Here is a 72,089-nt window from a genome sequence, read left to right on the forward strand (position 1 = left end):
AAGTGGCTTTTGGGTTTCCCCAGGGTGACGAAGGGGCTGGGGCTGCCGGGGACAGGGCATTGCCGGCGCCTGGCAGCTCTCTGCTGACGACCTGCTCCCCTGGCCCAGGAGAGAGACGGCAGCCACGATTCTGTTCGTACTCGGATCCTAACTCCAAAGGAGTTAGGGAGGAAAATGGTTAAATGTACCTTATTCAAAACTCAGAGCTGCTTGGAAGATAGGTTTGTGGCCAGCATGTGCTGAAGGAACTAAAACACTGAGCAGCAGGGGTTGGTTGTGGACTATAGGCCAGAACTGTGTTTATATCTGTATACATTTACTTGTAATATGTAATATGTATTTACTTGTAGTTTTGTTGGTTTTTTCTTTCCCCCATTCTAGCACCTAGAAGGCTGATCTTAGATCTCATTGAATACTCTCCTTGTTTTCCTTTTTATTGGTCAGGCCATTTCAGTGCTGGAGGGAACATTATGAAGCACAATGAAAAAACAGCCCTAGGGTTGCTGTTCCCATAGAGGTTGGATCAAGGTGATGCTCTGCCTGGTTTGACTTATGGGAGCTGCACGTCCAGAGCGTGTTTTGTTAACTCCCCAGGGAGTGTTTGCAAAGGGCTAGGTTGGCTTTTGGGCAATAGTAGGTTGGCTTTTGGGCAAGAGCTCCTCTTTTGAGTCCAGAGCTGGCACCTTTCAGAAGGGTGGAGGGATGGCAGAGGGAAACCCTCCACTTACACCTCTAGGCAGGCCCTGAGGTATCCTTATGGGTATCCTGATCTCATTCCCCATTGCTGCAAGTTTTATAATGACTTTCTTTCCACTCCCTTTGTGAACATATCTAGGGTCATCATCCTGCACGTAGGACATATCTTTTGTGATGAAGGCACAGTGAAAATAAGGAATTCAGCATTTTCCAAGTGCCAAGCAGTCTTGTGCTTTTGCTTTTGTGATTCTCCCAAGCCACAATATTAGGAACGCGGTTGTGACCAGAAGGTAATAGCCCTGATGTTTCTGCCCCGTGGCTCTTGTTTGTGCATGTTCATTTTCCCTGGCCACCTGAAGGGAGGGGGTGACCCACTGGGCGTGTGAACTACCGACAGTCTTCAGCTGCTGAAATGTCTTTGCCCTCCCAAGTTCTCCCATCAATGCTAACGCAGTCGGCAGATGTTCGGATAATTAGCACTCATGTGTCCCGTCATCACTGCATCTCTGAAGGGATTCAGTTGTCCCGGGCAAAGTGGAGAAGCTTGTCCTGAGGGATGCTTTTGTTCTGGGAGCCAGAAGCACCCACACTACTGGCTTCAGCCATTGTAGGTTTGTAATCTTAACAGAAGGAGGGGGGATCTACACCCACAACTTTCACAAAAATTAGGCGTATTTAAAATGCAGCTTTTTCTTCCTGGTTTTGTAGCTGTGCTAGAAAGTCATTACACATGGATTTATTTTTCCTTATCTCTTGGATTATCATCGGCTTCCTTCCTTCCTGCATGAATTTATCCAGTGTTCTGACTGCAGCTCCATTTTTTTATCATCTCTTGTCTAGGGAGCTTAAGATTTTGTATGTTTAACATAATTGAGCTGAGTATTTTGCAGCAATTGGCAGTGAAGATAATTTTCCACTGATTGATGGGTTGGTTATGGTGAATCTTTTTGCAGTTTACTCACTGGCTGTTTGCTGTTTTGGTCACAGACCTGCTTTATTTTATTTGTCCTTGTATTTTATTCCATTTTTGCAACTGAGCCACATATTAATCTGACTTTAGAGAGGGGAAATGGACACAACATTTTAGGTTTTAAGAAACTTCCTACCGAGATTCAGACAGCTGGTCAAAGATAAATCCAGTATGCAAACAGGGTCATGTCTATCTTAGAAAACAGCCGTTTAAAATACCAGAGCATCAAATGTATCTTTAGTATCTTTGGACTGGGCTTGGAGTTTGATTGTAGGGTATTGGTTATTTCTGGGCTTATGCAACAATTGCACAGGGAACAGGGAGGAAACAGGAAAAAATATTTTAGATAGGTGTTTAAGGGAAAGTGGTATTACATGATTTTAAAACAAAAAACCCTGTAAGTTGCATGAATCTGTGACTGACAATGTCCTACAGGGGCTGATGGTTAGAACTAGGAGGTTGTCATCTTTCCAGAGCTAAACTGCTTTCTTCTGTGTGCATGAGGGTGCGGAGAGAGAGGGGTGAGTTTGGTATAGCTAGGATGTGGTAGTTAAACTAGGAGGAATTTTTTTAAGGCTTTCCGTGAACTAGGAGAAATTAACGTTTTTACTGAAACATCTTTAATTTTGTTATTAAGGGCAATTGTATTGTAGTGTGTGTTAGCTGTCTGACATTTACTTTGTGCAAGTTTTGAAGCATTTTATATCAAAAATGCATCTGCCTGAAGACTTATCCCAAAGCCTGAATCCTGTATGACTCACATAGTGCTATTTTGTTTTGGTCTGCGTATAGATACCCTTCCTTAACAATAGAAGGCTTTTCCCCTAATTATTATTGAAATAGGACTTTTTTTGTTATAAAATAGGTATCAACACTGCTGTATATCAGAATGATGGTGATGTGTGATATAAAACAGTTTGGGTTATTTCAGTGCAAGTGTCTACATATACCAGCTGCTATAGCATGTTAATCAATTTTTGAGAAATAACCCTTTTAGAAGTTGTATAGACAAGCCCTGACTGCTTGCCTGAAGAAAGAAAGATTATAAATTAATTTAAATATTAAACACCAGTTGAGGCAATTAATTTTTAATGAAGACAATGAAAAACTGGGTTTGCTTGTATTCCCTGGAACACCCTTTCAAAAGCTTTGCTTTTCTGAAATTGTTTTTTTTCCTATGTGTGTGGCACAGGATGTGACTTGATTCACAGCAGGTAGGTTCATTAACTGGCATTTCTGGTATAATATCCAGCTGTGGAAAGCTTATAAAATATTGGTATTTAGGTCATCTTAATTAGGCCTCGAAATAAAGATTTAAGATAAAGTGGAATAATTGCACATACTTCATTGCAGCTGAGCTTCTTCAGTGAAAAGAGGGTGCAATTCCTGGGCAGTATGAACGGATTTCAGCACAGTTGCTGCAAATCTGCCTCACTGGTGCTCCTGTGATTGTGCAGGGAGGGAACTGAACCAATTAAAACTAATGATTTTGGGGAGAGGTGAAAGATGTGGTAGTTTTCAGCTGGGTTGGGTGCTGGACTGGATAGCCTCGCTCTCACTGCTACCGATGCCAGTATAGGGAGTGGATTAGGCTGCGGCAGCCCCCTTTTATATCACTGCAGGCTTCTGTGTGACTCATGCTTCTTCATTGCTGGTTATTTTGGGGGGCGTTTATCTGCTTGCTTCCTTCCTTCCTTCCTGGATGAATTTATCCAGAGTGGTGCTTATGTTCACACTAGTTGAGAGGGAGCTCAGGTATCAGTGCTCCTCTCCCAAGCTTGGGTGAGCAGAGAGCTTCCCCCCCTTCTTTGTACAGACTCACTTACCATGTTAGGTCCCCAAAATACTGCAAAACCACTATCGGTGAAAATCAGTGCGAGCTCTTTTGTGCCAAGAGGGGTAGCAGCAATTCTCATCCTACCTGTGTAGCACTCAAGGTTAGCAAGCAAAAACCAGAAGGCAGCATCCCTGGTGCTGGGTTTACAAAGTTGTGACCAGCAAGGGAAGCCAGAGGAATCTGAACAGTCAGCAGACAACTGGATGACCAGCGTTTAAAGCTGCCCTGGAGCTGATGAAATGCAGTCGCCTGTATTTCTGCCAACCAATGCATTTGCCTTAATAACAGATGCAAATGTAGAATCTTCAAACCCATCTCTGCCAAGCCGTTGGCAGTGAAGTTGAGGATGGTGCGTAACTTTGGGCGAGGAGAGACTTGGAGGAGGGTTGCAGTGGTGGCTGGAATATGCATCTGGTGTTGTACAAGCACCTTAAGGCATCTAACAGGCATCTAGGGGAAACACTGTGTGACTAGTTTGACAAATTTAATACGCAGAAGCTGGCAAGGTTGTACTCTTGTTTATCTCTCCTTGGCTAACAATACGCAAACTATGCTTTTGGTGTTGTAACACCACAAGATGGGAGGGTACCATCATTTAAGTGTGTTGGTAAGCTAATGATGTATAAAGAGGTATTAAAAAGCAGGAGCTATCATCTGCCACATCAGTGGTCCTGGTAGTTGAAACTTCCAACTTTTGTTTATGGACCAATGTAACTGAAAATGGAGGCAGAGCTCCTCCTGATCTGATTTTCTCCCTATAAGAGCATCTCTGTGTCCTCTGACTGGATGGAGCTGAGGGAGCACCTGTGGGCACAGGAGACAGATGTTTGATCTCTTCTTCCTTGAGTGTAGCAGCAAGTTCAGCACACCCTGAAATGCAGACTTTGTTTTTTCTTAGCATTTTGAAGGTGTATTCTGTCTTGCACCAGATCTTCTAAATTTATAGTTTAGACAAAGCCTGAGGGGATTTAGGTTTGCATATTTTCCTAAGAGGATTACACCTCACACTTAGTTGCTCTATAAATTGTTTGAGGTTTTTTTTTATGATTTTCTAAGTACACAGAAAGTCACATACATATTCAAACTGTCCTGAAATGTGTTGTTTGGGTGTTAGTGATAGAAATCTGGTGTTTGAACTAGTAGTAAACTGAATCACTGAACCTCAGGGTTATTTTGAACTGAAAAACATTTCGGTAATCAGATTTGCAGCACGGCTGCAGGAACAGTTGTAGCAGCACAACTGGAGGGGCTAGCAAATTGCAAGAAGGATTAGAAACTGCTTACACTGGCATCAGAGAAAACAATTTATTGTGAACATACAGCCCAGGAATAAATTAATGAGCACCCTTCCAAGCACGGTGATGCTCATAAGACATTGAGATTCTGGAAACTCTTTACTTGCGGAGTAAGGAAGTAAGACAGCTCGGTGGGAAGGGTATTAAGGTAACTGGGGAAAAAATAGTGGTAGTCTATGAGGACTTTTGTCATTTAAGTTCATTCTCATAAAATCACTGGCAAGGTACTGTACACCTCAGCAATGGCCCCTAGGAGCAATGGGTGCTGACATTCCTTGTGCTAGCTAGGTGCTATGGCACGACATGGCACCTTCGCTTCGCTGGCTGTTGCTGCAACAGGGTCGTTTTGATGATTACTAGCTTAATTTTTCATTATGTGCCTGTGGGTGGGCTGTATCTTATGCATTTATTTTTTGTATTTACGGTGGGTTTTGGAGGCCTGGATGCAGCTCCTCATTTTGGGCTGCCGTCAGGGTGTTTGGAGGCTGTGCAGCAGCAATTGCTGCTAAAACCAAGCCTGTACTGGGGCATCTTCCCTGCCCACTAGAACAGTCAGAAAACTGGAAATGCTAAGATTTCCTTACTTCATTTCACTGAAGGTGAATGAGGGATATGACTCAGCTGTAGAAAACTGGTTTAAAACAGGACTAAACTCATCTGTGCTGCTCACAGGGATGGTCAGAGCTCCCTTTTAAACTGCAGTTTTGTGCCCAGTGCTGCCAGCTCCATCATCTTTCATCTCTCTTCAGTCAGTCCTCTCAGGAGTGATGAGATGGACATCACTGAGAAACAAGTGGCATTTATTTGGTAGAAAGGGCAAGGAGCAAAGAGAAGTGTCCCTGGTGGCAGTGTGAATGACAGGCAGTCTCTTGTGGATCTATGCCTGCATTATTTTATCAAAAAGCAGTACTTGTAGCATTGCAAGCTATAACACAGCAAATGTGGGACTGGTGTTAGGTGGGTGTTAAACCCTTGAAGGAAGGAAAACCTGAAAGCACAAACTGAGGAGGAGCTGTTGGGAAGTTTCAGCTTCTGTTTTGCTATAGAAGCTTGTATGGAGTAAGTTTGCTTCTGGTTGGGATCAAATTGATTTAGCAAGGTAAGCAGAAGAGAACAAAATTTATTAAAATCCAAAGGTACAGTTCAGCTAGTGAACTGTAGTTTGTGAGCTTTACGAAATAACAGCTCTGAGGACTTTCTCATGCCCTCTAACCCACGGTGATCTTTTGTGTTCTGTTTTCTCTGCAGACGTCGGCTGATATCCCAGCGATCTTCTCTGGAGACTCTGGAGGACATCGAGGAAAATGCCCCACTGCGGAGGTCATTTTATTTACTCTCTCTCTCTGGTTACTTGTCTGTAAGGCACATGCATGGACAGACTTGCTGTCCCTGCATGTGTTGAAAAGTAACTGGGTGTTCACGTTAAGATGTTCTTCACGGTGGGTAAAGTGAAACCTCACACACCCTGCAAGGTGGTAGGTGACATGAATTACATGTTCCCTGGCTTTAGGTTATTAAATAAAAAGTCAGTATTTAAATAAAATGTCAGGAAATAAAAAGCCAGATTTGATTAATAGAGAGGTTTAGTTGTCACTAACAGGAATGACTAGCCTCTAACATAGTACCTTTAAAAAGTAAATACAGCTGGTTTAATAAAGTAAGCTTTTGAAGGCTAGTATTTTTAGTATTCTTATTTTTTATGGATTTCTATCATTTGTTCTCTGAGCACACGCAATCTTATTTCGGTAACCAGTGTTACTGTCTTTCTGTGTTGGCTGGTAGGTTTGTGACTGCTACCTCACTAATAAATATGTCCCCATCCTTGTTATATCAACAGCTTCAGTGTGGTTTTATTTCTGCATCCAAGAGGCCACAGCTTCTCTGGGGACCGCAGTAATTAGTCACTGGTCAGTCCTCTGGGGTGATGGAAAATGGAGCAACTGCTTAACAGTTCAGAAACAGGCTGATCAGTAATCTGACCAGAGTGTGGTATGCTTCCAGGTCAGCTGTTTGGCAAGGCAGGAGCTTAATTTTGAATGTCTCTTTACCTTGGCACCTGTAATTCATCTGGTTTATATTGATGTTTAGCCTATAGCATTGTTTATCCACATGCAGATGGGCTGTCTCTCCCCACCTCGAAGCAAAGACTTAATAGCAGAGGCTGTACCAACTGGCCTATTACCAAGGCTTGATTATTTTTACCAAGCTTACTGTTGAACACTTACCAACATTTTATGAAGCGTTCTCATAAATAATTCAAACACATATAATTGGCAAAAGATATAAACAGAGTATGGTTTGTGAGGCTGTATTTTTACTTGCTAATTTGCAGAATTAGTGGTAGAACCTCTCTCTTGGTGGTATTTTCCCATGAAGACGCTAACAAGGCTAATTGCAACCAGAGGGTGAGGGAATCTCAGCGATTTTAGTAACAGGAGGAAGGCAGAAATGGCAAAGTGATGAGGTCCCCCTCTTGGGGTCTACCCATGCAGTGTGATGGTGTTTGGGTACAGCAATGGGGACTGGCAGTCCCTGGTGTCTTGGGACCGGTGGTCTGTGGTTTCAGTCCAACAAAAGGACCTCTTGGGGTTGGGAAGCTGCTGAACTCTGCCTATGCATAGGAGACGATGGGAAAAATAGGTTAGGGAGCCTCAGCACAGAGGGACTGTGCTGGTTCCGTGTGCCGGCAGAGGATGCTTGTCCCTTAGCTCCCACGGAGGATGCAGTGGCTGCGGTCTGGCAGCCCTGGCCATGCAGTGAGCGCAGGAGTTATCTCCAGTGCCTGCGCGTCGTGCCATGCCTTGCAACAAAACAGCGCTGAGATGAAACAGAGAAAGCTTTCACACGCGTTGTGGTTTCAGCTGATTAAAAAGAACAAGGCTGGAGGGGGGCGGATATTGCTGTTTGTCTCATCTCTCCTCCCTCTGGCAATTTCTTTCTCTAACCACAATTTTAAAAGTGTGTTCAGATGTAAAATAGATTTAAGGATTAATGTATTGAAGAAAGATTTTTTTTTTTCCTGAGGTAATTTATTTTATTTTCAGTTGTTTTGTATGCTGTCAGGAATGTGAAAAGTGATATGTAGAGTTAAAAGCAAATAGGAATTATCCTTGCAAATGAGAGATTTTAAATCTTTCTAAAATTAAAACAAGAAAGAACTTTCCTCAATAGCTCTTTTATCAATAGCTAAGGAGGATACAGAAGTGTGGGTGTTGGTGTGAGGGGGAAAATTGCATATTTACCAGGTTTTGTTTTAGTTTAATTTTCTTTTTTCTTCTGAAAGCTTGGGCTAAGCTGTCACAGCAGATTACAGGAAGTTTTATTTTGCTCAGGTTTTTTTTATGATCTGGGTTTTTTTGCATGAAGGGAGGCGTGGTGGTGCCTTTTCTTATTACTTTAAATAATTTTTTTTATTTGAGCTGTCACATTTCCAGACTTATTGTCTTTATTGTTCTTGCTGATTCCTAACACAGGGTGACTTGAATCATTTGTCTCGTCTTTCCTTCCTGCCTTTGTGTAGATTTCTTGGCTGTACAGCTGGGAACTGAGTACTTTTATTTTTTTTCTCCCACCCCTCACCCGCAACTGATTTATTTTTCAGATGTCGGACACTCTCAGGATCACCCAGACCAAAGAACTTTAAGAAGGTTCATTTTATCAAGAACATGCGGCAACACGATACCAGAAACGGCAGGTACTGTGTTTTCAAATGCTGCTTCTGCAAAGGCAGTCCATGGGGCGCAGGGGAAAGGGCAGGGTCAGCATCCTCGTGCAAGAGCGCAGCATGCCGTTGCCACTTACTACAAACATAGTAATGGCCTTTAAAGTAGTCTGTGAAGGTGCAAGCTGCAACGTACACTCCTTCCTCGGGTGAAGTATGAGTTAATGGAAGTGCTAGCCCATGGATTTTTAAGACCTGTGTCTCCATAATACAAATAACTTGCGTAAAGTGAAAATCAGTTGGAGTAAACTAGGCATAATCTGGTTGCATTTCTTCAACAGTAGTGCGGGGTGCTAAGTGTGAGAGGGGCGCATGGCTGAACCTGCCTGGAGCAAGTTTAGCAATGGCTGAATGACATCCTAAGATCTATTAGTGGGTGTAAGGGTAGGCATCAAGCTAGCTGGGTTGTCAGGGCTGCCTGTGGCAGGAGGCTTACCGGACAAGTGACTCAAGAAAACAGCTTCAGGGAAAGGTATTAAGATTATCCTGAGTCTTACAAGATAAATTATAAACATGACAGATCCCAGTCACACCATTGTGTTCTTCTGGTTGGTAAATGCACAGCAGGGGGTGTTTGTGGCAAGGTGAGGAGTGGGATCCCTGTTTTCAGGGCAGATGCAGGCAGAGGGGCTCCTGGTGGGTGTGTGAGGGGTGCAGCTGCAGCCCGGATTGCAGCCATAGGCACTGGTGGGACCTATACGGCAGCAGTTGGCAGGGACTTCCCTTACTGCAAAGGCACAGTGCCTGTTGTTGTGTTCCCACCAGCAAAATAGGTTCTTTATTGCAGTATCACCCAGCTCAGAAGTGAAACTAGCTCCTACCTGCTTATAAAGAAGACACCTGCCCTCTCCATGTTTTTTTTCCCGAGACAATTTCCTCATGTGCCTCATGACTTTATTCTTGAGTTTTCAGGTTTTAAATAGACTACCTGAACAGGTTGCATATAGACTAAACCATCCCACTGAGAGCTGACCTTTGAACATACCTGTTCTCATACAACTGCCGTGGGCGAGAACCACATATGTTCCTGTGGACCAATTTGTGCACGTAGCCTGTGGTTTCCATCAGACATGGAACCACGTCAACAGAAATTCTGACATTACATTGAACCGCAGGTTTTATGAATTGAATTCTAGTGGGTGTTACTTGGCTCGAGCAAAATTTTCCTCGCATTTATTCTCACATGTACAATTAAATGAAGTGAAGGGTAGTAATCAACATAAATATTGCAGAAGCTGGCTCTGAGAGACGACAGCTTTTTAGAAACAGCTTTTGTAGCAAACAGATGCATGCAGAACTGTTGACTTAACTATTGTCTGACTAGCAGCTGATTATTGTCTTTACAACAAATACATGTGGAATCAAATGCTGAAAAGCAGCCCTCTAATTTTAGTCTGTTTTGTGCAGAAATAGATGTATGCTCTGGGAATTTCTTACAGCAAAAAATACTTATTCATAAGGTATTATGCAAATTCCACAGAGAATGAGTAATTTCTGAGATGTGTATAAAATACCTGCATAAACTTGATAGAAATATTACCTGCGAAAAAAAGAATAAATATTTGATTTGTAAACTCTTTTCTCCATCTTTTGCAAAAAAGTATTTGTAGGGTATGTGCAGCATTTTATCTTAATTCATAGATCAGTCATTATGTCTGATAATATAACTGAGTATTTTTCTTGCTAAGAAAACAGTGAGTAAGCTTCTGCTATTCAACTGGCTTCTTATCTTTGTCAGCAGACACAGTTTTCCAGAACATTTCCATAATCATAATAAAAAATCTCTTTATCTAGAATACAGGTACAATAAGAATAAGACACACAGTTTTGGAAATGTTTTTCGTCCTATGGATAAAGAGCCACAGCGATAGATAAAATAAAATGCAAAGTCAACACTTTGTGTCGCCCCTAAGGCCAGCTAAATCTAGCCGTAAGTAATCTGAGCACATACCCTGGTTTTCTGAGGGTACTAGATGCTGTTGCAGTCACTGAAGTTAATAGGCATTCTGGATGAAAAGGACCTCAGGAAAGTCAGGTGGATCTGCTTTATGAGTTCATCCTAAAATAACAGAGTTTCTGAGTACCTTAAGACCTCTAAAGCAGGTGTCCTCTCTGGTTCCCTGTGACATGGAGGAGCACAGATATTGCAATGGATAGAAAACCCTCCTGGGGCTCCTTCCCACGCTCCGGACCTCATCCCCAGCAGCTCGTGCATGGTTGTGCAGGACACAGGTGCTGAGCCGAGCTGGAGTCAGGCTCTCTGAGCTGTCTCCGAAACCCCTGACCTTTCTGTCGCAGCATGACAGCCTTTCACTTAGCTTGAGGAACCCAACTTTGAAAACATCTATACAGAATATATTTTTGAGTGGTGAATTCGATAGCTGGGCTTTAGAATAGCTAGCACTTTCAGTAATTGTTTCACTGGCTTTTGACTGTGAGTGTCAGAGCAAAGAAAGCTGCAGTGTGGGTGATAGCTCTGGTATCAGGGCTCCTTTCTCTGGTAGCTGCCCTTATTTGCAGCTCTCAACCTGTAAAGTGACGTGTCCTTGTCCTGTGGCACTGAGAGCTCTTCCCCTCTCAGCCCCGGGGGATGCCACACACTGAGCGACAATGCTCTGGGTCCAGCCTTCGGCAGTCCAGTGGCAAGGCAGGACTGGCTGTGGTTAAAATAAGAGTTCAGCTATTTAGCACAGAGGAAAACCACCTATACACAGACTGGAGCTTATCAGCTAGTCCTTGTAAAGCTTCCTGCTGATGGTGCTGTGCGCTGGTTAAACCGGTTTCTTTGGATTTGTAGGACGTGGCTTATTAAAGGAGCTGGAAAATTAGGTTTCCTAGACTGTATTGTCAAAGCAGTCCTGTAAAACAGCACAAAATAAATTCTCCCATTACAAGACAAAAACAAGTCAACCCTAACATACAAATTCACACAGGTAGCCACCAATGTGTGGTTTCACCCACTTTGCTCAACAGGTTTATTGGTGGTATCTTCCATAAACTGTGAAGCAGAAGATTTCCTATCTAGCAGAAACGGGCCACCGAAACAGCAGCCTGAGCCAGCCAAACAAACAATTCATGGTGAGAATGGGACAAGAACATTTCTGGAGTCATCCTATATAGCAGATACAAAAGTAGTAAAACAGTGCTCCTCTCCCACCCCCATGACATTGCTTTCTCAATTTTTTTGTTAGTATGCAGATCTAAGCCAAGGCCAAACACCACCCATAGGCTATGAAAGGTCTCTTTTGCTGCCCTTTTAATTGTGGAAATGCACACACATGCACTCTTAAGAGGTTGGCTATTTGCAGCATCCTCACAGTTCATAATTACTCTTGGCCACCTTCCAATAGCCCCAGTTTGAACGTGGGAGACTCCAAAATGACGGCTGCTTCCCAGACAGCATCCATGGTTTGTGTGTTCACCTTTACGTGCAGGACAGCAAAGCCCTGGTAGTCAAACACCATCAATCAGGTATGAGAAAACAGGCTTCAGTATTCCGCATGTGTATAGTACATATGATGTATATCACATTGCCTGATGGCAGCCTTTTGGTGCAACACGATCAAACCTAGAGAGACACTAAAGAAAAGAGAGATTATTCTTCTTCAAGTCAAGCGAATTACTGATTCTGCTGAGAGCCTTATGCTCAGTAAGTTTTTGTAGTTTCATAGCATACACCTCATTAAAGAAATTGGAAGATTAGCTTTTACAGTCTCAGACAGTTGCGCATTGTCAGAGCTCTCTTGCAAAATAATGGTTGCTCTGAACCATAGTAATTAGCACAACTTCTTGATGAAATGTGAGAATTAGACAGTGAAAACCTTTTCATGAAGAAATTTTAAACATGTCCAGGTGGCCCAGTGGCAATCAGGGCACGTAAACCCACTTTGACTCAAACTGCTGATGTCGGAGGTGGCTCATTCAGAGCTGCGCAGGTTTGTAGATGCCCTTTGTTGAAGGGTTGAAATCCAGGAAAATGTTTTTCTCCCTGTCCTGCTGGGATAGAGTTAATTTTTCTTCTAGTAGCTGGTACAGTGCTATGTTTTGGGTTCAGTATGAGAAGAATGTTGATAACACACTGATGTTTTCAGTTGTTGCTAAGTAGCGTTTATGCTAAGTCAAGGATTTTTCAGTTTCACATGCCCAGCCAGTGAAAAGGCTGGAGGGGCACAAGAAGTTGGGAGGGGACACAGCCAGGACAGCTGACCCAAACTGGCCAAAGGGGTATTCCATACCATGTGATGTCATGCCCAGTATATAAACTGGGGGGAAAGCTGGACAGAGGCTGCTGCTCAGGAACTGACTGGGCATCTGTCCTAGTTTCAGCATCAGTCAGTGAGTGATGAGCAATTGCATTGTGCATCGCTTGTGTTGCATATTCCCATCCTTTTATTATTATTGTAATTTTATTATTGTTATTATTATCCTTATTAGTTTCTTCCTTTCTGTTCTATTAAACTGTTCTTATCTCAACCCACACGTTTTACCTTTTTTTTCCTGATTCTCTCCCCCATCCCCCTGGGTTGAGGAGAGTGAGTCAGCAGCTGCGTGGTGCTTAGTTACTGGCTGGGGTTAAACCACAACACTCCCATAAACAATAATTCGATATTCCTGAACAGCAACCGGCTTCTGCCACACCTTCTCCAAAGCGTACTTTGTGACAAGTTTCTGGACTTTTCTGCCCCAGCAAACCATTGCAGGCCCTCAGAATTTTTTTGTTTTCCATGCATATCATCAGACCTCTAAATAAAATGCCATTTTATTCCTCCGTGATGGGCTTCTGACCGCTGCCCTCCCTGCTTCTCTTCCAGTCCAGCTCCTAAGGCTGTTCTGCCCTAGCCCCCTCCTGCAGCAGATGAGGTTTTGTGGCATCCTGGCAGTGGAGGCCGTGGGCTCCTCTCCTGCTCTGCCTGGGAGACCTTTATGTAAAGGGGGTCCCCCGATTTACGGAAAGACGGGCAATACTTGGGTCCCGTGGGAAAGAAACCTGAAAAAAACTAGAGGCTGGGCTGGTGCTTTTTATTTCCTTTCAGGTCTGATTCCTTCTGATACACACAGTAAGGTTTATGTAGTCACGTGCCACTGTTGTCTCTGCTTGTGGATATGGGAGGACAGTTTGTTCTTCTTCAGGTATTAAGAGCTGGGGTTTTTTTTTAGGGAGGTGTAGGGTGTTGGTGGAAGAGCTGTATTTCCAGAAGCAACCAGAGGGAGTGGGGCAAATATGCTTAGTGGATACCGTGGTTTTCTGAATTCAGAGATGCTTTCTTATGTCAGCCTCAAAATCTGTGCTAAGTTTCATAACATCAGCAAACAAGGCTTCCAGTGAACAAGCAAGCTGTTGTGAGTAGCAACCATTCAGCATAAGTAGCGGCAAGCACAAAATTAATCACATGCCAGGTTTTTTTGCTTGTGGATTGCCTTTATTAAATGTGAAAAATGATTCCCTCCCCCTGCTCTATAACTTACTGCTGCACCATGAGATCATCTTTTAGGATCTGAGATATTTACCATAGGTAAGGGGTGTTATGGCATTAAAACAAAAAATGAAGTCATACTTTATCTGCTGCAAGAGAACTTCATAATGCTGTATGCATGTTTATTATTAGAAACTCTCCTTTATTAAAGGGTAAATACCACTTTGCTTTTAAACATGCTTTTAAGGAGAAAAATAGGATTACTCTAACAGAATGACCTAGGAGAAGGAAAATGATCATTCTGCATTTTTCCAAGCATTGCATGCAGCAGCTCTCTTGGGGGTCTAAACTTTTCCAAGAATCATGACTAAGCTGGTCCCTTAAGGAAATAGTGTTTTAATAACAGTGTAACTGGTATGAGATTTGTAGGTGCATATGGTGGTTTTCAGACAGTAAAGAACGAAATAGCTTGCTAGGGTTCATTGTCCAACTTTGACCAGTGTAGGACAAAGGATGAAATATTTGGGTGAAATCCTCACATACAGATCTGTGGCACAGAACATCGGAAAAATCAATGTTGGAGAGCAGAGCAAGGAAGTGCAATAGCCCTGACAACCAACCTAGCAGTAGGTCCTAGCATTTGGACCACAAGTACAGAATTTTAGAAAGGTAAAATGTCAGTAAATTCTAACATTAATAGGATTAGAAGATGGCACAAATTGCATCCCCTCAAATTCCTCTAAGACATGGTGATGGCAGTTAGAGGGAAGAAGGGTCTTTTTAGTGTTATGTTGTACAATTGTCAGTGTTCTGCAGGTAAGAAGGAAAGAGGGTATATTTATAAACAATCGGTTATTTATTGGCATTTTATATCTTACATCTTGATCAAGCTTCTCTTGGCTTCTTGCCAATCTGCATCTCCCCAGACTATAATAATGTAGCTGTTGGCAGTCCATGCAGTTTTATGGAAAGTGGGTCTTGACCTCATGGTGGTTTTGATGTTGCTTAATGATACGTCAGAGCATGATGGCTAAAGGTAATAGTGTGGCTGTAAAACAGATAGGGTGCTCTAAGGTATTTGATTTAATGCCACACAGTGACTTTGCAGATGATGCAGAGATTTGGAGACTGGTTAAGAATACAAGGCGTTTGCTGTAAGAGTGGCCTGGATTCTGAGATAAGCTCTGTGCAGGCAGTTAATGTATGCTTTCATGTAGCCAAATCTTGAGCTACCTGCCTATAAGGAATGAAGGCAAACCATGCTTACAGGAGGGATTCAGCCCTGACAGTTAGTGACTGAGGCAGACGTGGCACTGGAGGAGAAGGGGCGAGGAGCTGTGGATCAGTCACGCCTGAGTGTCAATGCGACATCATAACCAAGGGGGATGATATGATTACTGGGTGCAGGGGTTGGTGGGTCGTCAGAGCTAGACACTGATCTTGAAGGTAAGACTGAAAGATCTGATGTTTCTATTTGTCATCTGTGCAACTGCTGAGGCCAGTGATACTGCCCAGAGACCAAGAAGGGCAATGGGGAAAAACTGGAGAAGACTGAAGGAGGAACCTGGAAAACAGTGAAAGGATCTGAAAGCTTATGATAATAGCAAACTTGGACTTCATCCATGAATCAGTCTATTGCAGGAACCGGAAGCTGAAAATGAAGGGAGTCCTTTGGTTTAGCAGAGAAAGGTCATGACCAGCAGCTGGAAATTCTTGTCTGATAAATGCAGACTCCCAAGTCAGCCACAGAGTCGTGGTGTGTATCACAGGTGGTTGTTGGTGTGTATATCACCTGGGTTGCTGCTGGATTTGTCTGGTTAGTTTCAGCCATGGTGGTGAGTTGTCAAGAATGGCTCCTTGCCTGTCTGGGTGGACTCCTTTCACTAGGACTCCTTTCACTAGAAAACCATCTATCCTGGATTCCAAGTAATGTGTCCAAGATAGTCTTCCTAGAAAGGGGGATGGGACTGCACTACTCATTCACCTTGTAATGCATGGCACAGGCTTCAGCACTTCTGTAAACACTCAGTAGCACGATACCCTACCTGTGAGATAAAAAAGAGGAGGGAGAAGTCATCCATGATGGAAGTTTTATGATTATGAATTCCTCAAGGGTAACATCTGTTGCTTTGCTTATTGTGGTGGGATTTTTAAATTTTAGTCTTTGATTTCTTTTGTTTTCTTTTATATTTTAGAATAGTCCTTATCAGCAGCAGAAGATCCTTCTGTAGCATATTTTCAGTGCTGCCATATCGAGACTGTACCCAAGTCGGGTATGTATATTTATACATGTACTACATAGTCTTTCTGGGCCTGCATGTAGACCTGTTAACGGACGACAGCATGATGGAGGCTAATGCTTTTACATATCTGCTCTGAGAAGATGTATTTGCCTTGTGGAACGTTACCAGGTTAAAACTACAGCTCTCAGTCCCCAGTTTATTTATATGTATTGTGGTGTCTTTGGTTATTAAACTGGAGAAGACTACCCCCCTGAAATGAACATTCTTGAAATATGCACTGTTTTTATTGTTTCTTCTGACTTCACTCATCTTTGACAAAGCAAGTACTCTCGACAGCACAACTTTTATTTTATAAGCAGTCTTAGTTTTCGTATTCTCCCACACAAACATGGTGCTACTGTATCTAGGTTTCCAGAACTATAGAGAAATATTTGGATTTGAACACAATACCTTTTTATTGTACATTTAGCCATCGATCAGATCATTCAGTCAGTGAAAACAGATTATTTTGGCCATAATACAATACAGGTTCTTAGCTGGTGTAAGCAATGTCTGTGGAGCTGCCTTGGATCCCTCGACGTGCTGAGACACTAGACCTCTGACAGAAAAGTTTATTTGGATTGAAGCAGTTCTCCAAAGACTGAGATAGCTTTTTGCCCTTGCACTGAAACTGCAGAAGTGGAAGAAACTGGATTTGGCTAGGAGACGTTGTCTGGCAGGCTCTGGGGCACGGCTTGCTGGGTGCCTTCGGGGGCACAGGGCAAGTCTGGGAAGGGCAGTGCTGGTTGCTGGCAGCTCCATGCCCCTGGGGCAGAGGAGTAAAGCATGGCCACCGTGGCTGCTCGCCAGAGAGAGCCGAGCTGTCTGTAGTTGGGGTCGGCTCACCGCCTGCAGGGCACAAAATTTCCGGGAAATATTCAGCTGATACCCTGAGGTGGGTTTGAAAGACCCACAGATCATGTAGAGTCACATTTATCCAGTGCATTAAGGATGAATTCGGCTCATAGTTTTCAGCCATTTATTTAATTCTGGAGAGTGATTTGCCACAAGCTGCTTGTGCATCAGTAATTCAAAACAAAGGGAGGTTATTTTTCATGCAAAAAGGAAAGGAGGCACCTTTGTAGGAGAGTTGACTTGCTCTCCTGTCTCTAACAGTAAATTTTTTCCCTTAATTAAACTGGGATGACCCATCAGGCAAATTCTTGACAGACTGGCAGCTTTGTTCGTTCTTCTTGAGTACACTGTCATTCATTTATGATCATTGCCTGTGGAAATTGCCTCTTTATTGAAAACTGAATGTATTTTGAAATGCTGATGACTGGTTATACCTTCTAAATTACAGCAGTAACGAGCCCAGCTGCAAACCTAAATATTATTTCAGCATGTAATGTCTTGTACCATGCTTGCACAGCAAGAAGGGCATGGGATGAGAAGGTAGCAAGTGCCAGTACAAAACAATTTAGCCCTGTTCCCTTTGCTAAAAAGCCAGGATTAAAAAAAAAAAAAATAAACGCCCTCTGTCTTTCTTCCAGATCATCAGAGGAAGAGAGGAACAATTCAGTGGCACCTCCTTCCAGGAACAGCTGGTGCAAAGAACAGATGAGGCAGTATAGCATAAACTGTAGTCACTCTGTTCAGGCTGCACAGTGCTTGCTTACTTCATTGCACATTTTGGATGTGTGGTAGGAGCGGGGAGAGACACTAGTACCCTTTTGAAGTACTGTAGTACTGTAGTGATAGCATCCTTTAGCTTTGCTTCCTCTGAATCTCTGGATTGCTGATGTCTGTCCCCAGGCAAGATGTCCTAACTGGTTTATGTTCTGCAAACATTACTGAACAGTTTACAAAAAGAAACAAATTGTTGCAAGGAACTATGGGCACATATGCAATTAGGCTGGAGTAAGCCCTGGCAGGAGTGGGAGAGAGAGAGGGTTGGACGAGCATGCAGGGGGGACAATTCCATGTGAGAGGAGCACATGGTGGAGCTGCTGCTGCTTCTCCACCTCTGCTCCAACTCGCGGGCACTGTGGCCAGCGAGGAAATCTGCAGGCACAGCTGTGTTTTGGGGAGGCTGCCAGCCCCGGTTATATTGTAGGCAGCACAGAAGAGCTCTACTGTATCGATGCTGGCAGCAAAACTGCACTAACAGACCCTTTTTAAAAACCTGTCTGAAAGGCAGTTCCTGCAGTCACAGCTAAAATCTATGTACTTGGCCACAGTGTATGGGGCAGCATCACCCCATACCAACGAGGTGCAAGCAACGTACTCTAGACTCTGGCCCTTGCTTGCCCATCCTCCATGCCGAGGTCAAGCTACAATAGCAAGACACACACCCCCCCCCAAACTGTGTTTTTAAGTGGTTGTACAAATACAAATGGAGGTCTGTGGCATGCAGGGCGGAGAACTGTGGAAGTACGTAAAAGGATGAAGTTTGAGCTGTTCCCTGGAATACGTTTCCCAAATCCCCCTCCCGGGCAGCCGGGCAGCAGCCAGCTCACCAGAGTGCAGCTGGCAGCAGGCTTTTGAAGGGAAAAAGGCTCCAGAGCAGTGCAGAGGCTGCTGCTGCTGAATGGTAGGTTTTTCTACCTGCAGTTTCAGAAGGCCAATCTGATGGTACTTGCTGGGGCTGAGAAGGAGGGACACTGTGTGCTAGGGAAATTACTTTCTCTGGTTTTCTCTGTTATGCTGAAGAGAAGTGAAAAGTACAAGGCAGAGTGAAATGGTGCGGAGAAAAAAGTCACCAACAGAAGTAATCACTAGAATTTTCTGTCCTCAAAATTTTGTCCCTACCTAGTATCTGATAGAAACCTAATGCTTTAGCTTATAGTGCTTTTGTGCAAGGGAAAGGGGAGAAGTAAAACTAAATTGACAGAGGTTTTGAGATGTGGTATCTCCTCCTGGAGTCACTGAGAGGCAGGTACTTTTGTGCATCTGGGCCATAAATTCTCTCCAGGTCTGGCTACATTAAAATTGCCAGCATCTTTGCTGATGGTGTGAAGACAGGCACAGCTTCACCTGTTTCCATAGCCAAGAGTAGGGTAATGGGCAGGACCAGAGCTTGCTTTTCTTCCTCTGTCTAGACCAGCAGAGCAGCTGTGAGAGCAGACATAGCCAAGTCAAAGCAATGTAAGGAAGGCTATACTTCAAGTTAGGAGCAGAAAGAGGAGCTCAGCATCTTGCCTGTTGGCTTTCCTTGGCTCCTGCCCTGCAGTGTTACAGCCCAAAGTCATCAGACCCTGCGCAGGGTTTAGTGGTGGCTAAGGGCAGTGGTGAGAGGCTTGCCCTGTACTGAGAGCACTGTAACAGTGCTATTGCCTCTGTTATTAAATTAACAGACACAGACACAAATTCTCTTTATCATTACAGGCTGATCTGCAGAAGCAGGTAGCACCTACAGCATCCAGCAACACTGATAATGTTGTCTGAATGCTTGGCTTTGATTATGTTTTTATGAAATACAAAGCCATTGTGTGCACAGGTTAGAGGCGAGGCAATTCAAGTGCTAGTAGTGATACTGCAGGATCAGTTGTGCAGTTGCTACTCTTTTTTTCAGTGTATTGGAGATCTTCATGGCTAAAGGATATCCATGCTCTGAATTTTTCTGCTGAACAAAATCTTGCTTACCTGTGAAACATGCATGCTGTTACCACACAGAGATTTTGCAGTAAAGTTTGCAAACAAAACACATGCATGAGAAGATGCAGCAGTGACTGCTGAACCTTTTTTGCCGTTGTGGAGAGATACTTGTGCTTTATAAGAATTGTTTCTCCTCTCCTTTCTCACCATTCACTAGCGTTATACTGTGCATCATGTTGACACCCCCCTATTCTTTCATAATACTTAAAAATTTGAAGCACCATGTGTAATATTATGCTAATACTATTCTTTGAGTTCTTCTTTCTTATTTAAATACAATACTCCAAAAAATGGAAGAGCTACTTTGTGAAGGGTATTGAAACTGGATTTCTGGCTCAGCATCCACCTTCTATCTTCCTTGTAAGAGATGAGAATTAATCCCCATCTAGTTCTGCAGATAGGCAGAAAATGGAAGGTAATGACAGTTATCAGAGGGTGCGCCTTGTGCAACCCCTGAACTGCTGTAGCGTACACCTCCTTTGTCAAAGGTTGTCATGGTGGAAGCTCATGGCAAGTGGAACTGAGGCTTAGCACGGTTCCTCTTCCAGGACAAGGGGAGATGCCTCAGGTCACTAGCAAATAGCTGCCCCACCACACACGCACTCAGCACGTGCATGTACACATGCATGCTGACCTGCTCTAGGCCCTCAGAGGGGATTCGTGTCACGGCAGACCGAAGAGTGGAGGCGTTCACAGATGGATTCTTGAAGGAATTATTCATTTGGGGATGGGCTCCAGGTGGTTTGAGGTGAATTGGATTTCAGCCCTTTGAGGCAGGAGCTGGGGTTCATACACAGCAGTTATTAGCCTTTTAGCCATTTAGCCTGTGCAAGGGCGCTCTGCGGACCCTCCGTGCGACCCCAGCCAGGGTGGGGAAGGACCAGGTTCAGCTCTGCCTCCAGGTAGCTACCCTGGGAAAGGCAGATTTCCTGGGCAGGGGAAGAAGGAAACCCTTTCTCCATTGCTTGCCTGCTCTTGGAGCTTCTCTAGGCACCACTTCAACTTCCAGTGAGATGGTACAACTCTGGCAGTCCTCATGGATGTTGTTGGAGTTGGTCCATGTGGCCTGCAGGACATGGTGGCCTGCAGAAGGGCTGTGCATATGCCTGCAGCCAACTGAGCAATCAGTTCTTGTTAGTATTTTAAAATGCCTAAGCATTTTCAAAAAAGGCAATGGCAGTGTATGTCTGTCACTGTTAGAGGTGTTATAAAGGAGGAAGAAAGTAACATATTGTCTTTACCCCCAGGAAAAGAAGGTAGTGCAGTTAGTTGGGTTTATAGTTCTGTTGTGTTGTGGGCTTTTTTCTTTGGCGTGCATAATTTAAAAACATGTTTCTGAAAAGGGACTTTTTAGGCTTGTTTTTGTTAATGGCAAAAACATTCGCAGATTAAAATCGTACCTATTCTGATGATAACTTTATTTTGTGATTTTGTAAGAACCTTTTAAGAATTTCCAAGTTCCTGTAAAGTCCTGCCCAGAAGGTGAATCTAGAGGACCCGGGGGAGGAGGAGGAGAGCTGGCAGTGTCACACAGATGTGGCGCTGCAACATGGCTAGTCTTATATTTGACTCTCAGCTGCTGGGCTTGCAGTGACTGCCTGCCATTGGGGCTGGAGGCGATGAGCTACAGGACAGAAAATCCAGAGCATCAGAAAGTGCATGTCCTTACAAAACTGGCCCCAATTCACCTCATCTTTTATTCTTCATGGCATTGAATTCATTAAGTGGTTAGAAACTTACCTGCAGCAGGCATAGCTGCTGAATATTGCTGTCTTGACAAGAATATAGGTATTCATCTGACTAAACTTGCCTCCAGTTAAGGGAAATAATGCAATATGAGTAATCAAATGGATTGAAGCCCAGGAAATGGACCATTCTTCTAAAGTAAAGCAGCAAGTCCTTAAATAAAAAGAATTTGTGTCCTTCTCAGAAATGCTACAGACCAGCTTCATCCAGTTTCTAAAGATAAATCACTGCTGAATTTCACTTTGAATTTAACTAGGTGCTGGCCAGAACACTAATGAGTTCAATGATGCTGAGAGCAAGAGGTTTTCAACACCATCACCCCAAATAACATGTAGCCACAACAATCGATGTGTCCGTAGGCCAGGCATTCCCAATGGCCTTCGTTACCTAAACTCTGAAATCTTTGTTTGTCTTCAATGTTTAAACTGGGTAAGAAAGTCATATGCAAAATAGGCAAAAAGAAGCATTTAAGTGAGATTGTCTCACATGCCACACCCCTGCTATCAGTTATTTGGCAGGTCAGGTAACAAGCATTGCAGTGAGTGTGGAAAACGGGAATATTTACAGGAGAAATGAGAGCATCGAAATTGCATTAAAGATAGTAGCAATAAGCACACAGCAAGGCGGAATACTCTGTTATGTCCTTCAGATTTGTTACCAAGTTCCTTGCTATTCTTCCCCAACAGATTTTTGTACATGTGGCAATTTTGATTAAGTCATCAATCTCAAGTGTTTTTCCTGAGCATTTATCATTCCGTAGGCCCGGGGAAGAATAACTAGCTGGTTTTATCTGATAATAGGGAAACTGAAGTACCCCTGCTTTTCTTTACCATTGCCCATTTTCCCTGCTTCTCCCAAATTGGAGAAGCAAAACCAAAACCAAGTGCATATTAGCTTTACAGAAAGACACATAAATCTGTTTTGTTTTTTTTCCCACAACAGGACATTTCAAAACTAATGATGTCATGTATGAATTTTATAGAGGCACTGTTGCTCATTTTTGAGTTGTCCTGTTCCCTTAGATTGAAATTCAGCAATGAATTTCCAAAAGCTAATAGGTTTGAATTCTGATCTTTTACTCTGTGTTGGGCAAAACATCGGGACAAGAGCTCACGTGCTGCCATCTGAATATGTTTGAGGAGAGAGAAAGGATACTGGCCCATTAGAGCCTTCTTTCCAGGAGCTTTTCCACCTCCTCTCCCTGTAAATTGCTGCTGGAGTTGTTGTTCTAGCAACACTAATGGCAATTAGGATCTGAAAGCTCTGGATCAATTAAAGCAGGCAGTCTCAGGCAGCAGGAGATCTGCTGCTGGACTGGCTGGCAGCATGTCTTTTCCAAAGCTGTCATTGTCCTTGACCCTATCAACAGAGACGATAAGTAGAAATTATTTACAGTGACGGATAACAACAGTATCTTTTCTTGATGTCTCATGAACTGCCTTCGCTTTTAGAATAAATCTTAACAGTCAGGAGTCACTAAGCATAAAATATAGACACAAAAGTCTTACATCTCTAAATAACAATTATCAGATTCCTTTTCCAATAAGCAGAAGACTTTTTCATGTATCTAGAAATCTATTTAATATTTAATGGACTCCTAAATTATTCACAGGTTAAAGTGTTCAAATGTTGCTGTCATTTAAAGAGCAACTACCCAGCAGGAGTCTTGCATGGGGCTTTGTAGATCACATCAAAGCATAACATTTGATTCATTAAAGAAATGTTATACTTTCAAAAGTAATAGCATCCAATTTATATTCTGTTAGTCCTGGCCTGACTAATAAAAGACATGGTGAGATTTCCTGTTTTGATTCTTATCTACCTGCTTAGTAAAACTTTTCACCATCTGACAACAAATTTGGGATCCCAAGTCACTTGGTATTGTTCCAAGAAAATCTGTGAACTCTGTTAGGTGGAGAAACTTTTGGTTTTTTCTGCAGTCCTGGATAACTAAAACAATATGCTTAGTTTTGAATGTAGTTTTTAACGCTGCTCAGCTTTCTGGAAATGGTATGCACGAATAGAATATCTAGAGCTTGACATTGATGTAAATCAGGGCAACTCCCCGAACTTTGGCAGAAAATGGGATCTAGTTTTTTGCCTCCTAAGGAAATGTCATCCCTGATCTTCTCATTTACTCAAGTTTATCCTGCTCAAATAAAGCAAAGGTAGTAAAATTAAGTTCCCGTGATTTATTTTTGCTTTATGGTGTCTGCTCGAATCCCTTGAAAACATTGTTTTGGAAAATAAAACAGAAAAATCAAAAATGAGGAAGAAGAGGATGGAAGTTTTCTTCACTTAAAAGCCTCTTTGGCAAGGACCATCTTTCCTATTCTGCATTTTGTAAGCACCTTTTACTACTGGATATTGGTTTGTGCAGTTCCTCAGTCCCATTGGTGAAAGCTTGATTTTTTTTTATATGAAGTGCCTATCCTCCATATGCCTCTGCCCTGTGGGGCCCATTGACTGTGGTGCCACGCGAGGGCATGTGTCCTGAAGAACTTGGTGGTGGTGGTTGATAGCACTGGTGTGGCAGCTATACCCAAACAACCGTCCTGACTCTTCCCCAGGCACGGCTCACCCTTTTGGAGAGGGCAAAGCGGAGGCATCCCCCAGGTCTTTCCTAGCTGCTCGTGGGATTTTGAGGGTGTGGGGAGGAAGCAGCTGTGCTGGGGCTCCCCCAGCAGCAGGGTGGCAGCCCTTGGACTTGCTCTTCCAGCAAGAGCTTTGCTGAGGCATTCTTGAGCTTTTTGTCTGTAATAGGAGGGAGGGAAAAAAATCAAGGCTTGTCCTGCAGAAACTTGACTAGCTTGCTGTTGATCGTAGTGGTAGGGAACTCAAAAACAGTACAGTAAAGTTGCCTAGGAATTTCTTACTAGGTGTTCTCCAAGATCTTTTACCAGTGAGAGGAGGATGTGTATAAGCTAGGATCAGCCTTTCCATGTATACGCTGATAAGAAACTGCACATTGTTTAGTACTGATTTCCACAGAGAGGGAGTTTAATTCTCTGTTTTATGGACAGGTTTCTCTCCAAACAGTAATACTTTATTACTGTATTTTACAATACAAGCGATCATATACTACCTAGAAATACAGGGCGTATGGAGAGGAGGGGAAGACCCTAAGTAGCCCTTGCAAAACACCTAGGATGAGGGAGAATGGCTATAGTGTTGTTCACAGGGTCCTGAAGGTACAGTCTTCTTTAGAAACATCAGAAGGATGGGAAAATGGAGGCATTAATGTCCATCGATCTTCAGCTAATGTCCAGGAATCGTTCCTGTGTGTGCTCACACGTGCCAGCTGACACGGGTCCCAGAGCGCTGATTTCTTTTCAGTCCCTAGAGCTGCTCTTTTTTTTTTTAAAGCTGCTGTGCTGACTCTTCAAAGGGTAGAAGATTTTCATTTGATGAATTACAGAGTTATCTATCCTTGTCTGTTAATTGCATGGAGAAATTTCTTTGTGACTTGTTTTCAAAGTCATAATGGTGTTATTTCTTACTCTATGTCTGTAAGGTTTTGAGTGGAAGGAAACTAAACTGTTCTGATACTATTTCAGGTAATTCAGATATTTGTTTTCATTTCTGGGTTTGGGGGCTACCTCAGGTTGTGTATTTGTTTCATAGATAAGACCTGCTGAAATGGTTACTATTTGGCATTTAGCTCTATGAGAAATAGTTCCTTTAAGCAAGTTCTGCGCAAGAGCGGAGAGGCTAATCCCATGCCTCTGACAGAGAGTTATTTTTACATAATTATTTGTCCAGCCCCCCCAGTAACATGATATCAGGCAACAAAAAAGATAATGTGACACTGTGCTAAGTGAACCCCAATCAAGAAACTAAGAGGACTTTATTGGGGTTAGAGACTTGATACAGTCTTTTCCTTTGTCACAGAAGTATGTTTTCCAGCAGATAGATGTGTTGGATTTTTCCAGCAGTAAGGTACATGATTTATTGGAAACTCACTGTTTGCTGTGTTTCAGAGAAATAAAATGAGTGACAGGTTGGAAAGGGAAGACAAGGAAACAGGGTGTGCAGAGACACAGTAGGAGACAGCCCAGCCCTGCAATCGGGTGAAGAGCCTGCACAGTTTCTCACTGCCTCAGTGTCAGCATCTCTCCCACACAGATTTTTAAGCACGTACTTGGACCTCAGCAGAAGTCAGCCAGGAAAATATTGTGAGATAAATAGTTTGGAGTTTTATATAGCTGTCATTTGCAGAGCATAGATTTGCTCAGTCTTTTTTACGTTCACTCACATTTTGATCGTGAGGCTAAAGCATAGGGTACAGCCTGGTTGTCTCAGGCATCTCATTTACCTCCAAGTGGTAGATGCTGAATGGGTCGGTCCTTCTAAAGTAGATTCCCAAGTTTCCATCCCAAGGCGATGGAGAGCTGGATTTCTCCTGCAGGCCTCCAGCAGGAGGGTCACTGGGCTTTGGACACTCTTCTGGGCTCAGAGGAGCAGGAATCCCTTCTGAAGGCTTTCACAGGCAGTTACCTCTGTCCAACATGGGTATGTACTCTGGGAGCATCTGTCTGCTGGATATGTGGCAGTCAAGCATTCAAGTTAGATGATTGTTGGATCTTACCTGAAGTGTACGTGACTTCCAGTTCCTTCCCAGTGCCAGGTTCTGTCAAGAGGCACCTGATGATGGGGAGCCTTGCTCAGCCGCATGTGGGGTATGAGGTACAACCTGGAATAAAGTGGGGGTTTCCTCTGTAACGTATTTTAGACAGCACAAGTGCTGCCTGTAGGAAAAGTTGTCTGGTCTGTGCTTTGCATTGGCATGTTTGGATTAATGCTGCTACCTTATTTCAGCATTAGGTGGTGGAAGGTGAACAAGGCGTGTGTATTAAGAGCTGTTTCTGCTCTGGTTTCTGTTTCCCAGGGATATGAAGCTGGATGGTGGACGCCAGTGCCATTCTACTGGAGTGTGTCTGAAAGAGATAATTGGTCTTGAAGGTGTGGAGCTCGGAGCAGATGGGAAGGTGGGGATGCTTCAGTTCCTACTCCCTTAGATTTTATGTAATAAGGTAAAAAAAAGCTTAACTAATAACCAGCACAAATATAAACATAAATTATAACATGCAGTGTAAAACAGTAGTTAAGGCACAGTATGTACAAACTGTAGATAAGCTGAGCAGAAGTTCAGGAGGACTGCCCAAGCTGTCAATGCAAACAACTCTGTCTCCTTGAAGAAATTTGCCTCTGGCAACATCTGACTCTGTAAAGCCTTACTGAATTGCACAGCCTTCCCCTGGCTCTAGCAGCAGGTATCACTCCAGAGTGTATTGTCAGGGGCTTGAAAACAATTTCTGGTGAGAGTTGTAAGCTGTAATTCCATTTGCTCTCTGTTTTATTTAATGAAATAGATTTTGCTTAACAGTATGTTTTTCCAAAGAGCAGGAAGACAGTAGTACAAATCTGATGAGTATTTCAAAATCCGAGAGTGCATTCACTTGAATAGTATAAGCAATTATGAATCTTTAGGGAAAGTGATCTGTTTTAAACAAATATATAGAGGAGAGACAATTTTAATCATAAATGAAAACATTTTTTGCTGAAGGCCTGATTTACTTTTTACAGTTCAGTTTACCCAGTCTGCTGTCATGTATGGATTTAAAGGCCCTCGGTCAACGCTGCTACACATGGTGTGCTCACCTAACCAGGTGTAAGACCAGACCACAGGCTGTAAATTCCTAAGGACAATCTGTCTGCTTATAAATAAATGAAAGCTCATATGTTTTATTTGATAGCTGTTCTGACCTCCTCGTAAACCAGTCTAGAGTCTGAGACTCATTTTTTTTCTTCAGTATTAAGTTATTTTTGGAAAATAAACCTATGAGAAGCAAGGCATAGCCTATTCCTGGCCAAGGGTACAAGCAGAGAATCAGTAAGCTCTAAAAATAATTTTGTCACAAGTTATTCATTCACACTTAGTCCATGTTGGGAGGCAGTAAATGATCTCCCACAACCATTGCTGTAAACTGGAGCTTACTTACGACACCAATAAGACTCTGCCAGACAAAATCCTAAAGGAAAAAATACCAAAGTGCTTAAGTTTAGCAATGTTCAAGTGATTTGCCTCTGGCAGCTCTGTGCTGAAGGGACCGGTGTAGATGATGCTGTTTCACTAAAGAAGCAGCTGAAATCTGCTACAGATGAGGCCCACTGAAAAAAACCCGACCAAACTGACATATTTTTAAATCTGACCCTTGAGTAGGATTTTGTAAATCCAGTGTATTAGAGCTTTTGTGTGTGTGTTTGTGGTTTTGTTTTGTTGAATTAATACCTTTGCAAAAGCTTTTTTTGCAAGAATAAACGGACTGCACTGAAGCAGATGTAGGTGACTGGTGTTTATTCATCTGTGCCTAACTATTAAATCCAGAAAATCCTCCACTAATTTGGCTTCCCTCGCTTCCAGTTGGGATGCACCAAAGGCATCCCACTGCAGCTGAGCTGGGCTGATAGTAACTGTCTGTCTGTTCCGAGTTTCTTTTTAGACGGTTTCATATACACAGTTCCTATTTCCCACCAATGCTCTGGGAACTCGGAGAAACACGATAGACTCCACCTCATCCTTCTCCCAATTTCGCAATGCAAGCCATCGTAGCCTTTCTTTGGCAAGAGCTAACAGCACCCAGGGGAGCATTGATGCAGGTAACTTCTCAAGAAGCTTCTTTTAATATACTTGCATAGCCTGGTGATAGGCAGTTATTATGAAGGATGGACATATGTCATGTTTTAGCCCCCTTTTTTGCTTAAATTAAGCAAAATATAGTCTCGTGGATAAAAGAGCTCATTCTCTGTTTGCTTAGCAAAGCTGGCTTACAAATGATGGAAAGTTAAGTAAACAAGACTGCTGATCGTATTGACAGCCCCTGATGGCACTCAGCCTGCCTCCTGTCACTGGCATTGTTTGTTCCTCCTGCATCAGGCTCATCATTACCTCCCTTTGCTATGGAAAATTTACAGTGGCAACGTGGTAGTCATAAGCTGAAGGTGTAAATCATACTTGTGACCTTTATTAGGCTGGAAAGGGCTGTGTTTACAAAACTGGGCACAAAACGTAAGCCAAAGCACTGTATGCTTAAGATATTTTGGCATGTTAAATGAAACAAATCAAAACATCTGCATAAACAGATGAAAACTTGTTGCTGGGATTAAAAGTCATTGTGGACCTTTATATAATTTTGCAGTTCTCTCAGCCCTAAATTCACATTTACCAAGTAATTCATAAGCTGTAGGTCCTCCATATCTTTGCAAATTGTATTAGTATTGAAATACTTAGAGTTTTCAAGATTTAGAGAAATCTTTTGACTCTTTCAAAAATCTTGCATGAAGATCATCTTGTGCATTATCTATGAACTCGTTTGCCACTTCTGATAAGTCCAGAAATTTCTTCATGTAATGAATTCCTTTCTTATATTTACCATTGTTTTATAGGTAGCGACCTGGGAGACTTTGTTGAATACGACCCAAATCTTTTAGATGATCCACAATGGCCATGTGGCAAACATAAGCGGGTTTTAATATTTCCTTCATACATGGTAAGTGATACGCAAAATTAGGTGTAGCACAGATAAATTTTGGTAACAATATTTTGAAGGTTGAGGTTACATTTGGCCATATTTTAAGAAGATTATTATTATTTTTAATCTACTAATAACAGATGTTTGGAATGCTTTGTTCTAAATGACAGTTACTTACTAGGACATGTAAAAGCAAACTCGTGGAGGTATTACAAAAGTAAACGCTTTTATTACTGCTATATTTCGTAAATGCTTTAGATGAAAGGCTTGTTCAAACAATGTGTTCATTCTCTCACATTCAGAGGAAAATTTATACTTCCTCTAATTGGCATCTACTACAAAATAGGAGGATGCCCATTAGGGTTTTTCTGAAGTCATGAAGCTGTATTGTGTTTTGATGCTTATCATTCACTCCTTGGAACAGCACTTTGGTGTCTAGTAGAGCCTTTGTTTCCCAGGTATTTATCTCACCATAGGATAGGCCTTCTTTTAATTGCAGCAATTATGAGCAGAGCCTGTGTGTTTTTCACTATATCCAAACCTGTAACAATACAGACACATACCTGTTCCTTGGTCTGTGCTCTAACTCAGTGTTTTCTGTGGTGAGAGACTTCTATAGCCTTTCTTCAGCTGCACCAAGTCTGTAGACTTTGGTGTGCTATTTTGGCAGGACTGTTGCAAGATGCAGTGCCATTGTATGCATGTGACCATCTATCTGTCTGAATTATGCATCCAAAGTAGTAGTAGGCAGCAGGGAAAACCTTTTTTTTTTTTTCCCCAAAGTGGTGAACTGGTACTCTTACCTGTATACAAATAGGATAGGATTTGAAACACTGAGGTCTAAAGTGTCATCCATCACCTCACTTAACTTGGAACAGAAGATATTATTTAAGAAACTGCTAATGTATGTAAAGATACAGTCTTTGCAGGATGTCTTCTGCCCTGACCCTGGTCTTTATTTGTTAATAGGGCTTTTGGGTGCTCCTTCTTAAAAATAAATGGATTTTAAGTGTTTCATGTAGGTTGAAGCTTATCTCCTTGCTGACAAGAGTGTTCTGCCTGTTGCACAAAAAGGCTTAATTGAGCTCTGAGGCTGTGTTTGTGCTAAATTTTCAAATAGGAAGTCCAGTATGTCCTCTGCTTACTTTCAGCCAGTTTTACTTTTAGGGTTGGCAAGTTATTTTTTGGCTGCCAACCCACAAAGCATCAACCTTTTATGGCAGCTACGTCTGGGTGGAAAAACATTTGTTAGGTTTTGATACGGTTATTGTCAAGGACAGGAAACTGTCTTTCCTCAAAGAGAAAGACATTGTTAACCAGCATCCAAAGTGAACATAGCTTTAGCAGTCATGGTTGTGTTTCTAACCTTCCTCAGGCTGCGAATGTGTGCCAGGCAATCTCTAGTCCTCTACGATCACCTGAGATCTTTGATCCTTTTTCAGCTTGGTGTAGAGATGGTTGGGTGAGTCAAAATAGGGCAGCCAGGATAGTGTCCTGCAGGGGAGGTCTCTGCCCAGGAGTGGGTGTTTGATGCCCTTCTTCTCCATATGCTGGTTAGCCACAGCATTTTGAGGTCTGTGTTTGTACCCTTTTTGCAAAAAGGAGCTGACTAGAGATTTCCACTGTGACAGAGGTATGACTAGATACTTTAAAGGTGAAAAATGTACTTCAAGGGCAATTGTTAAAATCAATGTAATTGTCTAGACTGTATCTGCACTGACAGGGGTCTCCCTGCTTTTTCATTTTCTCTAGCAGTTAATTACTGCCGTGTCTGGAAACATGTCTTATTTGACATTTTGGGGTTTTTTGCCTGAATTTGCCTTCCAGCCATCACTTCTTCAGCACTGCCTGAGGGTCTGCAGCACTCCCAAATCCCTCTCTGAAGGCAGGCACTAATCTAAGAAGGGGCTGAAGGACATTAAGTGCTGTGTTTCTTTTGTTGGTGAGAATCGCAGGCACGTGCCAAGAGCTCTCTTGTTCAAGGATTTCACCTGCCCCTGGTTGAAGCAGCATAGCTGTGATGCCATGCAGGAGCTACGCAGCTTTGCAAGAAACCAAAGAGTGGGTGGTTGTTCTTCAGTGCTCAGCTGAGAGATTTCACAGGGGCTGGTGCTTCCTTCAGCCGAGAGAAGGGAGAAGAGGCAGTGCCAGGATGTCCTGGGACCTTGCAGGTTAAATAGGATTTTGCAACTCAGGCTGCGGGTGAGAAGGGCTTGTGCATTGAACTGGTGAATATAGGGCCATATTGGCTATGTGGGAGACTTTACTTATTAGACTTTCCTGACTCAGCTGGCTTTCCCCATCCCTGCAGTTCACATCAGCGTGAACAGGAGCATAATAGGCTGTAATTTCAAGTCATTTTCTTCCCCAAATATAAAAATCGGTGTATGCTGCAGTTAAAGGAAATTGCAGTCTGAGGCCAGCGAGAAACCTGTGTTTTTTTCCTGACCGTGCACACCCATCGTGGTAGTGACAGATCTCTGCCAAATGACCGCGGAACTGTAGAGCTGCTATACAGAGTCTCTGGTCCTGAGCAGAATATAGCTGTAATTACTGCCTCACACAAGTGCCGGAGCAGCTGAGAGTGGCTCTGATGTCAGCGCCAAACATTTTGTTGTGTGTGGAGAGCTGCAGCTTGTAATTAAAGTTTCGTTACTTGGCCAGCATTTAGCATTAATGCTTGGCAGCTGCAAGCTTGTAGATATTTCCCCTCCCCGGTTCCTTATGGATGTCAGAGCAATCAATGGGGGGAAGGTGTGCGAGAGGAATGTGAACACGTGGCGGTGTGGATGAGCGAGGCTGGATGCTGGGCTGCAGCACTGGCTGCGGGATAGAGCTGCATGCACCAACCGGTATTACTCCTGGGAGCCGGGCTTGTGCTTTGCAGGCCAGGATTTCTCCACTGGTAAAACTGTGTTGAGGTCTGTGTGAATGCTGCATCAGTAAACAGTGCAGGCTTTATCCTGAGGCATGAGACGGACAAAATGTGTGGTGTGGCTTGGATTTTACTCTGAAATACATGCAGTTAACACTCAGCATGCCGTTCCCTCCATTTTTGGGGAGCCCGAGTTTATTATCACTGACATTGACTTTATAGTCTTGTAATTTTACTGAGCTGAATTAGTCCTGACTTGCAGAGGATTTTTAACTGCAAGTCTTCAGCTGTTTTCAAGGAGCAGCTGAGCTTCCTCCTTGAAGATAGCTGTGGGGAAGGAGAAGTGCTTTTGGTTTGGTCTTTTTTTTGCAGTGGAGTTCCTGGCTTGAAAGGGTATACACTTCCCTGTTGCATTTCTAAAAGTAATACCCACAAACAGCCTGTCAGGGGACGATTCTGAAAAAGCAGCTTCAGTACTTACCCAACACAAATTCTACAGCTTCTATTAATTGTATTAGTCATATTTAAATCCTAGTCTACCCCGGAGAAATTATTTCACTTTGTGTCATCTTTGTAGGAAAGTCTACAATCTCTGCCACAATATAAACAGTAAGAGGTAGAAAAATTTCATGCTGAAGGCCAGGGGGAGGAGGGAAACATCATGTCACGGTTAACAGATGTCTTCCTGGCTGATACTGCTAAAACAGGAATTCTTGCAGATTCTTAAATCTCTCTAGAATAGGAACTTTATCTACCAGACAGAGCAGTAATTTCTTTGCTAGAGTCTCATGTCAACCAGCGTACATCCAGACTTGTCAGTGCCTCCCTGGCCTCCCTGCATCCTTGCCAGCAGGAACAAACTCCTTTCATGCAGAAGGAAAAAACCTCACTCGGCAACAGGCGTGAGGCTGACCCCACAGTCCTGCTTTTGTTGGTAGCACAGAAACGCAGGAGTGTGTTAGCTGGCTGCTGTGCACTGCCAAAACTTGCAGCAAAAGAAGAAAAGCCCAGATCAGTAGCATCTTGACTTTGAGTGACCCTTGTGCAATAACGTCCCTGCAATATCCATCTATCCGTGCCCAAGGGATACACATGGAAATTGACTTGGGTACTTAAGTACAATTTCAGTGCATTGGTTTAATTATGTCAAAATAAATTGACATCTCTACACCACTAATAAAAAAAGCATGTCGCAAAAGTCTGCAGTGCTCTTACAGCAGGCCGACCGTCAGCCTGCGTGGCAAAAGGTACTGCACTAGTGTCGAGCACAGCCAGGCTGCGTTATTAAATATTAGTCCTCCAATGTGATTTTAAAATTAGAACTGCTTGCTGCCCTGGCCATTTAGTCTAACAAAAGCCCTGCATGATGATATAGCGCATTCAGTCTCTTGCTTCCCCATTCTGTCTTTCACAAGGAGCATCAAGGTCAGGAATACTCCGCTACGGCCAGCGTCCTTCGGTGCCATCACCCTATTCTTTAAGCCGCTTCTGTAGTTGTAAATTAAGCAGCTCCAGACTTCTTTTTTATCAGCTGCTGACCTTGTACCCAAAAGTCTCAGGGAGCAGAGGATCACAGTGGTGCTATATATTCATATTTAAACCCTGTGCTCTATGCATTTAATGCTATATTTGGCTGAGACTCCAATAAACCAGTTTTGTAACAATGACGCACTGTGTTAATTGAGAATTATTCCAGTGTGTTAACCATATAAAATAAACTGGCACCCTTCCATGTACTTTAATTCAAAGAAGCAGTTTTGAGATTATTTGCTTTGTGAAATTCAAAAGCTTTCAGTTTAAGATTCTTGAATGTTAGTAACTTTCTAACAACAGAAAGTTGTCTTTTAGTCTTCCTTTTCCTTTTTTTTTTGTTGGTTTTTTTTCATTATAAATAAGAAATCACTCCCATTTTCCATCACCATTTTAAGCCTTTGCTCTATCAGGATTTCCCATATATATATGCATCTTCAGCCATAATCATATGAATTAAGTTACTGACAGTTTATAGCTACATATCTGGTCACCTGTGGTATGCATTAAGGTAGCCAGGCAGCACAGAGTCACTGACTTCTTTTCATTTGTTATGTGGCTGAGAACTTAGTGTTGACCTACCGAAAGTCTGTTAAAGGTACCAGTCTTCTGTCTGCTCTCTGTGAAGTAGATTTATCAGGGGTACACAGTAACAACAGCTGAAGAGAACCTATTATATATCTTTTATTTTATTCACCTATTTTATTCTGATTTTATCCTTCTTAAGCAGGTGATAGAGGCATCCAAGGCTAGATCATCTTTTACTGGTAGCATGCCAAAGTAGGATTTATTTTCAACAATATTTCATCTTGCCAGTCTTTCCAACCATTTCAGGCATCCTCCCTCCTCCCATATTTATGAAACTGTATATACAGCTTTCCTATGAGAAAGCAGCTGCTTGAAAACACTTGTGAATAACACACAAGCTAACCTCCAAGTTCAAAACTGCCAGCCATGCAAAAAGTGTGCAGAGTACAGACTTCGGCCGAAGCATTCATCATGTCATCCAGGCATCTGGCAGCTACCATATATCAAGGCTTTCATTTGTCTTGTGCAACTTCCATCACCAAACTAAAATACACATACACAGATTTGTATACAGAGAATGTGAACAGAGCTCATGAAGGAGTATTGCTGAATACTGAAGTGAAATGTGTTTTGTGCAAATAAGCTGTGAGAAACAAGACAGACGTTTCTGGATGACAGAAGTTGCAAACATTTGAGATCAGAATTTGAGAAAGACAGTGTGGTAGTTCCCAGTGCCTCGCTTATGTGTCTGACAGCTCTGGGGGTGCGGAGTGCCTGCCTGGTAGGGAATACATTATCTATAAGAAAGCATGTTTGGATAGAAAAATGCTGTGCTCCTTCTAGGGAAATATTTGCAAGCCCTTCATAAAATTTGGGACATCGATGTTGAACAGTGCTCTTACACGGGCAATACCAGAATTGTTTTGGACAGACAAAAATCCATGGCGTTTACAGTCATGTCTTCTCCTCAACGTGGCAGCTTCATTTGGGACTCACAGAAGCGTAAGCGCTAAGCAGAGAGCAGGCAGCAAAGGATGCTGTTAGGGCAGAGCCCTCCCATGTCAGATACCAGCTGGCCCTCGTGGGTCGCTGGGCTACCCCAGAGGTTTCCTCTGCTCCATCCCTTATGGGCAGGGGCAGCAGTGGGGGTTGCTGCTCGATGCCAAGCTGTTCGTGGGGTGCAGGAGGTGCCCTGGGCAGGAGTGGGGTCGGGGACCGGGATTTCTGTGTAGCCTCGTGAGTGCTGTGCCCCAGCCACGGCATGACAGCGGGAGGGATGCTTGGGTGTCTGGTCAGAAACAGTTAGAAGGGGCAACTGATTCAATCACTCAACTAATTCAGTATTGCTTTTAAATTACCTGTCAACAGATAGGTTTTTGGTTTTGGTTTGTTTTTTTTTTTTGCTGCCTGCCTCTCTGGTGGGCAGGGTCCCACATGCACGCATTTCTACAGGCACCAGCTGGGCAAACAGCATCCCACTACTCAGACAAAGTTTGGCTTCTGCAGCAGCTATGGAAAAAAAAAAAAATAAAGGGGGGGGGAAGAAGTTGCACAATTCCTTTTCTTGAGAATAAGGGCAGTTAGCTGAGGTCTCCAGCATGGCACTGACAAGATGAGACAGCTGCCTTAGAGCCAGTGTGTTCAAACATGCTGCCGTTATCCTGTTACATGAATCAAAACCAGCACACACCAGCTTTCATCTGGATTTCATTATTGTGATTTACATCGTAGAGACTGTTGTCTCGCAGGAAGCAACAGTCTTCGGAATTTGGGAGGAGGGGGGAGAGATTCTTATCAACAGGACAAAATTGACAAATCTCTGTGTTTAAAAATAGCCGTACCTCCTTACCATTTTCAGTTTTAAGCAGTCTGCTTATTCTCAAGCCTCTGAGTGCTTTGCTTTAAATAAAATTTTTAAAAAGAGCCTTTCTCCTTCTAAAGAGAATTTAGCTGAATTCTCGCAAATCTCCCACGGCCTGGAGGAGTCCCAGGTAAAACAGACGGTGCCTGCAGAGCGGCTGTGGGGAAAGGTGCACCCCGGGGGGCTGCTGCTGCTGTGTGGCAGAGCCCGAGGCTCGCTCCCCCTCTGCGCAGTCGCCCCTGGAGCTGGGGTCAGCTGGCACCTGCTTGTTAGAGGTGAAAGCAACTGAAACTTGCTGTCCAGCATAATTTCTGTGCAGCCCTTCAGCTGAGTCCAGAGGATGGTCAGGCCTTCTGTCCGCTGCTGGGCCATTTGTGCTGCCAAGGGGATTCTGTCTTGCACACGAGGTTCGTGCATGTTTGCATCCTCCTCTGTGCAGGGAGGATGATTACCTGGAGAGAGCCAAAGGCAAGTCTACCAGAAAAACCCGTGATCACTTTGAGGGAGATAATTAAGATAAAACTAAGGAGCTCCATGGTAATGGAGAGCAAACAACAGGCGGTTAGTTTTTCAGTGAAGCATGAAATAAGGTGTTGTGTAGCTTTGCACAGTAACACTGAGCTCAGTCTTTCTAGAATTGCCCAAGACAACCAAAAAATACTGGTAGTAACTAAAATCATCTTTGGATTTAATAGCAGGTAACCTTTATGTGCTTAGAGATTCTTGACTACGTAAGTAAGAGCAGCAGGGACCAATGTTTCTGCACTTTGAGTAGCAGATGGCACAGGTCTAAATTATGTTATGTGGCTTGTTTCAATCGTCCTCTTATAGCAGTACTAAGAGGAGCCCTGTTAATAACACATAAAACTCCCAGCATATCTGTGTGTCAGAAGCACCCAACTTGCTGATGATCCTCTGGCAACAAAACCAAGGAGTGGGCAGGCAGGCAGGCAGCGACATCCCAGGGAAAGACAGGAGAGGAGTAATTGGTAAGATCTTCATTCTTCTGCTTCAGAGGGCTGAGCCCTGCTGGGTGAGATGAAGAACATGAGAAGCTGTCTGCAACAGAGGCACGGCCGCACGGGTACGTGCCTACGTCCTTCCAACTTCAGCAAGATTAAAACCAGGCAGACCCACACATTCAGTTGAAGCCTTTCCCTCCAGCCCTGAGTAGGGAAGGTTTCTCCTCCCTGTCTTTTCCTCTCTTCCTTTTATTTAGGCATGGTAGCATGTTGCCCTGCCTCAGTGTCAAGACAGTGTATGAAATTTTAACCTCAGTGGCACTGCAGCATCTGCCCAGACCTGCGCTCGAGCTCATCCATATGCATGCAGGGCAGCAGGGGTGGCTGAAGGGGGTTGGTGTGGCATTCTCCTTTTTGATGATTTCTTATAACTGGCAGCTTTCCTTAATAGGACAGAATTTCTGTAATAAATTGTCCCCTTTATTTTAGCAAAATTTTGACTGGTGCTTAACACGTAACTGGGTCGGAGGGGGCTTGCAAACTTTTATACTCAAGACAACAGCACAAAACTGTTGTGTGTGACGTGCCCAGCAGAATTTCCTGCCAGGACGTAGTGAGGAACAATTTATCTGGACAGATGGTGCTTCTCACACTGCAGGTCAGACAGCAGAATAGTGTGTATGGCCATAACAGTGCACTGTAGCAAGAAGCTGATTTTTTCCTCTTTATTACAGAATGTTTACCTCAAATACTGCTGTGGGCTATTTAGGGCATACTCCACTTTCTTTTAAATTCCTGTAATTACCCATTATTTCAGTACCATAGCTCCTAAATAAAGTGCAGGAAAAGTTAGGTGTGTTTTACTCCCATTCATGCTCATTTCTGATCCAGCCAAGGACACGATCAGATAACAAGAGTTGTCTGATTGCTCTCTAGAGCCATTACACTCTCTCCTCCCCAAGCCTTTCCATTTTAATTTTTGAAAAAAACCTGCAAGCCTAGGCAGTCAGTCTTTTGGGCTGATTTAGATTCCTATTATACAGTGAGGCTCCATCTTTTATAAAAGTATAACATGCAGCAAGTGTTTTGCATGCCTCTTTCCACCTCTTGTTCTTTAGTGTTAACAGCCCTTTGCCATAACACAGGTTAATCATAAATGGAAATTAGAAGGGAGAAGTTATTTTAGTGGAAGGAGAATGCACTGCACTGCAGACCGCTGCTCTCCCACTGCCCGCGCTTGAAGCTGGCGAGGAGCTGGATGCCTGGGGACAAGGTTGTCCCCTGGCTGTCCTGGGGCTCTTCCCTGCTTCTGTCCAAGGGGCAGAACAGCCAAAGCTGGGAAGAGAATTGGCACATCCCCAAAATGAAGGTTCATTTGTTGTACAGCTGATAGAATTTGGCCAGGTGAGTGGTGACAGAGGATTTGGGCAAAATTGTTCCTGAACTAATACTGAGGGAACAAGAGAAGCGCTGTGCACTCGTAGATGCGAACACTGGCATTGCAGTACTGGCTGGGAGGGCTCTCTGCTATCTGGGGAAATTCTTTAGGTTGTGACAAAAAGGAATAGAAATCTCAATGCAAAGGAAATAGACTGTACACTTTGAATGTTGTCCTAACTCAATACTTCTTGTCCACTTATTGCATAGCTTATGACAGCATTACTGTCTCACACTCCATTGTATTACCTGCCGCGTAGGCTAATCACCTATTTTATCACAAATGTACATGGTGGCAATCAAGAATTTGTACCAGTGGTTGCTTTGAAGAAGCAATTTGAGAGAAACTCACAATATGCCTCAGAACTGCATGGAGATATGCACACAAAATCTGGCCATCAAATCAGTTATTGTGATGATTTATTTTGGTTTAACAAGACTTCTCAGCTAGGTTTTATCCACCTGCATTTCACTTAAACTCACTCTCAGAGATACTTGGAGGATCCTAAGAAGGTATGTGTTGTTCAGGGCTTGTACTGAACAGTCATGTTGGATTTCAGGTCGCTTGTTCTGACAGAGCAGTCAGAAACAAATGTGGCCTTAATTCAGATTGAATTTTCCCCTCTACTGAAAGCATTGGGACTGACTGGCACTTGTTTGGTGTTACTTGCTTTTGGTAATTGAGTGATCTTGTTTATTACAAACTAAAAGAATAATTATTTCTTAACTACGTGTTACAGACTACAGTCATAGACTACGTGAAGCCATCAGATCTCAAGAAGGACATGAATGAGACCTTTAAGGAGAAGTTCCCTCACATCAAGTTAACCCTCAGTAAAATAAGAAGGTACGTTGCAAAGCTTGGTAAGGCTGCAACGTGATGCAGTTGTCTCACATTTCAATGCAGTTGCTCTTGTACCTGAGGGGAAGCCCAGCACTGATTGATCTTCCAGGAGCAGTGACCGGCAGAGGTGCAGAATAAGTCAGATGATTGCTTTGATTAGTGGACTGAGTAAACAAGATAGGGGAATGTACAAACATGTACCAGTCAGGTGTCAAACACGACGTCTAGTGGGATGAGGATGTGAGCTGGGCATGCGCTATACTAAAAGTTCCAGAAAAATAACACAAAAAGCTCTCCAAGCTCATGGCACTGAACTTAAAAAAAGACCGAGGAAAGAGAAATGCTGACTTTTGTGCCTTGTCCAGAGAGCATGGCCAGAAGCAAAACAAGTGGTCAGCTTCACAGAAAAGTTCTAGTATTTCATCACTGTTTCCAGTGTAACAGGCTAGACATACTGCTTCACTGAAGTAGCAATAATTTCATTTGACTGAAGTGGCCAGAAGGATACTGAGTTGTATTGCTCTCTAACCAGACAATACTGCAGTACATGGAAAGACATGGATATGACCAACCGTAACCAGCAGCAAAGCTGCATATAGAGCACAAGCAATCAAGCTGTTGTTACTAAATAAAGTATATGCAGCTTAAGACTTCTGATGAAATATTATTAATAAAAATGTCAAAAAATTTTCAGTTGCTTTTATAGTTAGACACAACTATCTGTTGGGGGCAGTGAGGGGGAAGGCTGAGGTCAAAATGTGCTGTGAAATGTGTATCCAAAACAGAGCATAAAGATATCTGCCCAGTAAATTACGTTTTACTTTTCCCCTCCATTTGACTAAGAAGGAATCTCTGAAAGGATGACTCTTAGGGTGAAATGAGAAATGCCTTATAACGCAGTTCACAGCATACTTGTCTGGTCTCTTTACTCAGCTTGAAGAGAGAAATGCGCAAGCTTGCTCAAGAAGAATGTGGTTTTGAAGAGCCCACAGTGGCCATGGCCTTTGTCTACTTTGAGAAGCTCGCTCTCAAGGGGAAGCTGAACAAGCAGAATAGAAAGCTTTGTGCTGGAGCCTGTGTTCTTTTAGCAGCCAAAATTGGCAGTGACCTCAGAAAACATGAAGTCAAGCATCTTATAGATGTACGTATCCATAGGTTTCCAGTGTTCCTTCTGCATGAAGTGCTAGTGTATGGTCTACGCAAGCCTGCTTGTCAGTGGTCACACTATCCTCTAGGTTTCCAGCTGTACAGCCAGCTAAATACCTTTTTTTTTGTTATACATTTATGTGAAAGTAGTAGTGATCAATGTCACTGCAGAGGCGTGGGAAGCTCGTTTGATGTGACTGAAGACCCTGGTGTCAAATACTGTGAGTTCTGAGAGGTATCTGACCACCATTCTGTCAATACAAGTCAAAAGTTAACCTTCAGGAAGTTCATTTTTCTTTTAATTATGTTTTCAAGAGTGTCAATAACAACTCTCCTTTGAGAGGTAAATGCAGATACTAATTTCAGAGGGAGTCTAATAGACTACCAAGATTGTATTTCTTTCATCATGTTAAGCATTTGGGCAAGAAAACATAAAAAAGTGTTTCCATTAGAACACCTCACCCCAAGTGTTTTTTTGTAGAGTAAGGTGTTCGGTCTTCCACCCACTCCATATGAAAAAGTTAACAGAGGGGAGTGTTATTCCATAATTCTTTGCAAGCACTGAGATACCAATCTGATTTAATCTACAGAAAGTTAGGCAGGTAGCTGGGTACTTGGCTACAACCAACTCACTCGGTTGAGGAGACATGGGAACTTGGTTGGGGGACAGGACTGAAGTCATACCCTTCTGCCACAGTCACAGAGCTGGGTCTACAGTCAGTTTGTTAGAAAGCTCTCCGAATAACCAGAAAAAAAATCAACCCAGTGGGAGTTGGAAGATCTGGCGTCTCTTGCTATACTGAAACATTGGTCCATCCTTAAGACACATTGAGCTTTTCAGTAGACCCAGTGGGCAGAGAAGTAGCAAGCCAGGGAGATCATAGGAAGAGGATGGGGAGGGGCAGAAATACTCCTGAACAGCTGGTTGCCTACTTGTAGCATCCAAATCCAGTGAAACAGCAGAGCAGATGGGAGGCTTAGTACATTACAGCAGAAAGCCAACTATGAAACCCATCTCATCCCCCTTGAGGGCAGTAGTTTCTGTTACTCACTGTTCTTATGGTTGTTGCAAATGACACCTTCTGCCTCTGAGGCATTAATGTCAAATGTATGTAATTGTAGCAGAAATAACTTCCCCAATAGGGTGTTGTAACACAGTCTAATGCTGAAAGGAAAATCAGTGATTTCAAGCAGTGCAGGAAGTTTGTGGGCAGTTACGAGATGTGTGTCTTCCATTACACAAGTGATTTTGATGTTTGCATGAAGCCAGGAGTTTCCTCTTCCTGCAGTGGTAATCACTATGATCGTTAGAAGATGTATCTGCTGGAGATGGAATGAGTGAAATGGCAAACATGTCAGAAATAGCATGGCTGGCTGAGCTTTGTATGTTCACCTCCATAGCAAGGAATCAGTAGATCCAGTTCATCCTGCTCTCATTTTCTAAACCTAGAGCCATGCAAGTCCAGCGGGGCAGAGGTTTAATGACAGCAGCATGCGTGTTCTGAATAAAGTCGTCTGTAAGAAAGCACTAGAAAGTCAAATCCTTATTCACAAAGACGTTGTTTTTATTTGTATTTTTATCTCGGCTGTCATTGCAGAAACTGGAAGAGAAATTCCGGCTGAACAGGCGAGAGCTGATCGCCTTTGAGTTCCCGGTGCTGGTGGCCTTGGAGTTTGCTCTCCACCTTCCCGAGCACGAAGTGATGCCGCACTACAGACGCTTGGTGCAGAACTCCTAGCGCTGGCTGCCCTGCGGGGAAGGGGCTCCCGACTGTTCCCGCTTGGCTCTCCTGAGCTGCAGTTACTACTGGAAATGCAAAATCAGACTCCTAACACTTCACTCTCTCTCTCTCCCCAGAATAGTTTTTCCGGCAACATATATGAAACAGTGCATCAGCCTAAGACTCTCAGCTTTGACAAATTTACGTATCGTTACTTTCTCAAAGCAGGTGAAGACTGAGCTGTTGGTAAATGGTTAACATGCTGAAACTGGGTGGTGACTGACCCTACCTGTGGGGACTACAGCTAAAAAAGTAGGCGAAAATTTGAAGGGCAGCCTCCATGACCACCCCTCTCTCCATCACACAAACCCTGGAAGCCCACGTGAGTGCATTCTCATAGCGCTTTTTCTACAGACCTGCTGCAACTTCCAAGAGGACTTCTTAACGTGAAAAAGCTTTTAAAGATGATATCTTCACTGTGTCAAAAAGAATGTGCCAATCTATTTTTGTATCAGCAATTGAAAGTGCACTTTTTCCTGTGGGGTGTTTGTGTGTGTATCCGTGTGTGTGTGCGTGTGCGACACCAAGCTGATCTCAGTCCAGTTGGTTGGCTTAGCTGTTTCCGAGTATATCAGTTACCGATGGCGAAGATCAAGGTGACCTTACGTGTTTACTTCTTGAAAAACATAACTACTGGAAAAGTGGTAAATGGGATCATTTTTGGACACTTGGTTTTTTTATTCTCTGATCTTTCCAACATTGTACCTTTGAAAGGATTACACTACTACTACTATGAAAGAAGGATCAGCAACTGACCTTAAGTTTTCAGTCATGTTTGTGATAAAGATGAAAGCATTAGTATGAGATTTCCATGTCATGTTTTTTAAAAATATCTTGTGTTAAGCCACATGCATATTTTTAACCTTCGCACTTTTCCCACTGTGGAGATGGTTAGACTTGCACTCTGTAGTGTTGTATTTCTGTGCTCTATGTTAGAGTGCGTAATAAGCACATTTATTGTGCTCTATCTTAAAACAGTGTTTTATTAAAAAAAAAAAAAAAAGAAGAGTAGGGCTCAGCAGTATAACAGGTGTCTTAAGGCTCCAACAACAGGGGCATCAGCTATTAAAGTTTTGGGTTTTAACTAGAATTAACTGTGCAAAACCGAAAATCAGTGACCATTGAAGTTAGAGGTCCAGTTCCTTTAGACATTTCACTACTAGAGTTTTATAGTAAAACTTCTTGCAGCTTCCCTGGTTCTAACTGGACACCCAGAAAGCTGGAGGGTTTCATCCAAGCTCCCCGATGCTACATACACACTATGCTAGTGCCATGCTTACGGACATCGTTCCAATTGCTGTTATCCTGTGGGATTACACCCCTGTCCAGTCTTCTTCTGTGCTGGTTCACTTAACAAGCCTTGCCCTTGACATGCCCCACATGGATCCGGTAAAGTCAAATACTTACATTTAGGGTAATTATATAAAATAAATAATAATCTCAGCTGTGAGATTTTAGCTGAAGCCTTACCTTTCTAAGTTTGGGAGTGCTTGCTCAGAGTATGGAAAGGGCTTGTGAGCAGAACGTAGAGAAGTGGGACATACCAGAGGATGTAAACACACTAATGCTTACTTTCTTTCTCTCTTACTTAAATCAGTTTTATTATTTCCTTCAGTTAGGCCAGGAAACATCCAGTTTCTTTACCAGCTTTGTCTCCTTTAAATTCTAGTATGAAAAATGCCTGCGTATGATTGCTCTACAGGATCTGGAAAGGTTACACATGCCAGGACAAATGGGAATTTGTTTGTTGCTGTTGCTCTCCCTCCATTTTAAGGGGGAGGGTGACTATGCTAGCTTACAGTTATTATTAATACTTATCTAATTACTGATATAGATACATTCCAACAGGATTGGGGAGGAGGGGCTAAAGAGAAAAGCGTGCACTTAACCTCCCCGGTGCAACGCCCCACGCTGCTGCAACCCACGCGTCACTTGGCCGGCTGTGGAGCGAGGGGAGGGGGGGCCCTTGCCCAGCACTCCTGCTCCCTCCTCCTCGTCTTCCTCCCGGCCCCCACGCAGCCAAGGAACAGAGGAGCCAAGAGCCTGGAACATGCCTAATGCCTACAGCTGCCCTGCCGGTTTATTCAGCCCAAGAAGGCGGTGTGCAGTGTTGACCTACAAGCCAAAACGGTCTGCGGGTCTGCTAGGGGGGCTTCCATCCTTGGCTGCATCCCTTCCCACTGAAATCGTGTATATATGTTCAAGACTTGCTTCTGATTGCAGAGATCTGTTTCTAATAGCGACCACTCAAGGCTAAGCAGAAGCTTTACCTTTCTGTAAAGGCTTCTACCTTTTGCTTTTGAGTCTGATTTTTTTTTATGTTGCTTTATAGTATTGCAGGGAAAAAGCAAATTGTGATTGCAAGATGCAGACTAAAGAATGACAGTCTTACAGTAGTCTTTAGAGACGCTATTGAATCATGCTGTCACATCTTTTGTCTTCTGTGCTGCTACCCAACCCTGATCTACAGTTTACACAGATTTCTGGGATGAAATCTGATTGCTGGAGACTTTCTGCTTTTTGTTGTTTTTCTTCTTGTTGTTTTGGGGGCGGGAAAGGGTTTCAGAGTGATGTTCAGTTACAGTTTGAATGTGGAATAAACACTTAAGACGATGATGATGTTGCACTGTTCACTTAGGAACGTATATAAAGCCATATGATGCTAGATCTCAGAGCACAAAGCTTGGTCAGTACAATTACGGTTAGGACAACGGGCAGGATTTGCCCCCCTTTTCTCTCCAACCCTGGGAAAATTCAGGCTGAAGTGGTAGAGGAAATCTGTACCAAACAAAAACCATGTTGATTGTTTTCCTTTGTCTTACATGGTAATGAGTGTTGATTTACAAATGATTTTAGGTTCAAGTTTAAATAGTTCGGGAAAATAATCCATTCCATATCATTTGTTCTGTTTTGAAATTCTATACCGTACACTCTACCATGCAGAGTTTATTCCTTTTCTAAAAAAAGAAATAAAAGTTTAAAAAAAAATAATTGAAAAACCCAGACTCTTTTCCACCATTGACAGTATGTAAAATTATTCCGTTCTCTCATTTGTATGTGTCAAATGGTTTTGGTTTTGTCTTCCTCTGGGAAATAAAGCTGCTTATTAATAAGCCAGTGGTGGGATTGCCTGAGGGCCCTCACCATCTCTTGGCATTCGTCTCCCTGCAGAGCCCTCACTTCCAGGATCTTTCCTCCAGCCAACATATTAATCTTCTTCTTCCCAGACCATTGTTCTGGGTTTGCTGGTTTTTTAAAGCCCTTCTTTTTGGCACCAGCTCCTCCTCCTGGAGCTGCCAGGCCCTGGTTCTCCTGGTCCAAACCATCGGTGTGCAGAAGAATGAGGTACAAGCAGGCTCCTCAGCATTGCTCATGTCTCACAACCCCTTGTTCACTGGAGAATTTGGGATACACCACTTTGGTTTAGTGCACGTGGTAGCAAAATTTACAACTGGCCCCTGCACCAGTTGTAGATCACAAGCAGCTGCTTCCACTCGGGAGGTTGAAAGTTCAGTTTTGGACATTCATGCATGCACACACCCAATTATCCACCACCTGTTGGCATTCAAGCTATTATTTTCCACCTATGATACCCCCTAAATCCAACACCTAGCTAGGTGGTCTCACCAAACAACACCTATTTATTGTGCATTTTCATTCCATGTTAATAAAGTTATGTGGAAGGTTTGGCTCCTTACCTCCACCCATCACTGTCTGGGTTCTCTGGAGACCCTCAGCTGTAAATCATATTTGTGGCAATAGGAACATTAGCTGGATTTATCCCCAGAACATAACAGATATACAGAAAAATGCTTTACTACTAATTTTCCACAACTAGTTACTAACAGGCAGTGGCTTCTTTGGGATAGTCTGTAACGTCTTTAAATGATACTGCAGCTAATTGCTCCAGCCTCATAAAATATGGAGCCCACAGCATAAGTCTTTCCTGGAAGCAGTAAGGAGTAGTTTGTTAGGAGACGGTAACACCTTCCCACGATGCTAAAAGATTTTAGCACCAGGCCCCACATTAAACATTGAAAAAAAGAAAAGGTAAAAGTAGTTTAGCAAGGTGAGAGACTGAGCAATCACAGCAACAATGCTAACATCACTAGCTGAGACTGAAATCTGTCCCAAGTTGCACCTTTGGGAAGGAAGGGAAGGAGTGTGAGACAGATTTGAACTTAGTTTGCTCATCTTCCATTGTAAAACTTCTAGTGAAGAGGGAAAAAAAAGAAGAGGAAAAAGAAACTTCAGGTGCATCCCTTCAAAGAAAGTTGCACACAAGCATAAAGGCCTTTATGAAATCTTAAACCTTGTTTTTTCCCACTGACTTCACTGTGAGCCCATACATCCAGACACTCCCTGCCTCAGCCTGGAGGCCGCTGGTCCGGATGAGCTCAGAGGGGAGCTTTTCAGTCACTATGAAAAAAAACCTTGCCCAGACCCCAGCAGCAAATACCAGGACCAACAGTGAGAGGAGGGGCAGCGCTTATAGTGTGCTACTGGGAAAGAGCAGGAACTGTGATCCTGGAAAATGGCCTGTATACCTTCAAAGCAAGGCAGGGGGAACCAAGAAGTTGCTGAAGTTGCCGCTGATTTGAGCAGCAAACACTTCCTTCCCTTAGTGAGAGCTAAATATTGGGTACTAGCCAGTTTGCCTTTTCTATGCATTCCTCTAGCCTGTCATACACCCCTTTCCATAATCTTGCTGAGCATCATCTTAAACCAGAATCAGCTAGGACCCTTGCCTCTGCTACACTGTTTAGACAGATGCTCCAGGCCTTAATTCCTCAAACCAGAAGAAGCCTTCCAGTTTGCAGTGAAATTTAATTGATGACTAATTTATAACTTTTTGAACTCATGTCAGTATTTCATCTAACTTGAAACTGAAATCTTTCCCCTGTGGGAACTCGGGGATGGGGGGGGGTCCTCAGCAGCAGCTGCTATTCTTAACGAAGTTCTGGCATTTAGTTAGACAAGATATTAAAAGGAGAGGCAAGAAAATAACCCTCTTCCAAGAGCTTCCAAGTGCAGTGAAGTGTTGCTTTGGCTGACATCAGTGGGTATGTCCATCAAGGAAGAAGTTGTTGCAGGCCAGGTTTTCAGAACCACTGACACAAGGCCTCAACTTCCCTCATTTTTTAATTCAGCAGCATCAGTGAGCTAGCCTTTATACTCTTCTCTCCTTCCCAGCACATACGGACACGAAGGGCAAGTTTCCCTCTTCCCCATTGCTTCCCTCTACCAACAGCTGGAGAGTTTTTACTTTGAGAGTTGGCTGGGAGAGCAAGAGGCTGAAGAGGCAGAAGCGTTCATTTACAAACCAGTATTAAATCCCTGGTGTCCACAAACAGAGACTCATTTACCAGAAATGGATTCTGTTCATTGATTTAGGAGAGGGAATATTGGGCTTTTCTTTTAGTTTTTCAACTGAGCTTCAGGCAAGCTTTTCTTCAGCACCTGTAGAGGCTGGAGCCTGACAGCAAGGAAAGTTTTGGAGAGTAGATCTAGACTACCTCAAGCCACCTGTTTCTCCTCTGTTGCCACACCGATTATTTGTGTTGCCCGCACAGCTGCACTGTGCTGGGTTTTTACAAAGGACAAAGGCATTGTGTCGCAGCACAAGAACAGCGGGTGCAGCATTGGCTTTTAGTCTCACACCAGAAGACAAAAGGGTCCCCATTCCGGTCCCTACATTTCTGTCCATCTGTTTGTCTGTTAGGAACGCCTGGGAGTGCACAGCTCTCAGCTCTTTCTCCTTCTCTCACACTTAGCCAATCATCACATACACACAAATGAAAATAAAAAGCAGGTAATATCATATTTATAGAATGCTAAAAAAAAAAAAGCAAGCTTACCAAATGGCAAGCACAAGAGATGCATTACGTGCTGGTCCCCCCTTGCAAGGAGCCCACATGGCAGTCCCCAGTGGGTAAAGCAGCACACTCATGACGGCCCCCCACCACTCTACACCTCAACACAGCCTTCACTAAACAGCCACACTGGATGGGGAGGGACGATAATGCACCAGAAATAGATTCAAAAGAATTGCAGAGCTGAATGGTCTGACACGCTGCGTGAGGGAGCGAGGAACCGTTCATGAAATTATAAATAAGCAGAAAACAATGTCAGTCTGTGGTTTCCAGTGGTATTTTTTGCTGGCAACTAAAGAAGCCTGATTGTAATTCTTTTTTTTTTTTTTTTTAAAGATAAAAACCTAATGCAGACACATAATAGCTGTAAAGTTTTAAAAAGGTGGATAAAAGGATTTTATTTCTAAACTGCTCTCATCCCACTCAGAGCAAAAATGAGTGACTTGTTACCACCTGAGTTGGATTAATGGTCTAGACCGTGCTGTTTCTGCAGTCCCTCCCCACTTGCTGGCAGCTGGATGTGCCTGCAGAACGACACATGTGAACACCCCTAACCAGAGGCCTGAACCCCAGACACCTTCCTCGTGTCCTCCCACTTCTGTGGGTGAGAGCACAGCCTGTGAGGCAATCAACTCCTGTCAATTAAACTGCCCCGTGCAGTCTTTTAATCATGAGAAATACTAGGTCTGTCTTCGGGGCAGGGCAGGAGCACATGGTGGGCCTGGTTCCCACCTCTGTATATTGGCTACCTCTTGGCTGCATATTGGGGTAAGACCTGGCTGTACACCCACCCACCCCCCATTCAGCCTTCCTTCAAAAGGAAACCCAGAGCGCCGGCAAGAAGGGAAGCAAGGGGCCATCACCACCTTTGTCCACGTGAGCATCCCTGGAGGAAAAGGGAGAACTGAGGCATGTTGAAGACATGCCCGCCTAAAGAAAGGAGAATTGAAGCAATGACTACCCACTCATCATCAGCTTCCGCTTCATCACCATCTCTCTCTTCTCCCACCAGCTGAGGGAGGACTAAAAGGGTGCTGAACAGCACAGTTGCAATACAATCATTAGCAGCCTTTCTTCTGCCTTCAAGGCCAAAAGTGAGCTATTCAAAGACAGCTAGGTCAGTGCTCTGACCTCCCATGCTGCAACCCACAAACTAACTGCACCGTAGCTCCTCATGGAGCACAAGCATTTTAATGAACCATCTAAGCATGATTTAGACATTTCAGATGGACAAAGTCCAATGCATTTCCAAATATCAGTAGGTTGTTTCAATTTCAGTCTCCTCTAGTTGTGAGCATTTTTTCTAGCCAAAACTAGACCAACTCCAGCTTATAAGCAATCCCAGGGCATTTATATGCACATCTTTCAAAAGCACAGCATGCTTTTGAAAGCTCAGTATTTAATACCTTCTTCTGGAGCAACATTCTCCCAGCTATCTTAAAACGTCCTCCAACGAGCAGCAGAGACAGGATGCCAATCAGTATCTGGGGTATTTCCATGGGCAAAGATTACAATGCACAGAAAGCCACCACCAAAGCTGCAAAGTGCTCATCTCCCATGAAAGCCCAAGAGGTTCATTAATTTTTTCTGAATCCAAGACTCTGCAAGCTGTCACCTGCCTTCCCGGGTGACCTGTATATCATCTTATTGCTGTACAGATTGGGGTTGAATTAAAACAACAACCTACACAGAAGAAAAAAAAGACTTTTTTTTTTTTGTCCTGTACCCCATCTTTCATTTCCTCTAACCTAAGAAATATCATGCTGAGTTAGACCTCTACCAGTCAGTGAAGCATACGAGGCATTGCATTCAGATGTACTCTCTAAGGAACATTTCAGGTATCACAGTTTAAATTATGGATCGTGTAGATGGATTAAGAACTATGAGTTCCTGTTTCCTCTTTTATTCCTTGTTAGGTGCTTTTGCTTGACTGCTGCTGTTTAGGTGTCTTTTTTCTTTTTCTTTTTTTTTCTCCTTTTGGTTCACCTTTTATTATTTCAATAAACGCAAAGATAAGCAAAAAGTGCTGGTGCAGTGCTGGGAGTTGAGTCTGGCTGACTCTTTCACACGGTGCATCCAGAGCTGCAGACTCCACCCTTTGTCTGATTTATTTTAAAAGCCTGCTGTGTCCATTAATGGAAAATTGGACTCTGTTCAGGCTGTGATGGTGTCTATGGACAGGAAAATGGAAAGTTTCAGATTAAAGCTGCAGGAGGCCAGGAAGAAAAATATCTGGTGAATTTAATTGATGGTGGCAGCACAATTATTACAGACAAATATTCAAGAAATGGCAGTCTGTGACCCAAAGCAGATCCTTAGTTAGAAAGATAAAGGAGGGTAGCATGAAAGTCTGCAAGGCCACAGGGCTGAGAAATTGAAATATTCCTCACCGGCAGGAAGTTCAGACACTTTGCAAAATTGATCTTTTGGACGTATACAATAGGACATCTATCACTGTGATGTTAAATTTGCTAACCATCCAAGTTATTCTCTCTTTAATTTCTTAAAGATCTGAGACATATCTGATGACACTCAGGCTTCCACTGCTCGCTTTTGTACCCATCACTAGGTTTGAGAAAGTGGTAGGAGTCTCAGGGACATCATTCTGTAGTTTCATTAAAATAAGCAGCTGAGTAGAGGGAAGAAGTCATGGTTAGTAGCCTTTACTGAAGACCTGATCAGACACTGGAGAAGCCCATAAGGCACATGGAAACCCATCTACACCTGGGTTGCTGCTGTAGAGCAGAAGCCAATAAATCGGTGAACAGACTTTTCAAAGTGCAACTGAGCTTAGATCCTAGCAATGGGATTCTTAAGGGGGAAAACAGATAAATAAAAAGCTGGAAAAACAAGCAGAATTGCTGCTCTTAAACCTACTGATTGATTTAATAACAACACTGTCTTCATATGATTTTTTTTTTTGCAGTTAACTGTGTAGCAATAAAATAAAATAAATATTTATTGTTAGCATAACCGTAACTATGGTTATTTATATACAACTACTATAGGATATAAGGGGAGATGAAACCAGTATGATGACATGAAACTTAATGAATTCTACACCAAAAAAAACCCCCAAGACTCCAAAAACCTTAAAGAACATTCCAGCTGAAATCTCATGCCATGGTCTTGCTTTATTGTTTGTTTTTAAACCATCAGATGGAAAATGATGATAGAATTCTATAGCAGGAATATATTTTTGGAGTGGTCAAAAATATTTCCGAGTACTTTGTACCTTCCTATTAAGGCAAGATCGGCAAATCTCCAGCCCATGAAAGAATTTGTCATGAAGTGAGTTCATGAAGTCTCTCAGAGAGACCAACATGAAAGACATGGGCTCTTTAAGAGTATGTTCCCTTCTCTTCTTTCCCTAAAAAAAATATAAACACATGCAAAACCCTTCCAGTCTTTACCTTTGGATGAAACAATTGAGCTGACTGGGAGCTTGTGCAATACAATATTCCATTATTTTCCTACTCCTAGCTGAAGTCACAGCCTAAGACATTCCCGTCAGCACAACCATCTGTTTAAGGGAGCTGTATCTAGCCTGAAGTCCATACAAAGTGAATGGGGTATCATGATTGATTGATTAGCAGATTTAACTTGCACCAGTTTAAAAGAAGAGGTGGTTTATTAACTCACGGTACAGAACATGGTAATAGACCCAAGTTTCCTCTAGTCTAGAAAACTCTCCCTGTTTTCCCATGAGCTGCTGAAGCCCCAGATGCTGGCAGCAAGAGGTTACACAATCACCTCAGCTTTTTTCCACTGCATTTGCTCCTTTAAAACTGACTTTCCATGGTTTCAAAGAGAAGTTTGAACCAGAATGGTGCCCTTGTGTCACTTTTTCAGAAACAAAAAGAGTAAAAAACAGGAGAGAGACTTTGAAGGGAAAGGGGGAGTTATTTTCTAGCTTTTACACCAATTTCTGTAGCAGGAGGTTAAGGGTTGCTCTGTCAAAATTTTCAGTGGCGCTGCCTTTGCAATTCAACATTTGCTCTGGTGCTTTTCTCCAAAGATTTCTGAATCACAGAGGGTTTGTTTGTTTGTTTTAACCCAAAAGAAAACAATATAGTTGAGTTTTTTCCATCTGAGAGGCTGTGGTAAGCAACTTACCCATACAACACAGCTATTCACAACACGAGCCATTCAATTCTTTGCTCAGCAATTTTAATATTCCACTTTGAATACAGCTGAGCCACATGAAATTCTGTTGTGTAAGGTTCTCCTTGAAAATAGAGATTTATTTTCTTTGGTTACAGCTCATCAAGTTTTGAGGCTACAACCATCTGTGTTAATCTCCACACAGTCTGTTCTTATTCATCATCAATAATAAGCCCAAGGAGCACCCATGCTGAAGACAGTATGAACAGACAAGTATAATAAAGAAATAAAAGCTGTCTTGCTGAAATTTTTAGCTTCTGTGTCTATCCTACATCCTAATTCTTTGAATATAACTGGAGACATTAAATGAGAGAAAACAGTTCTTTCCCCCTGAAGGAGCATAACGTTTGAAAGAAAGTTCAACTCCGTTTTCTGAGCGGCCATCGCTGGAGTGATTTGCAGATCTCAGTCTTTGGCAGTGGGACAGCCAGGAGCAGGATAGCAAAGAGAGGAACCTGGATGCCGTTTGCTTCTGCTTGCTAAAAGTTATTGTGTCTCTTACACTACAGCTATTGGGGTGTACTCCACTAACTGCTGAAGTTTGGTACACAAGTAGACCGGTTCATTCAGCTGCTCACGAGTGAGATCCAGGGCAATGTCTGCAGAGTCGCATACAACTTTACCTCTAGCTTGATCTCCAGTGACGATGAAATGGAGCTGGCACTTCTGTCGTTCAGCTTAAATGAAGAAACTCACTGTAAGGGCTGATCAGCTGAGCACCGCTGGCAATGTGCTGATAATCTTTTTGCTGGCATTGGACTGCCTGCAGGGTTGCAGACTTATGGGGATGGAGTGTCTCAATTAAAATTTCTTCTGACTGCTCTAACCTGAATGAACTTCATTTGCTAACTTGTGAACTTGTGGAGGTAACTGGCATGGAGGCACAGGGCCCCCTCCCCTGGGAAGGCAAAGAACAGACTGTTTTCTAGGCATCAGTAAGGGAGAGGAGACTCCTTGACAGAAGTTTTCCATGCCTCGTTTGAAGCTAAAGCTCATCCCCTGGTGTCCCAGAAGGTACATGACAGAGAAACATCAAAAATCCCTTCTGGTTCCCATCTCCAGCCAGGGCTAGAGGGGACAATTAGCCAGACTGGCTTAGTCTCCACAGCTTTCAAAAGGAAGGTCTGAGAAATATTTGCCTTGCGGTATTCCCCACCCTAGTCAACGAATGCTTTCTGCTTTTGCGATGTAACTGCTAATTACAGCAGTGTAGTTCTTACAGCGGGCATTCGCAAATTCCAAAACATTTCTGCTTAACAACTTCATGCTTGAACCACAGGTCTCTTAGCAGAAACTTTAACCCTCTTGTTAATCTGTCTGGTGTTAGTGATACTCCTTCTGCAGCTAGGCATGGCAAACGCCGTTCCCAGCTCTCCACCTTTCCGTTCCATCTTTGTTGCCTCATGATTTAAGGAGCCTAACTCCAATCTACCAGTTTCTCAATCTGAATATCCATTTCCTCCAAACAACATCAACCCTTCTCCTTATCAGTTTTCAACGGGTTGTGCTGGAGGCTTGTTCTATTTAGCAGCTTGCCTCAGGCTGGCATTGTTCTTACACAGTATGGCAAGGCACTGGGTGCCTGCAACTCCAGCACAGACAACTTGTTGGTGCACCAGCTTTCCTCATTGGCAAGGGGTACAGAAATCAGAAGTTTAAGTGTAAACATGGATCAAACTCCTACAGGAAAATGGGCCTTACGTCTGCTTCCCAAGGGTACTGACCTTCAAGTACTTGAACCAACATCAGTCTTAGGGGAGAGCAACCACCTCTTCACCAGCCTTATCTGTAGAAATGCAAGTTTGCCTCTCTCTTGAAATGACGTTTGTGGGGAGTTGTGAAGGGTACAGGACTGCTGATGGCAAACAGCAGGAAGAAAAGCTCAAGCACTCTCAGTTCCTGACACTACGCAGTGTCTCCTACAGTCATGTCTGCGAATGCAGTTATGGGATTTCATCAGTTGCCAGGCAGGAATGTTCCGAGAGGCTCGCACCCATTTTACTCTATTCTTCTATATACAGACTTCTCCATACAGGCAACAAGTTGGCAACTGAACAAGTTCTGAACTACATGTTTTTAAATCTCAATGACAGCATAAGACAAAATATACTAAGCATGCTCTCAGTGTGTTTTTCAAAGAGAGCTTTTATGCCATCAAATCAAGAATTTAACATGCCAGCTGGCTACCCCCACCTATTCTGGAAGCCAAGGCATTTATTAAGAGGTAGAAGAGCACTGTGTGACTGCTTCCCATCCCAGATAGTAAGGGGGAGGTACACTCCCCAACTTGGTGATCAAGAAGAGAGCACACAACTTTTTTTCACCAGCATTCTTCCAAAAAAGTCAATTCTCTAAGCAGAAATCAAGGCTTACACAATGTCACTTTCAAAGCATAGTTAAGAAAGGGTTAAGCTTCTCAAACCAGGCAATTAATATGGAAATGGTTACACAACCTTCATGGGCTCTTCTAATTCCTTTTTGGGACTGAACAGACATGTATTTGTAATATACTCTAATAAAAAAGCCCCTATGAATAAGCAACCCATTTTTCAGAAGCAAATCTCTTCCCATTTTATCTCCTGGTACAAAAGTATTTCAGCCTCAGTTTTTTTCAGTCCTGCCCCCAGTCTCCTTCCCCTCACCCACACCTTCTTTTTCAGACAAAATGAGCCTGTCCCTGTGTCTATGGTCTGGAACAGGATTAAAGTTTCACACTGAGCCTGTTGCCTGGTTCGCAGATGATCTCTTTGAAAGCTGTTCATTCAGCTTCTGCTCTGGGCAAGACAAATTGCTATGGAGTTTTCCTCAACCCACCGTCTCCTTTAGCTTACAGGTGAAACAAAGCTGGAGGAAACCTTTCCTCAGCACTCAGTACAGCTCCTGGCAACTAACTTTTCTACAAAACTTAATAAAAGCATCCTTTTCAAAACATGTTCTATGTTGACATCACATTTCTTGAATTCTCCAGATCTTCTTGAGGATGGGAAACAAGAACAGAAATATATATATATATATATATATATATATATATATATATTTATATATACTTATCCACCAACTCAGACATTGGTGTTAAAAAGAGTAATAGTAAATCAGAACTCTATCCCTTACCCCTAGCGTTTTAATAGGTCTATTGCTCTTTTTAAAAAGAATTTTAAAAGCTTTTCCTATTGCTTTTTCCTATGATCACTTACTCTGCGGATTTTCAGCTTCAGTATTAAACTGGTACTGAAAAGATTGGCATAGATCCTCTTCCAACACGAGGCACAACAGCCACGCAGCAACAGGCAACAACAGAATCGCTTCAGTGGTAAACATCAGGTTCATTTAATTCATTTAATAACATTTTCTGCTGGAAGCTATGTCACAGCTGCCAGATCCAGAAGACTGTTTTGAAATGGCATCTGTGTTTTCTGCATTTTAGTAACCCACTTGTAGTCAACATCCAGCAGCTTTACTGTTTCAGTCTTCTTTTGATGGCACTTGGCTTTAAGTAGAAGCTCTTTATCATGAAGGGTAGCAACATGCATCAGTGATGCCTCTGCAGCAGGTAATACAAGCCTTGCCACAAACCAAGTACTTTGGGAGAAAAAAAAAAAAAAAATGTGGAAAATAAAAGTGTGAGCAAGATAAGATCAAAAAGGTATTACATGATTCAGGACCATCTCTGTCAGAGTGGTTTGATCAAAACCAGTAGGTGTGAAAATGGTGTGATGGGACAGCCTCTAGGGACCTGCTGCCTCTCAGAAAGACCAGCACACTCCTCTCTCTCTGTCTTGTGCCAACAGCCCAAGAACTGGGGAGCCTTGAGACTGTAAGTTCCTTAAATGATGGATACTGATAAAACCAGAGGTACTTATACCAGCTGAGCTACAAACCCATTGCTTTGCATTCAGGCATTCATTGGTGTCATTGCATCCTTGCAACCTAGAGGAACAACTCCTTCCTGAGAGCTGTGTGTTTATCACTTCTTTGTATTTTTGACTGACTGGAATACAGGTCAATTAGATATAAAGAATCGACCCTTGCATATTCCTTCTCTAAATTACTGACCATAACTCTTCACTAGTCTTGCAAGAGCCATCTTAAACTTGAACTTATGAGGTTTCCTGCTTCGAAGATCATTGTAGCAACCCTGAAGTGTGTTTTTTACCATGCAGTATCCCTCCTTCTAAGGCAGGGCTGAATTAAAGACCAGGCCGCTGCTTCCTCAGGACATCATGAGGTTTGCTCTGCCCCATCCCCTCCAGTTGCCAGCCTCTGCAAGCGGCCAGTACGTGCCTGTCCTCCCCTCATTTCCCCTCTGCTGGACCAGGGAGCCCAACCGGCGCCTGTCTGTCTCTCTTCTGCCCTGGGTGCCGCTGGTGGAAATGCACCCCTTCCCAGGAGCAGCGGGGATAGCCAGGGTCTTCCCACAGGTGCCCTCCCATGTCTCACGTGTAGGGTTGTATCGCACCCCTGCTCTGAAGTGCCAGCGGAGATGTCATCTTAGGGCTGCAGCTCACCCTTTCCAGGCTGACATCCCCACCCTAGCACTCGTGTTTACAAAGGCACCACTTCTTGCAACAGCCAGAAACCCTCCAAAGGGCTCTCTCCCCCCAACCTCTTCCCCTACAGCAGGGCGAACCCTCCATCAGCTCACTGCTGGCAACGCTTGAGCAGCCTTTTGCTCACAGGCAATCCCACAGGGGCGGCTGCCACCCCGGACCCCAGCTCTGTTGTCACCTCTGCCACGGCCTGAGGAAGAAGGAAGCCAGCCCACGCCTTCAGTATCTTGAGACAACTCTGAATACACAAAGACAGATTTTGAAAGCCCTGGAGCTCCACTTCTACCCTACTTCAAGTTTTCAGCAAGACTGATGAGCCTCATGCTGGTCCGCAGGAGTCATCCTCTCCTGAAGCAGGTCAGGTCGGTTCAGAAGGTGCTTTTTCTTCCCAGCCACGTCTGACAGAGGAGCCCAACTTCACTGTTCGCTCTGCTTCCTTGATTTGCTTATGTGGCAATCAATTTAAACCTGCAGTATTTTACTTACACCAAGCAGAGTCTTAGAAATGCAAGCACATTGCGCTAAGGCACAAAAATGAAAGCAGAAGCAAACAGTTCAATGTTGTTTAACATGCATGAAATTAAATAAAAAAGTCCTTAAATAAAAAGGACTTGCTACACATGGAGATACTAATTCAGCAGCTACAGAGACTGAATTCCCCCAGAGCCCAGACAACATAATGCCTGTTGCAGCCAAACAACCTTCCCGCAGCTGCCCCAAGCGTGCCCTCTGCAATTAAAATGCTACAGCAACCCTGGCTGATTTGGCCACTGGCTTTCCGCTGAGACCACCAGCAAGAGAGCAAATGGGTGTTCTGGGTTTTGGTACATTGCTATGAACAGCACAGACAAGAGAGAGGAAGAAAAAAAATCCAGACTGCAGCCTACCCTTGAAAGTTATGCAAGAAGAGAGGTACACGATGAGCTTTTCCCACAGCAAAGGTTCTAGCTACAATTGCAAAACCTCAGCTACCACACAGGGACTCTTTCATGAGGCCTCCCAGGGTCACTAGTCACTTCAAAATCAGCAGAAAGGTGACACGGCAAGGATCTTACCATATTGTCATGACTGGCTGGCAGAGCTAGTTGTCTGGGGAAAGCCAGCATGCTGCAGCCATCGTTCAGCACTGTCTAAATTTACAGACTGGAAGGCCATGAGGGTCCCTGGCTTGCTGTGTCTTGGCTCCCTGGGCGTGAGTGCAGGCTCAACTCCCCATGCCACATGGTTCATGTTGGTTTCAGGACTAGTGCTCAAGTTCAAACACATGTTTCTTTCATGCTTGTCCCTCTCTCCCCCTTTCTTCCCAAACCTGAGTTTTACCACCTGGCAAGAAAATAGCTCACTCCAAACTCAAGCCAGAGTGTGACCCAACATACATGGACAACATTCCAGTATAAACAGACCCTTTGCGATCAATTGGGATAAGCTCAGGTACAATATAGGCCAGAGTACTTCTCTGAATTATCTTTTTTAAATTACAGCATTTTTTTCTGAAAACCAACCAATTTTTACCTAAAACTCTCCAGTCACAGAAATTGACTGCAATTCTTTGTAAAGTTTACCTTCTTTGTTAAACTATGGTGTTTTATTTGAAGTTAAAATGTAGCCATACTTTAAAACGGAGCTGGTGGAATTTGTTAGATTGAAGCAGACATGCCTCTGCTGACTGTAGCCTTCTAAAAGCCATGTGTCTTGCCTAGACTAGTCACCTAGTTTCCATCTACAGAGAGATAAGCACTTCCAGAGGGTCTTTCAGTCATATTAACACAGCAATCTATTCAAGAAGAATAATCTCTGTGAGGGCACCTTCTATTGAAGGAAACTTTCCATGAAGGAAACTTTGTCAAATTAAGGGACTACAATTTAGATATCTAATGTCATGTGAGACAAGTCCCTCTCCTCATCGAAGATTTGTTATCAAGCTCCTTTTGCCATGTAGACCTTCACCACAATATTATCAGCTCATCATTTAATATTACTTTCACATAGATTGCTTTCTCAGGCACTAATATATCAAGACTAACTTCTAACAGCCATTAAGCAACCAGAAATGAAATTATTTTAAGAAGTCTTGAGATGAATTGCCTTACACTCTTTATGACTTTCATTCAAGGTTCATAATCTTTGTTGCTTCTTGCAATATTTTAAGAGAAAATCCACTGCTGGGAACAGTACATGTCTCTCCACCCCCTCCAGTTAATAAAAATTTGCAGAGTTCAAGAGAAATCTTGGAGAAAGGGAGAGGAAAAAAAATACACAAAGAGCAAGCACTACAGGTACTGAGATTTATTGCTTATTTCCCCATTCTGCAAAGCTGTCAAACCACTGCAGTTCCAGAAGGGGATTATCTCCAGAAGCCCCATGGCCTCAGTCACCATGCCAGTTCAGACGACGTGACTAGAGTCCTGTGTGCGGCAGCTTGCTGCTTACAGAACAGTTGGAGACAAAATCCATCCTTCCTGATCCTGAATTCATGGCAGGATCTGGGCTCTGACATTGTTTGGTACAACCTGCTGTCAGGTTCCAACAAAAAAACTGGGGGCATCCAGTGGGGAATGCTGCTTTTCCTGAGTTCAGTTCCCTGTGCGAGAAGCCGGTACTGAGAGGTTCTCACACAGAGCCATCAGCATGAGACAGTGCAGTTTTTTCCTTTACCACATCAATCAGAAATAGTTTGTCTTATGGTTTGAGACAAAGGCTCCTAAGCATCCTGCTAACTATGCTGCTTTCTTACCAGCACTACTAATAGCATAGTTTTCTTTCTTAATAAAAAAACAATAGGTCTATTTCCTCATGTTTGGTTGCACTTCTTCATTCCTGCTGCCGCATTTTATTCATGATAGGGTCTCTAGGCTGCAAGTCAGCTCTTTTCCAGCTGGTGAGATCTGGTTCCTCTTTATGTGCCTGTCCTTTCAGTGTAAACAAGCAAAGCTTCTCCAACTCCACTGATCACAAGGCTGTAAACAAAGTATACCACAAATTTAGCATCAAGCAAGTCCCTCTACTTGATACAATGCCAAACAGCACAACATTAAGAGAAAGGTATTCTTTTGTCTAAACACATTTCAACCTAGAGACAGTAACCCAGGTGATTTTTTCATTTGTCTTGCTAAGAAAAGGCTGAAACCAGAAATGTCTTATTTAACTGATCTCATCAGAAACTACCCTTCCTATATTTTAGGGCTGGTGGTATTCATGTGAAAATACACAGACAAAAAACAAGATAGAGAAGGTTGCACCTAGTTACAAGAATAGTTGTGCACCCATACACTAGCAAGAATAGGAAAGGAAGGCAAGAGAGTTTGAACCTCATTAAGTTAATGATCCCCCCCTTGCAATTTCTGTTTGTGTTCTGTCCTGAAAACTTGTCACTTGACAAAGTCATGAGGAGATGTAAAGCCTAGATTTTGGGGACTGAAGAAATCAGGAAAAATAATTTTGCTCTGTGGAGATCCCAGTGGCATAGTGAGGCCAGTAGAAATCCCCATGTTTGCTTCTCCTTGTGAGCAACCTGGTGAAAGAACCTGCCCCAGCCAAAACAGCACGTGTCCCCAAGTGCTTCCCTTCCTGTGCTGCTCACAGCGCAGTGGTGGCACTAAAGCTTCTCTCCAAGACTCAGGCTAGAAGCAGGGCTCCAAATCAGGATGAATGGTTTTACAAACAAAACCATTCACTGAAATAAGCTATCAACCCATTCAATCCATGCAATAGTTAATAATCCCCAAATCTCCTCTGCTGTTTATCGTAGCTGACAGTAATATGGTAGGATACCGACTCTTCTCCCCTTTTGTAACACTGCAAAGCTAAGTGTACTGACCTTTCCTCTTAGCCTCATGGCTTAGTTAGCTTATGAAACAGAAAAGCTCCTTAATGAACTTTATAAACAAAACAAACTTCTGTTAAGTTCATTTGTAAGAGGGCTTTTTTTTTTCTTGGGGAAAAAAAAGGCATGTAAAGCTGAAGGCTCTCTGGTCTTTAATAGCATTACATTCGCTTAAATCTTAGCTTTGGTGAGCTGTTTTAAAAATCACATAATTGCCCTTGTTCCCGAGAGGAACAAACATTGTATAACAACAGTACACTATCTTACAGTTACACATTAAAAAGCCCTGGAAAGTAGGTGCTACAGACAGGCTGTAGACAGTCCACTGTGGAGACAGAATACTTTTGGGTGTGGAATTACCAACAAGGAGCAAGCTTTTCGAAAAGACCTAAAACATGTGAGTATGTAATCACTAACAACCTCTGAGCACTTTTCTCTGGAGAGGGTTAACCCCTGTATCCTGCCTGGATTTCAGCTCCAGTTATAAACATACCCTCTCTATTAATTCCTTTGGAAGCTAAGGTTGGATAATGTATTCTTTATCCTAAAGAAAAAAACCTCACTGTATATAGGAAGACCTAAAACCAACAGAACCTTAGAAATTACTCAATTTTTTTTTTTCATTTCTATAGATGTTTTGTTTTCTACAACATTTTTAAGAGAGACCTTAAAAAAGAAACCTATCTCTGATGTATCATTCTAAAAATTAGACTGGCAATTTTGTACAAAAGATAGTAAACTGCACAGCCCTGTTCTGTAAAAATGTGCCTGCATCTAAATTGTTCTTTAATATCTTATGTCCTCCACCAGAGAAGAAGAATCCCTTTCTGAAGGGTTTGAAATCTCAGGCATCCATGTGCCCATGCAGTCCAGATTACTAGGCTAACAGAAACTATCATTATAACTTCAAGATGAAGCAGAGAAAAAAAACATGGCTAAATGCCAACCCTTGATTTACCTTCAATTTACTATCTGGCAAATCCTCCAGCTTCTGTTTATTGTGGGGTGACAGCTAACTGCATTTGCCCATCACTCAGAAATTAACATATGATACTGTCCATGACAACACTGGAGCAACACTAAAAAACTCAGTGATTAATGATCTCATGAGTGCTTTGCAGCTGCTATAATCTAACTAACTACTTCCAGAGTTTTTCTTATAAGCCAAGGCACTGCTGATGCACAAGCAGTAACAGAACTCAAATAAATAAATAAATAAATAAATAAAATATCTTTTTGAATTATGACAAAGCATAACAGTGGCCCAAGGTCTAAAGCAAAGTTTCTTTTAAAGATACAGATGTATTCATCATTTATATTACTTTCAGTGCATATAGGGCATGTAGCACATGTGCAACTATACAGGTCCATGTGCTTACATTAACAAAGGTACACATGATTTTTTAGTATACGTGTCAGTGAATACATACATATTATAAAAGCCTACCTCTAGTATGCACATGATAGACCTGCATAAACACATGTAAAACATGATTGAGGCAGCAAGTTAATGCCCTAGACTAGGAGTGTTGTAGGTGCACTGATATTAGTTTAGCCTCTTACACACATAGGCCACATAAATATATTTCTAGAGCCAAAAAAAGTACATGATTCATTTTAGTATTTGAGATTACATGCACCTAACATACATATGGAGATGCATATTCACACATATGCATATGGGGCTAGTTTAAACTGAGATTCTCCTTCCTGTAACTTCTTTATCACACCTGGAAAAAGAATATGCTAATTCCATTCAGTGCAGAGCTGAATCATTAGGATGGCAATCAAACCGTAAAGGGAAAAAAAATGAAGCTTAAAGCTTTTCAAAAGTAAGCAGATTTTTATTTCCAATAACAAATCCATCCTCAGAGATACATGCCTAACCCCATATTTGGTTGTTATTTGCATGGCAGAAGCATTTCGGAGCGTCAGCCATGGGCTGGGATCTCCTTTCACTGGGTGCTGTACAAACACAGACCAAGAACATTGTCTCTGACCAAAGGAGTTTGCACCCCAATCCTACCTAAAAAATTCAGGTTAGGTGATTCATAATGTGCGGCCACACATTACAAAATCCAGATACAGCTTTGGGAAAAGTTTATTATCATTATTTTTCTAGTATTTTCATTTTATGCATTCACAGTACACAGTGTTAGGGAAATACACTCTATTGGTTAAAAAGATGCTGTCACCAAACCATGACTCCTGGGTTTTATTTCCAATTCCGCCACTAATTTATAGTGTGACTTTGAATGGGTCATTTATTTGCCTATTGCATCCATTTGTCTAGCTGTAAAACATGCTGAGTGAATTGTGGTGAGGCTTAATGTCCAAAATGTCCATGTTCTCCCACAGAGGCAGAAGAAACACTCTTCTATTTGTATTACTGTACTGCATCCATCATTGCACACCTGGTTCTTCTTACATGCAAAATATTACTGGCACTAATAGAACTTGACATTTAAAAAGTACTTCCATATGAAGTACTGTGTGGAAATTCACTTTTACTGTTAATAAAAAAGCTCACGTAGGCACTTACCAAGAAATTGTTAGTACATTGGCAGTCATGACAAAGAAGAACGGTGATAAGCTAGCAGTGATAACCTGTTAAATTGAAAGGAAAAAAACCAACACTTTGTGAACTTGTGATATCACAAATGAAAACTGAAATACTTTTGCTGAAATTAAATTTCTCCACATGCAGTCGCATTTTTTTTTTCCTTTTCTTTTTTTTCTCTGTTTTCTTAACCATTACATGCAGTACCTAAAATAGATACTCAATGGACAGGAGAAATCCAATGACTTTATGCTAAGCAGCGAGACATTGCTAAACATGATGCTTCCACTCCTGCCCAACCTTCCTCCTGATGGAAGTACAGAGAGTAGTACAGGCACCTCCTTTCCCCTCTGGCCAGTGGGAGGCAGGCCAGAAATAGCACAAAAAGACCCAACAGATAGGGACACAAGAGCTGTGCAGCCAGCTTAGGGTAAGGAACCTGACTGTGGGGTATTGCTGGGAAAGCACATGCAGAACACACTACTCATTAGGCTGGGAAACCAATGGAGAGACGACGGTCACACATCGCAGTTCAATTTTGACTCCCACAGAACGCAGGACACAGCCCAGGCAGGGCAGGGAACCAGAGCAGAGGGTCCCTTATCACACATCCCAGATGGCCTCGCCTGCTGGGCTTGAAAAGCCTTATATTTCTGAGGAGAATGAGAGCTTGAAATGTATTTGTGGCTGTAGAAAAGCCATAAAAAAAAGGCTTATGGGGTAAAGAAAAACAGCGCAACTTCAGTAGGTTTGTATTACAAATCTCTCATTACACCAAGGTGTCCTGGCCAGAGAAGCTAGGGGCAAATTACTTTACATTTTCATAGTACTGATCCCAGAAACAGCTAGATCCTGACATACAACGGTTTGTAACAGATCCCTGCCTCAACAGCTACGGAGCTACCACATCTGCAGCCTGTGCACAGTTTTGGACAGTTTGTTGCCAGATGGATAATGTAAAATGGAAAGAGTTCAGAGAACAGTGACAGAGTCATTAGATGAAGGGATTGATTTTCAGTCAAGAGTTAGGATAAGCAACGCCTGTGGGAAAGGAAGACTTCGTAGTGATTTACAAATACTTGGGAAACACATGCACTGAAGAATGAAAGGAACTATTTAGGATAATACAAAACTGCCCAAGGAAAAAGATGAAATTAAGAAATAAAATATTTAACCAATTATCAGCTAACATTTCCTAATCGTTGTTTGTCTAGTTGACTCCCAGGGGAGACAGCAGAAACTTCATTCCATAATCTATTACTTTTTAAAACACTACTACATGTCCAGTAGGGAAGCAAATACCATTTTAAAGTAGACTCTGTGCACCAGAGCTTGCACTAACAGTTTGTTAGTCAATACCCACTACATTTATTATGCCTGCATTTTAAAAGGCAGGGTTCTGAATCTGCTTGCAGTTCAATCAGTGCCGGATCATGAGCAGCAGCAGACGAAGAAGAGATGGTTGTATGTCACTCCTCCAGCCCCACTCTAAGAGATAGCTGGAGAGGAGACAATAATCTCAAGCTAGCAGCGAGACCACGCAGTGGCAGCAAGCACCACACAGGAGTGGTGGTGCTCGATGGGGACTATACAGCGAATGCCTCCCCTGGCCTGTTTGGTGATGTTCTCTACTTTAGGGAGATTCAGGCATGCAGATGTGTTTTTTTTCTTCCTGGACATTACCATAAATCACACCCTGACTGTTCTCCATTTGCCTATAGCACACGCACCTTGCAGAGGGAATGAGGCAGGAGATGGACTTGATCCAGGAAGGATACCACGAGACTGCAGATCCACTGCATTCCTGCACAGCAATCAAATTGCTGGTATCAATACAACCACAGGCATACCTCCTGATACAAACTATTCATTCATCTGACTTAAGTACTTGCACACTGCCTACTACAGTAGTGTACAACATGGGCAATGCTGTAAAGCTGGAAGCTAACAGGACAAGTGAGCTCCCACTCCAGGGGAAAATCAAAGATATGCATCAGCTCTACCCCTACAGCCTTTTATGTAAACATACAAGCAGACATATGACTACCCAAAAGAGACTGACAGAGAAGGACAAGTCACAAACTGAGAGTTATTCTTCAAAACTCAGGAAGATGATATTGCAACTGTCCACATTCAAGTCACACCTTGACCTGTCTCATAACCATTTGCAGCCAGAGAGAGCTGATGCCTACTCCAAACAGTGGAAGTTAACCATTCGGGAGCTGAATCTTTCATGCACTTTACCTAAATACAGCTCCTAGGCTGGATATCCACCAGTTCAAATGCAGCACTCTAAAATACATCCACATCTTGTTCTAGCAGGCTGGATTCTCCCCTTACACACCTTGCAGCAGTTGCACTGACCTACAAGGAACTATTTCTCATTTTCATCAGTGTGGATGACTGTGAATTAACCACACTGAGCTTCTCTTAGGCTAATGCTAATTTATTACATAAAAATATACAATATTCATTACCGAGCATGTAAACAGGAACTAAAGAAGGATGGCAGTTGTGGTATCTACAGACCATTTTTTTCTTTAAGCTGTTCTCCTGAAAGAAACTGAAATGCTGTATTTGAGAAGTGACACAAGTTAAAGTTGTGTCACCCACTCCCTTGTAGAGTCTTGTTTATTAGAAACTTGAGAAGAGGCCAACAGCAGAGAAACAGGCATTTAAGAACCCTCCGAAAACAGGCCTTATCAAAAACAATACACCATTCTACTGCAATCATCCCAAACCTCTGCAAAAATGCAGGCTGTAGCCTTTTGGACTATTACCGCAGAACACTGTTGTATTTTTGAAAAATTATGTAAGAGTCTCTCAGTGCCAAAGAGAAACAAAATGTGGGTTGGAAGAGCACATGAAGTAAGCACGTGTAAGAAAAAAAAAACAAAACAAAACAAAAGGAAAAGAAAACACATTGCTAAAATGTCCACCTTTGTTTATCTAAAAGAGGAATACATTTAAAAATTAAAAACAAGTTTTCAGGGAAGCTAACCATATCATTTCTTGCAAGGGAAGAATCTAAAGTCTAGGGACATAGTTCAGAAGGTAATTTTCCTTTAAGTACACTTCAGCATTTTCCTAAGTGTTTTAAGTGCACATTTAGTTTTTAAACTAAAACAACACCTACATAGATGTTCTGAATGTCCTTTAAAAAAACCAAAACATGCTAAGTGCAGTAATCTCTCTCTCTTCACTTTAAAGGTCACAGTTGTCCTCCTAGGCATTCAGATGCCTTAGGAAAAGGCATGAGCTTGCAAGACAAAAGAAAGCAAGTTAAAGGGCAAACTAAGTTAATGATTTCCAAATATATTTTGGTGGTGAATCTTTAAAACTAGAAGGTGGAAAGGAAAATTTTAATTAGCTATAACCAGCATATTTTGAACAAAGGTCCCCAAGATTTTGACATACAGTAACTAATTCTACCAAATGATACAGACTGGATGGTTGAACCCCAACAGTTTTAGAAACATGAATAGCTCAGTGGACTCTGCCTACTTACTTGCTTAAAGGAACTGTGACCAGGCAGTACTGCAAAAGCTATTTTTAAAAACATTCATATTGTGAACATTTCTACAAAATTCTGACACAGCTTTCAGTGATTAGGAAGAAAATCTGAGTGTAGCATCATTTAACAAAACATTTCCATGTGAGCTGAACTCATTCCTAAGAAATCATTTCAAACCCTTCCTTGCACCAAAAAAAAAGGAAAAAAGATTGTGTCTTAAAATAAATCACTCTAAATTTAATGTGTCACTCCATTGTACTGTGAAAACAAGACCCATTTAAAGGAACATTTTATTAACACCTATTTGACCTGATCTCAACTATTTCTATAGTTCCAATCACTGAGTTATTTACAAGCAATTTTATAAATAAACAAAAATCTTGGCACTTCAGACTGTGTTTGTTATCTCAATCAAAACCAGTTCTAGCTCTTTACAATATGTATTAGCATTGAAGGAAGTAAGCATATCCTTGTGATGGATACTTACCTGGGACAAGGTCTGTGCATAAGAGGAGAGTGGGCTGACCTCCTCCACTGCTGGAGGACACAACTTGCAGAAATTCTTCAGCCCAGCCCAACTTACCCTAGATGAAACAGCTTCTATGGTAATGCAGATAGCCTGCTTGATCTAGGACTGCAGATCCCACCAGGAAGGAGAAGAAAGAAGATTACAGCAGCATCACCTCAAGCACAGGGAGAATGCTGCAGGACTCCCAGAACAAAGACTGGGCCTGAATAGTTAGAAAACAAAACAGAACAGATGGGACTTCTTTACATAAATACTGTAGTACAGGGAGTGAACAAGAACCAGGAGAGAAAACAGGGCAACCTAGCCCTGTGGCTAGATTATGCCACAGAAAAGGGTCTTAAAACAGCAGCCCTTTTACAAGTTTGTACCAGAAGTGGGGTTGGACCCATCTAGAAAGGGTGGGACAGCAGAGAAATACAGACTCATTCATCACCTTACAACCTGGTCCCTAAAGATGGAAACAAAGCTTACGAGATCCCTGCTCCAGTTTCTGAATAGGAGCAACATATTTCAAGGAGACGGTGGCAGGAAAGACCTGCTTATTGTAAACACCGAAACAGAAACAGATGAGGCTGTAATCATTGTACCTAATGACCACTGACATGTGAAAACTCTAGGGTTTGTGCATCAGAGAAATCATGACCATCAAAGATAACTCATCAGAAGTTGCTAAGGCATGAACTATGGTGAAGCTTTAAGGAAGGATCATGAGGAATCACTTAGGCAGAAAAAAGTCTGTGTTTCCTCAGCGGTGAAATGCTTGTCTGAAAGGCTGAGATTGGGGTGGGTACTGCTACACCACAGCCTGGCAAAGCAGAGAGATGTGGGGCTCCACAGCATTAACCCACAGTCTGAGGTTTCAAACTTCTTCTTGGTTAGAAGAGATTCCCAGATTCAGTTCCCCACAAAAAAGGGTGAAAACTTCAGGTATTCCCATCATTCTGGGAACCAAAGACAGGCCTGGATGCTATACAACATCCCACACACTGCTTACATCGTCATTTACATGTAACAAGCCGCTCTGAAGGACAACACAGTGCCCAACTTCAGGATCCAAGGAGAAGGGAATCAATTTCACAGGTCTGGAGTTTGCTCCTTATCAGGTTGAATTACCAGCAACAAGAAAAATGACAGCATTGTTGAAGTGCTGGGTAAGAGACCAAGATTCATAAAGCAGAAATATCCCAATGTGTGGAAGAACTTGTCGCATGGTGGGAACAAATCCAGCACAGAAAATCACCCTTGCACAGGCAAAAAGGAGGCATAGGAAAGAATGTGGTCTCACGCACCTGCATTTGTAAATTTGCTTTAGTGATTCATGAGTGGAGGGAGGCACTACTACCACTACACAACTCATGACATGAATGATCCCCTCCTTTCTCCTAATCACATTATGGTCAGGCAAGAAAAAATGCTCAGGAGAGAAAGCAAAATTTATTTCATAAGAGTGGTTTTTTTAAAAAAAGAAAAAAATTAGAAATTCATTTAGAATTAGAAATTAATTTAGTTTTATAGATAGCGAAATAAAAAATAAAGACTGTTTGGAGAATTCTTTGCTGAAGGACCTTAAGAATAAGCAAGATCCCTGCTGAGCCAGCTTTCCTGTTAGATCTATATCTTGACCACATAACATCAGAAAATTCTGGTAAGTCTGACATGCGGCTTGAAGACAGGAGGTGACATCCTAAGGGTTCCCAGTCCTTGACAAAGCAGAAACTTGGATCCTGGGAGATACAGAAATGCAGGACTCTGCATTCTTTGCTGCCTTGCCTTCTCCACCAATTAGCTGTGGTTATCCCATAGCCTCTACGGTGTCAATTCTCGATCAGTTCAAACCAGCCAGCACTGGCTAGATAAATGAGTCATTCTTGACCAAGCTAGCATTTATCCCTTCCACCCCTGACTCCACAATTGCTTTAGAGACAGATCTTCAAGCTGCAAAAGCTGGCTGTAGATTTTGAGTATCTAGCATTTCTGAGGTGTCCAGGAACATGTTGTTTACATAGCCAAGAACACGGATGAGGACATTTTCAAAATTTAGATTCTGATTTAATCTTCCTATCTGGAATGGAAAGATATGGGGGATTTAGTCCAGACATGACCATGATTTGTTAGTATTACAACTATACTTGTACATACCATATAAAAAGCGTGTTTCCTCTGATTTACTTTTAAACTGCTAGAAAGTTAAATGTCATAGTTCTTGCTGTAAGTGAACACAGAATACTTTACAAAAAGTTTTCCTTAGCTTGTGTACACAGAGGCAATCCTTGTAACCGCACTTCCCCAAACTGCCAAAACCTCTGTCCTTAGAAAAACGCGTATTTTTTTCCAAAGACAGTGTTTTGAAATGGCTCATCAAGTTCTCTCACTGTTCAAAATAAATCATTCTATTTATCATCAGGTCATCTTCTCAAAACATCAGAAAAAAGCTTCTGATGTACATAACCTTTGTTTTCATTCTACTGGTGGAATTAAAGCAATGTCAAGCTTTTTATAGACATAATATTTGTTTTGTCCCTCTTCTGCATGTTTTAACCAGCTGTTAAGATAATCATCAAAAATCGCCAGGGAAATGGATCACTATTAGTGCCACTGAAAACAGCTACATCAAGACAATCCAGTACTACCAAAAAGGCAAAAATTACAGCAGGCAAACATCAGCAACACCACATACTCTTTTGTTTCTTGAGGGAGAGTCACTGAAATAATTTCCCAGATTTCAGAGTTACATCTCTTTTGTATATATGTCTACTTGAGACTAAGCATATGTACATGTGTGCACACAAAATTTTATGTCAGGTATGGAGATCTAGCAAAAACAAACAAAAGTCTTCAGAATAGGAAAAAAGGAGCAGTTAATCTTTTAATGCCATCGTCTGCATTCATTAATTCACATGAATTTTCTAAGCTATTGACACCATTCCTCCTTATTTACATACATTTTTCATCTCAGCTGGACTACAAGCCATTTCTATCTAGCTCTCTTCTGCTTTCCTACATCCAAATTTAAAGCAACCAAACATTGCCAGATGGGTAACTTCTCTGCATCTTAACAAGAATACTTTGATTCAGAGAGATCCAGCAGCTACAGAAACAGATGAACAAGGCATTGACTGGGGCAGCCAAATACATGGAAGAACAAGGGACCTGGATCTCCCCTGTCTAAACCCTAACTAAAGTGGTCCAGAGTGCACTGACAAGCCTTTTTGAAATAACCCAGACTTTAGAGGAGAGCTTTGTAGAGCAGGTCCTGACTGTGAAGTTTCACAAACTGCAGAAAGTCAGCAATGAACAATGAGAGGCACCAATGACCACCAGTAAGCTCACCAATTGTGGAAGGCTGGTAGTCACTGGAAACCTGCCGTTAAGTCGGCAGCAAAAATCCCTGCTAAAGATGACAAACATGGTACATGTCCTCCCTCACAAGAAAGATATGATGGGACTAGAACTAAAGTCAAACACAACCTGATTGCTTATAAATAGGGCAGGGAAAAATTAAATACAAAGAAAACATGGAGAAAAAAAAAAATACTGTTTTTCTCCCATGGTCATCAATCAAAATAAAGCACCGTTAACAGCTGCAGATACTGTGCACAGGAGATCTCCATCCTGCACAGTATCTAAATGAATCTTGCACGCAGAAACAGACCAAAATCAAACTAGTATTAACTGTTTAATTTCAGGTGAGCTCTGGGGATGATCTACCATGGAAATAAAACCCTTCCTGGAAGCTTTCAAGCATATTGCCTATTGCAATGAGAAGGCTTTCCGTGCAATCTGGATCATTTCTAGAAGCTCGAAGGCTCCTTGCAAACCACCTTTAAAGTGCCAAAGCCAATATCTTGTTAAAAGAGATACAGCAAATGCGGGCAATGTTCCTCTGACCAACTCTCCTGTAAAGCCTCCTTCCCCTAGATATTGATTCAGTTGTATTAATCAACACATTGAAATGACCTGTGAGAGTTTTCAACTTTGTTCTGAGGGTCTGTTGTTACCAATCAAAAGGCAAGACAAAATATGCTGCTTAACCTAATGACTTCAGGTGATAATGCAGCCCCCTGAAGGAGCACTACTAACAAAAACACCTACAAGGAAGGATTTTAAGCAAAGACACAGCTTTTTCCAAGGATAAGTAATGAAGCTTTAGCCTTGAGCCACCAAAATAATGGTTTATACAGAGGAAACAGCAATGCCATGATCCTGCCTGAAAAGCTGAGCAGCCTAAACAAGGGAAAGAAACAATCCAAAGTGAGATACATTGGGGAAAGGGGGAAAGTAAAACAGGTTTTGCTCTCCATTCTGCTCATTAGTTTAAAGGTAACTTGAGCATGTCTGCTGCATTACACTCACAGCCTGACGAAAGTGCAGACATGCCCTAAGGGTTTTCATTCCCTGACAGACTTAAGTGGAGACTGTCAGTCTATGAAATCAGCAGACAGTGCAATAAGTTTGTGCATTACAGCATACATAGGTGCACATTGCTCATAGGTGGACTCTGCTCAGCTCTCCTGAAGGAAGAAAACCCTTTAACCCTCCCAACACACAGGTTGTTACTTGAAGGATAGCCTGGTGATGCTGGCACCATGGCAACAGTGGCACCATGGCAACGGTGACAGAGTCAGCAACTTCGTGATCCACACAGCTTTGATCCAGCCACACGGAAGTTTTACCAGCTGCTGTAAATTTCTTCGAGATCTTTTATTTCATATTTGCCTAAATGCCTGCACAGACCTCCAGCTTCCCTAAAGCACATTCTTCTCAAAGGAGGTTTTGGTCACTCTCTTCTACCCTTTCCTTATATTTTATTCCTCTTTATTTTTTCGAGCATTATTAAAACAATAATGGTAAATTCCAGGGGTTCTTTAAGAAATAGTTCCGTGTACTGTGACTCAAAAGCAGCCAGTATTTAAACACGCCTTAGCAGTCAAATGCCTAATGTTAAAACTTAGTTCTAGTGTAAATGAATCTATCTGGTTTTCATAGCAATTAACTCCTGACCCAGCTTAAAATCATCTGCATGTT

At 42.6% G+C, this 72,089-nt stretch overlaps 2 protein-coding genes across 2 annotated transcripts in view; one reads left to right on the forward strand and one right to left on the reverse strand.

The window, feature by feature from the left end:
• The first annotated feature begins 6,051 nt into the window (after positions 1-6,051).
• CABLES1 (Cdk5 and Abl enzyme substrate 1) lies at positions 6,052-42,660 on the forward strand. The gene is made up of 9 exons (XM_010574326.1): positions 6,052-6,118; positions 8,400-8,492; positions 16,129-16,206; positions 26,447-26,546; positions 28,062-28,218; positions 29,005-29,108; positions 39,024-39,130; positions 40,061-40,268; positions 41,872-42,660. The coding sequence occupies exons 2-9, from the start codon at positions 8,464-8,466 to the stop codon at positions 42,010-42,012; spliced, it is 924 nt and encodes a 307-aa protein (XP_010572628.1). The 5' UTR covers positions 6,052-6,118; positions 8,400-8,463; the 3' UTR covers positions 42,013-42,660.
• A 26,334-nt stretch (positions 42,661-68,994) lies between these two features.
• The window catches only part of TMEM241 (transmembrane protein 241), a 47,517-nt gene continuing 44,422 nt past the window's right edge, over positions 68,995-72,089 (reverse strand). Inside the window, exon 14 of the mRNA XM_010574407.1 lies at positions 68,995-69,126. Within this exon, the coding sequence (XP_010572709.1) occupies positions 68,995-69,126 (132 nt within the window). The remainder of the gene's footprint in view (positions 69,127-72,089) is intronic.

Source organism: Haliaeetus leucocephalus, unplaced genomic scaffold (genome assembly GCF_000737465.1).
Source record: "Haliaeetus leucocephalus isolate CR32 unplaced genomic scaffold, Haliaeetus_leucocephalus-4.0 Scaffold428, whole genome shotgun sequence".
Taxonomy (NCBI): domain Eukaryota; kingdom Metazoa; phylum Chordata; class Aves; order Accipitriformes; family Accipitridae; genus Haliaeetus; species Haliaeetus leucocephalus.

Coding starts and splice junctions, on each gene's coding strand:
- CABLES1 (XM_010574326.1), top strand. CDS start 8,464: ATGCGGCAACACGATACCAGAAACGGCAG. Junction 8,493..16,128: donor CACGATACCAGAAACGGCAG/GTACTGTGTTTT, acceptor TTTATATTTTAG/AATAGTCCTTATCAGCAGCA. Junction 40,269..41,871: donor AAGTCAAGCATCTTATAGAT/GTACGTATCCAT, acceptor CTGTCATTGCAG/AAACTGGAAGAGAAATTCCG.